The sequence below is a fragment of the Pelophylax lessonae genome (genome assembly GCF_965119305.1).
Source record: "Pelophylax lessonae genome assembly, chromosome: 8".
In the NCBI taxonomy this organism is placed as follows: domain Eukaryota; kingdom Metazoa; phylum Chordata; class Amphibia; order Anura; family Ranidae; genus Pelophylax; species Pelophylax lessonae.
In genome coordinates this window covers 9588664-9660752 of record NC_138775.1, presented here as the reverse complement: position 1 = coordinate 9660752, position 72089 = coordinate 9588664, and the positions used below count along the sequence as shown (strand labels likewise).

Genomic DNA, 72089 nt, shown 5'->3' with positions numbered 1-72089 from the left:
TCATTTTCCAAAAGTACAATCTACAAAAGAAAAAAAGTGTGTACAGTACATCCTACTGACCCCTCCTCGCTGGGAATTTGGCATGTGTGGTCCCTCAGATAATACCGGACATCAGATTGTTTTTGCTCAGAGCAAATTTCAGTCAAACATTTGTGCTTCTACATTGTGAGAAAATGTCATCCTGGATAAAACTTTCCTGACTTATCAGCCATCATCTGAAATATGACAACTGACAATCCTGTGACTCCAACCTAGACTCTCCATCTACCAGTCCTACATCCCACCATCAGTCTGATCGGCAGACATCTTCCCTGCCATGGTACAAACACCCAGGGCAGCCATCAGGGGGGGGACAGCCCATACACATGTAGGGGGCCCAAGTGTTCCGAGGGGCCCGGCCACCCGGGCCCCAAACAACGAGAATGAGTTGGTATGCTGTAGTAACTAGCAATTGCTAAAGCAGGGCGGCTGCAGAGTAAGCCAATGCAGATGAAGGGATGTCTCTTTGCTGGATTGGGATGTTTCTTTGCTGAATATATGAGGCCGTCTCTTTACTGGATTGGGATGTCTCTTTTCTGATTATATGGGGATGCTGCTTTTCTGGATTGGATTCATTTTCATGTATTAAGTTGTAAGAGTGTTAAAACAGAAGTGGGTGCACTGAAGGACTTGGTGGGATGGCCAGTTGGCGGATTTGGTGGGACGGCCAGAGGGCGGGCCCTGCGGAATGTTGATGGTCAGGCCCGGAGGGGACCAGGCCTAAAGCTGTGTAAAATTTCTGATGGCTGCCCTGTCCATGTGGATAGTGCCCCGATCAGGACTTGGGGTGAGAACCCCAGTGTTGTAAGGCAGACATGCTCACCATTGAGTCGCCTCCTTAATGTCAAAGTGTTTGGCTGGAATCCTCACTAGATGACTGTTGGGTAACATCCCAAACATAATCCATATAATATGTATCCTGTGCTCTGTGATCATTCATCAGGCACCAGCAGTCATGAAAGAAGATCCCTTTGTCCATGAATACATTTATATGTATTACTCTCCTAGATAGGTGCTAGGCAGGTAAAGTGTAGTTTGCTCTGTCTGCTAATCAGGGGACCCTGATTGTTAGTTAGGCCTGCTGCATGTGTCCATGTGTGATTCATCTGCTCTGAGGGAGTGTCCCCACTGTGTCCAATAGAAAGGCCTGTTGGACGGTGGAGGAAACCCAGCCAGTGACACACAAGCTTTTGTAGCTGTCCCAGTGGGTTGGCACAAACAGTGGTGCATCCTGGGATAGACTATAAAAGCCAAGGGCACATGTGGCAGGGGGTCTTTGGGCGGGAAGCCAGGTCCCAGAAGGAGAGTACGGCTGTTCCTCCTTCTGCAGCTGGGAAAGGTGGTCACAGACAGTCGGCCTGGTGAACCTGAAGGTGTTGCTGAACGCAGAGGTCTAGTGTATGCTGACAAGTGGAGTTTGGAGGCAATGGTGACTCTGGAAAAACAGTGTCCATGAGTACAGAGGAAGTTGCCCAGGGGGTCTGCCAGGAAGGGGATCACTCCAGAAGCTAGAGTCAGCGGACGGGTGTCAGCACACCGGTATTGAGAGAAAAGGGGGTGCCAGTTTCAGAACCCTAAAAAGAATATTTACAAAGGAGCATTTAAAGTATCTTCACTTAGTGGCAAAGTGAAGCAGTGGCCTTGCCGCATTCTACAGTAAGCTGTCACTCAGACTGTGAATAGTTAATAGTTGGAGTATCTCACTCATCCCTTCTCCTATCCAAGTTCCCAATAAAACCACAAAAAAAAAAAAAAAAACATCCCCTGGATTGATTATTGACTGAGCCAAGAACTTTAAACTCTGTTATCTGCTGTCTGTTGCTAAGGGTAACCGAGGGGAATCCAGAAAGTGTAATTCTCAGCAGTCCTCTAGGGGGCAGTGCTACATATATATTTAGCATTATGGTTTATTTCCACCAGATGCACCATCCAGAATATTTTCTCTTGGTTACTGTGCAAGCAAAATGTATAGGAAAATGGCTTAGACGTGCATTCTCCCTTTCTCTCCTCTTGGAACCCACTAACCTGAGTAGATGCAGGCACTGTGGTAAATGTCATCTTCAATATTTACAGTAGAAACATAGGTGAGCGCAGCCTGCCTATTGCATTAGGGTGAGCGCCCCAAGGATCAAACACACACGCCTTTCTGTGCAGCCTCAGCTGCACTGGTCAGTGAATGAATGGGAATTGCTCTGAGCGGATTCCTGTTCATTCACAAACTGCAGCATAGTAAGCACAGTTTACTATACTTCAGTTATGATTAAACACAGTGAGTGAGTGTGTTCACTGTCTTCATTTAAAAAAGGAAGGGGCCAGTAAATGACATATTGATTAGCCTCTTCCCCTGCTCTCCATCCTGAAACATCCCCCACAGCAACCAGGGGGAGAGGAGGGAAGCCAGCAGCAACATGGGGGTAAGCCTGGGCAGTAGGGGGAATCGGCACTGCACAGTGTGATTAGGGTGTGCCTAGGCACACCTGGCACACCCCCTGCGCAAAGCACTTTATCAATATTACATACCTAGTCGAAACACTCCTGGAATGGCAACAGGCAGTGAAAGGGCACAAAGTAGCAGTAAAACTTTTAGCAACTCCTTCTCCGTCTACCAGCAGTGACCCAGCAGCTCAGCTCATTTTCCCAGCTTTAACTTATTAGTTTAGCTCCCCCTCCTTATCCCACCTCCCCCTTCTCCCTTCCACAGCAGTGACTCGGCAGTCTCAGCAGCAGACCAGCTCACCTTTCTCTTTCTCTGAGAAGTGACTTGGCTCACCCTGCTCTCCATCAGCCAGCAGTGACTCAGCAGCTCAGCTCACCTTGTTCCCTCCCCCAGCAGTGACTCAGCAGCTCAGCTCCCCCTGCTCCTTCTCCCAGCAGTTGCTCAGCAGCTCAGCTCCCCCTGCTCCTTCTCCCAGCAGTTGCTCAGCAGCTCAGCTCCCCCTGCTCTTTCTCCCAGCACAGACAAAAGTGCAAGGACTGCTTCTTGACTCTTAATGACTGGAAATTTGTGTGCCTGGGTGTGCAGGGTGGGAGACAACCACATTCACCAGCGGCCCATACAGGGGTAGCACTAAACATACTTACAGCTTGTTAAGAATATATAAGTAATCGTATGCCCATATCCAGCCTACAGGTTCACTTTAGGTGTTTTTCGGTATGGGGACGTGTATTAAGAGGACCCTATTTGTTTGTAAAAGTTTTTCAAGCAAACTGATTATAGTTTTATAGTTTTAAGTGTCCAAAAATATAAGCTGGTATCATTTATATGTACTTTTTCTTTTATTTTTATTTCTATTTATTGAGAATTTGGAAAATGTAAACATCATTTGCTATATAAGTGGCAGAAGTCCCTCTGAGTATCACTGGTGAATGACTCGAATACTATATGCGACAAGGTCAGCTGAGCAGAATAATTGCTGTTTCTGTCTTTCTAGGTTAACCATACACGTGGGAATAGATAATAGGAATATAGTGATAGTCTTTGAAGCACGATTTGACCATCTTGGAGACAAGGGAAAAATAATCATGAACTCCTATTATAACGGTTACTGGCAGCATCAGCAGAATGAACGCTTCTTCCCCTTCCAGGAGGGATCAGACACCAAGGTACGTCTACGCTGGGAGGGGCAGGACACATTGTTGGATGGGGCAAAGTGACATCACTGTTTATATTGTACACATTGGGGGTTATTTACTAAAACCAGAGAGTTCAAAATCTGGTGCAGCTGTGTATGGGAGCCAATCAGCTTCTAACCTCAGCGTGTTCAATTATAGCTTCAAAAAAAAAAAACCTGGAAGCTGATTGGTTTCTTTGCAGAGCTGCACCAGATTTTACACTCTCCAGCTTTAGTAAACCCCATGATATCCTTCTCTGAAAGGTGCAGCAGGCAGCCAGTGATGGTTTAGGGGAAGGGTAGATAGGCTTTCCTATGATGGTTGTCCATTCAGCTCATTCCATGAAGGATGAGAACCTCCCACATAGGAAGATCCAATGGATTCCATCATGCTGCCATTGTGTGCTGTGATATGCCGCCTAGTGAACGGTTCCTGGTGGTCAGATTGCTGATTGTCAGAAACTTTCATGTAACATTTCATTACTATTTTGTATATTCATGTGCTATTGAAAATGTTCTGTTTGTGAGATGATTATTATAGGAAGAGGAGGGAACGGAGATCAGGAAATCCCTGACATGGAATGTCACTATAAAGTCTCCAGTAAAGGCTCAATCTGGGGAGCAGTGGGGAGCCGGGAAAAGAAGCTTATCACCATCATGTTACAACTCTGTTATAGAGAGACCAATGAGTGTGCTGCGGCGAGATACAAGGGAGGGAGCAATGTGGGTGCTGGGGGTAGGATAATGGAAAGGGTCCAATGTGAATGCCAGGGGCAGGACACAGGAGAGGGTCCAATGTGTGTGCCAAGGGGGAGGAGTACAAAGGAGGTACCAATGTGTGTGATGTAAAAATAAAATGCTGAAATAAAACCAAAATAGTGAACTGTATGAAAGAGAGTAAATTAAAATGTAAATAAAGTCCAAAGAGTAAAGACTGTAGATAGAGTAGGGTAGGGAATGGGTGGGCTGTAGATAGTCAATAAATAATCCGCACTAGGGCTAAGCTTCTCCTCTGGAGTGAAGCCAACTCAAGGATCCATATAAGAAAAAAGAAACAGGAGAGCGCCTCTAAGTGCGATATTTAATAAGTATGGGGCAATTAGCACATTAAAAACTCACATAAAAGTAGAATTAGTCAGGTAAGGCTCATCTGGGGTGAGACTGCTTCAGCGGCGGGGAGAACCAGGCGTCCGAGCTGTGAAATGGAGAGCTTTCCTCCGGCATGCTGTCTCCGGAAGGAGATGAACAAGCTCCGAATTTCAGCTGTGCGGGCCACTGGTTGGAACGCAGCGCCAGCTGGCGTGTGACGTCACCGTGGTGCAGGGGAACACAACGCGTTTCCAAACATGCATGAACCTCCTTTAAGTCCCCGTTCACACTGGGGCGACCTGTGAGGCGACCTGGTCCTAACAAGTTTGTCCCATACTTTGTCCCATACTTATTAAATATTGCACTTAGGGGCTCTCTCCTGTTTCTTTTTTCCAATGTGTGTGATGGGAAGGAATACAGGGGAATACCAATGTGTGTTTGATTGGGGTGATGCAGGGAATGGATATTACTGCTGATGAATGCTCTGTTCATCTCTGGGGGCAGAATTCCCCAGACACTAAAAGTGACAAGGCTTAATTCTATATGGGGTAGAATAAGAAATAAGTGACCCAGAAAAATCGTATTTTCACCAACAATTCTCATTTACCCCAAGTCAGTCATAGTAGATAGGACCTCTATCAAGGACACGTATGAATTGGAGCCATGGCTGGAACCGTGGCAGATGGGGCCCTTATCAGGACATGCGTGTATTTGGGCCCCTGGAAGGGGGAGATTGTTGGGTTTTTTTTTTTTGTTTTTTTTAATCAGTTTAGAAAAAGGAATAAGAATTAGACACATTGCAGACATGGTTTGTTCAGGGCGATCTGTACATAATAGACAAACAGTATTATTGAAAATAACAACCGAGAACGGCATAACATTCCTGCCCCCTAGGATTCACTGTCTAATGCCAGAGCCTCAGTGCACAGTCAAGCTTTTGGTATGTGGGTGCTAGTGGTAAGATAATGAAAACCAGCTACTTTGCCCCAGAGGAACCTTTGAAAAGTGTTCGGGTACCAATTCATTGGTAGTCAGTGGAAAAAAAAAGCCCCTACATTGGTGGCCAGTATTAGGAATGCTCCACTTACAGTGGTGGTCAAAATCCCACTCTTACAGGCAGCTGTGGTGGCTGGTTCTCGGTAACCCGGGGAGGGGGGGGGGCTTCAAACCAATGCGCACCCCCCCCCCCGGTTTGTCAGTCAGTCAGTTGGCAGGCGACACGTTCCTCCCCGCCAATGGTCTGCCTCCTTACCTCCTCCTTCCTCCTGTCCGAGACGGGGAGTGCTGGATGGCTGAGTAGCTGTCCTTCTCCTCCAGCCGTGTCTCTTCTGCCTCTTCCTGGCCACTGACCAGTAAGATCGCTTCTCCTTTTGGCCAATCGGGAAAGGGGTCTCGCAACCCTCTTCCTGATTGGCTGGCTGGAAGGAGAGTCAGTGTGTCAATAGTGAATATTCATTCGCTATTGTCACACAACTGGGTGGGCTCAGGGCACAGTGCTCTGGGGTTTCCTTCTGCTATAGTACAATTATCATCTGCATCATGTGTAATGCATTATATACTGTTTGCCTTCTTTTAATCCATGTATTATGTTTTCAATAAAATATATTTTTGTACATTATACTTTGTAAACTCGTTGAATGCCTGAAAAGTCCCACCTCCAGGGGAACAAACCTCTTTTTTGTATTCAAACACGGGATGTGGCACCACTATCAGGGTTTCTGTTGAGAGCAAATCTTTTTCAATAGTGAATATTCATGCGCTATTGTGACACAACTGGGTGGGCTCAGGGCATAGTGCTCTGCGCCCCGAGCCCACCCTTTTTTTTAAACCTATTAGAGCCTCTGGCTCTAATCACGTGCTTAAAAAAAAAAAAAAAAAAATCCCCTATTGGAATCAATGCGTCTGGCGCCCTGCATGTAGATTAGGGAGGCAGACGCATGGATAGGGGGGGCAGCGCCCCTGCGCCCCCAATGGACAGGCCGCCTCTGACAGACAAAAAATATCATTGGTGTCACGAAGCTGGCCCCACCAAGTGGTGTTGGGCCCCAGAAGAAGCAGGCACCATCAAATGGGAGGCTTATTGGCCACAGCTCAAAGAACCCTGGGGGAGAATGGCTGCCATACCGGGACTGCACACTGGACAACAGCTATTGATCTCCTGAGGGCTCCAGTCATTGTTGTAGGTGACAGATACACCGTCCTCAGAGACCCCTCACTAAAACATTGCAGCACATAAGCCCATCCTTCCATTTTTCCTTTCCATTAACAATTTTCTGCAACACATAAATAAAGAATACATAAGATAAGTTACATGTACACTTCATCCAATGGAAAGATTTTTGTTTGGTGGAAGTCTTTGTCTCTTCGACCAACACTCATTGACTTTTTATAGTCCAGCAAGCTGATACTGTGCCACCTCTTTTCTTACAGATTCGTATCGAGTTTGGGAAAAGCAACTTCATCATACGCTTACCTACCGGATCTCCTCTCTCATTTCCAATCCGCTTTCCTATAAGGGAGATCACATACGTATCTGTGGAAGGACTCGAGTCCAAGTCCATCATGATAAAATGAAGAATCCCGCAATAGAGGAGCTGCCTGTCCCACATGTCCATATCCGGGCTCTGTGAAATGGCCATAGTGGGTGAAGAAGAAAAAATGATTGCATCCTGCTTTGTAACCCCCTCCCTCCAATCTGCACCCTTGCTGCTCATGTAGCCATGCATTGTTCTTTGCTCAGTTCATTTATTAGAAATAAATTTCAGCCACATTTCAAATAAAATTCAGTAAGCTCTATTGTGTCTGATCAAACCAATCATTTTATTATTTACTGCTAATGATTTTGTATTGATTGCTGAAGTCGATAGCAGATCACTGCCTGATGCATAGCGCCCCCCTGCTGGAGGTTTGTTGCATTACTTTTAAAAGGCATGCAGTAACCAACAGAGGGTGTTAATGCTACATTTTCTGTCTGATTTCTTATATTTCCAGTAAAACAATAAAAATCTTTCTGATCTTTTATAGCTTTAAATCTTTTCTTGCTCAAGACTGAACGCTGCATACGAATTCCACGCTTTACCATAAATTTTTACCAATAACAATTACATGCTGAAAAATGCAATTTCACAAGGTCCAACTGTATGTAAATTACATACAGAAAAAGAGCAGCTGCGGTGGATTTGCTCAGCATAGGCAGTGGTAGTGTAGCACTGCCCCCTTGAGGACTGCTGGATTTTTCACACTTTGGGGTTCCCCTGGGTTACCGATAGCAACATTCACAATCTATCACTTTATTTCTTGACTCAATCAATAATTAATCCAGGGGTATGTAGTTGTTTTGTTTTTATTGTATAAATTAAGGATGGGAGAAGGGGTTAGTGGGATACTCCAGATTAACTATGCACAAAGTTTTGAGGACATCTACCCGTTGGTACAGCCAGGCTGTTGATCCACCTTGCCACTAGATGGATTTAAGATTAAGTCTCTTTCCAGGTGACTTGATGAACTAAAGGTATCATCAGGACACTTCCTAGTATCTCCTTTCTTGACTACTGACACCTGTCCACTGACTATCCTACTCCGGGGTGGCCCCCCTCAGGTCAGGCCCTTTGACACAATCCCCTGTACTCCCAATACTGTTTTCTAGGGTCTCCAGTGTCTCCCCCTCAGTCAGCTTTCCTGAACCTCTGGGTTTAGCTCCATTCCTCTGGCCCTCAGGACGACCTCCTTGATGCCACAGGCCACTGCTACAGAGGAGGAGTCAGCCGCAACCCTCCCTCCTGGACTCTGCTCACCAGCCAAAGACCCCGCAGCACATGTGCTCCTGGCTTTTATACAGTATCCCAGAATGCACCAAGGCGACCTGCCCCTGCCAATCACCAGGACTGTATCAAAGCCTATGTATCCATTGGTCAGGTTTCCTCCCACTGTCCAACATGCCTCCCTATTGGACCGGTGTGAAACACTCCTCTAGACTCAATAAATCGCATACTGAGAACACTGAGCAGACCTCACTAACAGATCCTGCTCTCTGGTAGGCAGAAAGCAATATAGATTTACCTGCTGCTCCTCTGATAGGCAAACAGAGACAACAACTATACTCTCTCTCTAGCACCTACCTAGGAGGGTGCTACAGTTGGGTAGGGGTAGTAGTTGTGGCAGTGAATGCAGTAGTACCCCAGAATAAACAGGGGCATTGCTAGGGGTAGGAGCTGATGGAGCAGCTTAAGTCTCAGTGTAAGGGTGGTATATTAGAGGGTAATAGATTAGGGGTGGTAGTAGTAAAATCATAGAAAGAGTAATGGAAAAGAATTGGTAGTAGCACTATATTGTTTATAGGTAGTAGAACAGTCAGAGTAGTATTAGCTGTAACAGTTGGTGTTACAATATAATAGTAAGAGTAGAAGTAGTATTATTATTATTTTTATTATACAGGATTTATATAGCGCCAACAGTTTGCGCATCACTTTACAACATGAGGGTAGGCAGTACAGTTACAATAAAATGTAATACAGTAGGAATCAAAGAGCCCTGCTCCTTAGAGCTTACAATCTAAATTAGCATAGCAAGGGTAGAGGTAAGGTGGGGAAAGTAGCAGTAGTAGAAGCAGTGGATGTAGTAGCAGCATAGATATGGTAGTGGTAAGAGAATAAGCCCCCGTTCACACTGGTACGACTCATCATGCAATTTGACGGGTCGCACCCTAGTTTCTGCAATGGAACAGTTCAAATCAGTTTGACTCCGACTTTGTGGTGTCGCACTGATTTGAAAATGAGGTTTCTGCACTATTTTATGGGATTTCAGGTACGACTTGCATAGACATCTGCGCATGAAGTCACACAGATGTCAGCCAAGTTGCACAATGAGATACGGCACTAAAATTGCGGGTATAGAAAATAATCACCCCCCTTTAAAATAATCACGTTTTGTTACTTTGCGGCCGTAAATGAAGACAAAGTTTTTGCTTTATCCAGCTGTATTTACTTTATAATATTAATAAACTTTATTTTATATAGCGCCTTGAAAGGTGGCTTCTCAAAGGGCTTTACAAGAAAAATCCAAGGAACACACAGGATACAACAAAGGAGAAAGGGACATTTAGGCGAAAGTTTGTCTAAAGAAAAACAATTTTTAGATTTAATTTGAATGAATTTAGAGAAGATGAGTCTCTGATGTTCTTTGGAAGTGAATTCCAGAGTTTTGGTGCATAGCAGGAGAAGGCTCTGTCTCTTACCAAGTGTAGGTGAGTAGGGGGGACACAGAGAAGACCAGAATTTGAGGGGCGAAGGTTACGAGGGAGGGGGGGGGAGTAAGTTGACAAAAGTTCAGACAGATAATGGGGTGCCAAACAATGAAGAGCCGTATAGGTGAGCAAGAGGATTTTAACCACTTCTGGACCGGAAGGATTTTCCCCCTTAATGACCAGGCCATATTTTGCGATTCGGCACTGCTTTATTTTAACAGACAATTGCGCGGTGGTGCGATGCTGTATCCTAATAAAATTGATGTCCTTTTTTTTCCCCCACAAACAGAGCTTTCTTTTGGTGGTATTCGATCACCTGTGCGATTTTTATTTTTTGCGCTATAAACAAACGAAGAGCGACAATTCTGGAAAAAAAAAATATTTTTCACATTCTGCTATAAAACATTCCCCAAAAAAAAAAATTAAAAATCAAAATTTTTGACCATTTTAGGCTAATTTTTTTTACTGCTACATATTTTTGGTAAAACATATTGCAATAAGTGTATTTTGATTGGTTTGCTACTAACTACGGGAAAGATTTATGTCATTTTTATTGTTTTTTTTTTTTTTTTACTAGTAATGGCGGCGATCTGCGATTTTTAGCGGGACTGCGACATTGTGGCGGACAGATCGGACCCCTAACTGAAATTTTTGACACTTTTGGGGGGACCAGTGACATTACTACAGTAATCAGTGCTAAAAATATGCACTGTTACTGTAATAATTAAACTGGCAGGGAGGGGGTTAACACTGTTGGTAATCAAGGGGTTAAATGTGTACCTAGGGGCGTGTTTCTAACTGTATGGGGGACGGGGCTTGTGAAATGATCATAGAGACCTGTGATCCTATATAGAAGGATCATAGGCTCTCCGTGATCATTCCAGGGAGAAGAACGGTCGGATGTGTATACAACAGCCGACCGTCCTTCTCTCTCAGCAGGGAACGATCGTGGGTATCAGGCGGCAATCAGAGCTGCCTGGCCCCTGCATCAAAATCCCAGCTGACGAGTGGGGGCCGGCGCGAGCTCGCCCCCTAGCTGCAGGCACGCGACTGATGTATACCTACGTCGCTTTGCGCAGGAGGGCCGCCCTGCCGCAGATATAACCGCGGTGGACGGCCTGGAAGCGGTTAAAGTCTATGTGAAACCTGCCAATAGTCAGTGCAAGGACTCCAGGATAGGGGTGATAAGATCACTTGTACCAGACCTAGTCGGGATTCTGGAATTTCGAACATATTGAAGTAGATTAATAGTGGATTTAGGTACACCAGCCTGTGACCATCATCATCCACTTCAGAAGAAGAGGCAGCCGCCACCCTCCTTCTGGGACTCTGCTTCCCGCCAAAGACCTCTAACACACATGCCCCTGGCTTTATATACTCCACCCCACAATGCACGAGACAACTGTCTGTGCCAATCCCTGGGGCTGTATCAAAGCCTGTGTGTCATTGGCCAGGTTTCCTCTACTGTCCAATGTACCTCCCCATTGGACACAATGGGGACACTCCCTCAGACCATGGAAATCTCACACTGAGCGCACTGAGCACACCTAACTCACAGATCCTGCTCCCTGATAAGCAGAAAGCAATAAAGATTTGCCTGCTGCTCCTCTGATAGGCAGACAGAGCCAAAACTTTACTCACTCTCTAGCACCTACCTAGGAGGGGGCTACAGATATATAGAAGAGGGGGGGCAGGGGGATTGGTGTAAGAGTCTCTGATTTGCTGCAGGACTGTATCAGTATTTGGGAAGTAGAAGAGATGTGTAGAGGGAGGGGGATTGAAGTGGAGGGGTTAAATGAGTGGTGTAGCAGAACTGATAAGTGAATGTAACTTACCAGGAAGGAATACAGAGTGAATGAAGGACATAGTTGCCAACATTTGAAAAAACATTTCCCAAGCCTGGCAGGCGTCTGAATGGTGCTTGCGCAGTCACGATGTCGGCCTGTAACCATTTTTTTATGGGCACCAGCTGCCCATAACGGCATTTACAGGCAGCCCGATTAACGGGCGCTTGCCGGGACAATGTAAATTACCCAGGACAGGCTCCTATTCGCCGGGACTGTCCCGGCAAAAAAAGGACAGTTGGCAAGTATGATGAAGGAGGAGAGGGGTTATTAACCTGCAGTCAGAAAAGAGATAAGGACGGGTTGGTGTGCCTCGAGGAGTTGGGGAATCCAGACTTTGTGCAGAGGGAGAATGAGCCACTCCTGTCAGTGAGGCAGGAGAAGTGGAGGAGAAAGATTCTCCACCGCTCTGAATGCTGGGGCCTCTCCCTTGCTTTCCTCCTCGGGAACATGACATCACTGGTTGCTAGACACCAGGCGGCAGGCAATCCTAGCAACCAGTGCAGAAGATACAGGCCAGCAGTGGAACAACCAGGTCTCGGCCAGCCGGGTCCCTCTGCAATAAAGCAGAGCTGCTGCTGCTGTAGTGGCCTTTTCTGGGGGCATCAGATTGCCACCCAGCCCCCCGGCCCAGTCTGCCCCTGGTAAAAGAGATAAAATAACTGGGGGAGTAAGTTGATCTTGAATTAGGGTGACCAGACGTCCACGGATTGAGGACACTGTCCCCGAACCAAGTCTGTCCCCGGTTTTGTCCCCAGATTCAGGGCCGGATTAATGTAGACAAGGCATTCCATGCTGGCTGAGAAACAGCCTGGTGGCTCGGATGCCGACGCCCCTGGACGATCTCGCTGCCACTCCTGCTGCTGTTCAGTGGGGAAAGGCAGAGCCAAAATGTCTGTGTGGAGGGCTGAGACCGGGAGGTGAGCAGATTTATGTACACAGGGGAGGGCAGTGGGGGAGGAGGGGTCAGAGCTGATGCAGCTGCATGGAGAGATGGAGAGTTTAGCTGTTGTAGGGGAAGGACTAAGAGGTGGCTGCAGAAATAATCTGTGGAAGAAGGGTGCAGAGGTGAGCAATGAATGTGGGGGCAGAAGTGTCCTCTGTGCATAGCAAACCTCTGAAACATGCACTCTGTGCCTAACACCCTCCTGTGTATTATGCAGTCCTGTGCCCAACGCTCTGTGTATTATGCAGTCCTGTGCCCAGCGCTCTGTGTATTATGCAGTCCTGTTCCCAGCGCTCTGTGTATTATGCAGTCCTGTTCCCAGCGCTCTGTGTATTATGCAGTCCTGTTCCCAGCGCTCTGTGTATTATGCAGTCCTGTTCCCAGCGCTCTGTGTATTATGCAGTCCTGTGCCATTACAAAAAAATGTCCCCAGATTTCATTTTAAAAATCTGGTCACCTTATCTTGAATGCCGCTAGGCACCCCGCCCAGGAGAAGTCAAAGTGAGCTAATTTATCAAGTTCTTGTGCAAATTTTGACCTAAAGATGATTAAATTCTCCTTGTACAGCCCATTGGTGGACTTGGTCAGAGTAATGCCTATGTATCCTTTACCTGTGTCATCCCACACATAAGGATATGTTAGTTGTAGCTAATTGCGCATTGCATTGTATCATCAATATTGAGGTCAAGAATTTGGCATTTGGTTGAGTTCACCTTGTACTATGAGATGTTACTAAACTGTAATAATGAATCTTGTACCGCAGCCAGGGAAGTAGAGGGGTTTGTGAGCATGAGGATAACTTTGTCTGCAAATACTTTACTGCAATGCTCTACTCTCTGGTGTTCCTAAATCCATTATTAATCGACTTCAATATGATCAAACTTCTGCAGCCAGAATCCCGACTAGGTCTGCTACAAGTGACCCTATTCCCCCTATCCTGGAGGCCTTGCTCTGACTACCCGCCAGGTTTTGCATAGACTTTAAAGTCCTCTTGCTCACCTATAAGTCTCTTCATGGCTTGGCACCCCATTATCTGTCTGAACTTTTGTCAACTTACTCCCCCCCACGTAACTTCTGCCCCTCAAATTCTGGTCTTCTCTGTGTCCCCCCCCCCCACTCACCTACACTTGGTTGGAGACGGAGCCTTCTCCTGCTAAGCTCCAAAACTCTGGAATTTCACTTCCAAAGATCATCAGAGACTCATCTTCTCTAAATTCATTCAAATCAAATCTAAAAAACGTTTTTTCTTTAGACAAGCTTTCACCTAATTGTCCCTTTTTCCTTTGTTGTATCCTGTGCATTCCTTGGATTTTTCTTGTAAAGTCCTTTGAGAAGCCACCTTTCAAGGCGCTATATAAAATAAAGTTTATTAATATTATAAAGTAAATACAGCTGAATAAAACAAAAACTTTGTCTGTCTTCATTTCCGGCCGCAAAGTAACAAAATGTGATTATTTGAAAGGGTGGGGATTCTTTTCTATACCCGCTGTATGTCTGCATTAGTGCTTATGATTTGACATAAAATGGAACCCAACACAGACAAGCCGCTCAGGTGAGGCTATAGATCAGGTGTGAGTCGGATCCGCAGTCCAGGCAACACTCCAAGCAAAAAGATGGTGACCGCACTCCAATGTAAATAGAAGCATAGAAGATTTATTCATCATCACAAATTCCATACATGGCTGACACACTGTAACGCTCCTGCGTTTTATGTATGATGTAGATTTTCAGCTGCAGAAATATTCCACTTCAGTAGTCATGTAGAGAAACGCTGAGACACCTATCCCAACTCTCAATGACTCATCATGTGTGGATGATCTCAATTCAGCAAGTAAATACACACACTCAATAAGATGTTTCCTAGAGTGACTTATGTATATAGTAACACAGTGATGATAGGCTGTAGAGACAGGTTGGGTAGAGATGGTAGATGACAGACACTTGAAAGGAAATGTTCTTGAAAGTAAGATAGTAGCAGATGGGATGCAGATAGGTTTAGCAATCATGTATGGTAGCAGATGACAGAGTAGCAGGTGGACATACAAGAGAGATCAACCCAGTGCAAGAACAGGTGGTAGTAGGCTCAAGAGCTAGCAATCTTAGATAATGCAGATGTAGTAATAGTCCTTAGTATGCAGAGCTAGATAGTGTAAGCTTTAGTATGAAAGTTATAGAGGTTTCCCCTGTGGGGTACTTATCACTAATAGCAATGTAGTAGAGGAGAGGTTCGGCAAGAGCGGATGATCCGGTAGCGGGATACAGGGATCAGCGCAGCGTGGTTCCGACAGCGAGGTATGCTTGCAAGCATGAGAGCTTCAAGACAGGTTAGCATCAAGGCACAAAGCAGTTTGAACGAACACATGTGAGTGAGAGCCGGCGATCTAAATAGCCATCCAGTCCGGCGCTCAGTGATGACGGCATCAGTCTTAAAGGTGTATGCGCACCTTACCAAAAGAGAATGGTGGGGCGCATACACTTATGAAAGAGTAATTAGGGTACCCAAAGGTACCAGAACATTAAACACACCCCAGGACAGGTACATATGTATGGTTATGAGTAAGCGATCACAGTGTTGTGAAACGCGTCAACCTATGTACCTGTCCTGGGGTGTGTCAGCCATGTATGGAATTTGTGATGATGAATAAAACTTCTATGCTTCTATTTACATTGGAGTGCGGTCACCATCTTTTTGCTTGGTATAAAATGGAACCCTCTTGGGTTTAACGGACTACTTTCTCCTCTGCTGTGTTTTCATATGTTCTCTCCTGAGATTGTATGATGGATGACATTTTGTGTGCTTCCAGTCTTCCAGTGATTATTCTGCTGATGCATGCACACTTTTTTATTACTCTTTAAGACAACAAATGTCTTATTTTCAGTCCAAATGCCACTTGATGCGTCTGCCTTTAATTTTTGTTAAATTTCATGCTTTTGAGACTTTTACCCCTTTCACCTGCAAAAAAAAAAATTACTGGAGCCACCCCTGTCCTCCTACCACTACCCTTGTTATGTTATGACTACCACGCCCACTTCTTCTTAGCCCCCGCCCACACTGAATCCGACTTTGAAATCAATCGACTTCACTTGAAGTCGCACAATTTTAATGCCGCAGCTCATTCCAACTTCAGGGGCAACTTGGCTGACATCTGTGTGACTTCATGCACAGATGTCTATGCAAGTCGCACCTTAAATCGCATAAAGTAGTGCAGACACCTCTTTTTCAAATCGGTGTGGCAGCACAAAGTTGGAGTCACACTGATTTGAACTGTTCCATTGCAGAAACTAGGGTGCGACTTGTCATGTGATTTGGACCTGTCATGACGAGTCGTACCGGTGTGAACGGGGGCTTATTCTCTTACCACTACCATATCTATGCTGCTACTACACCCACTGCTTCTACTACTGCTACTTTCCCCACCTTACCTCTGCCCTTGCTATGCTAATTTAGATTGTAAGTTCTAAGGAGCAGAGCCCTCGGATTCCTCCTGTATTGAATTGTATTGTATCTGTACTGCCTACCCTCTCATTGTAAAGCGATGTGCAAACTGTTGGTGCTCTATACATCCTGTGTAGCACTACTCCCAAGAGAGCTGAAGCTGCTCCATCAACTCCTACCCCTAGCACTGCCCCTGTCCATTCTGGGGTACTACTACATTCACTGCCACAACTATTACCTGTACCCTACTGTAGCCCCCTCCTAGGTAGGTGCTAGTGAGAGAGTATAGTTTTTGGCTCTGTCTGCCTATCAGAGGAGCAGCAGGCAAATCTATATTGCTTTCTGCCTACCAGAGAGCAGGATCTGTTAGTGAGGTCTGCTCAGTATGTGATTTATTTAATCTAGAGGAGTGTTTCACACTGGTCCATTAGGGAGGCATGTTGGACAGTGGGAGGAAACCTGACCAATGGATACATAGGCTTTGATACAGTCTTGGTGATTGGCAGGGGCAGGTCACCTTGGTGCATTCTGGGATACTGTATAAAAGCCAGGAGCACATGTGCTGCGGGGTCTTTGGCTGGTGAGCAGAGTCCCAGAGGGAGGGTTGCGGCTGCCTCCTCCTCTGTAGTAGTGGCATGTGGCATCAAGGAGGTCGTCCTGAGAGCCAGAGGAACGGAGCTAAACCCAGAGGTCCGGGAAAGCTGACTGAGGGGGAGACACTGGAGACCCTAGAAAAACAGTATCGTGAGTACAGGGGATCGTGTCAAAGGGCCTGACCTGAGGGGGGCCAACCCGGAGTAGGATAGGCATTGGACGGGTGTCAGTAGTCAAGAAAGGGGATCCTAGGAAGTGTCCTGAAGATACCTTTAGTTCATCAAGTCATCGGGAAAGAGACTTAATCTTAAATCCATCTAGTGGCAAGGTGGATCAACAGCCTGGCTGTACCAACAGATAGATGTCGTCCAAACCTTGTGCATAGTTAATCTGGAGTATCCCACTAATCCCTTCTCCCATCCCTAATTTATAAAAACAAAACAACTACATACCCCTGGATTAATTATTGATTGAGCTAAGAAGTAAAGTGATAGATTGTGAATATCAATGTTGCTAACGGTAACCCAAGGGGACCCCAAAGTGTGAAAAATCCAGCAATCCTCAAGGGGGCAGTGCTACACTACCACTGCCTGTACTGGGCAAATCCACCGCCGCTGCTCTTTTTCTGTATGTAATTTACATACAGTTGGACCTTGTGAAATTGCATTTTTCAGCATGTAATTGTTATTGTTAAAAGTTTATGGTAAAGCGTGGAATAACTATCCGTATGCAGCTTTCAGTGTGGAGCCAGAAAAGATTTAAAGCTATAAAAGATCAGAAAGATTTTTATTGTTTTATTGGAAATATAAGAAATCAGACAGAAAATCTAGCATTAACACCCTCTGTTGGTAACTGCATGCCTTTTAATAGTAATGCAACAAACCTCCAGCAGGGGGGGGCGCTATGCAGCAGGCAGTGATCTGCTAGCGACTTCAGCAATCAATACAAAATCATTAGCACTAAATAATAAAATGATTGGTTTGATCAGACACAATAGAGCTTACTGAATTTTATTTGAAATGTGGCTGAAATTCATTTCTAGTAAATGAACTGAGCAAAGAACAATGCATGGCTACATGAGCAGCAAGGGTGCAGATTGGAGGGAGGGGGTTACAAAGCAGGATGAAATAATTTTTTCTTCTTCGCCCACTATGGCCATTTCACAGAGCCTGGATATGGACATGTGGGACAGGCAGCTCCTCTATTGTGGGATTCTTCATTTTATTATGATGGACTTGACCTCGAGTTCTTCCACAGATACGTATGTGATCTCCGCTATAGGAAAGCGGATTGGAAATGAGAGAGGAGATCCGGTAGGTAAGTATATGATGATCCTGTTTTTCTCAAACTGGAAACGAACCTGTAAGAAAAGAGGTGGCACAGTGTCAGCTTGCTGGACTATAAAAAAGTCAATGAGTGTTGGTCAAAGAGACAAAGACTTCCACCAAACAAAAATCCTTCCATAAGTTGAAGTGTACATGTAACTTATCTTACTGTATTCTTTATTTATGTGTTGCAGAAAATGGTTAATGGAAAGGAAAATGGAAGGATGGGCTTATGTGCTGCAATGTTTTAGTGATGGGTCTCTGAGGACGGTGTATCTGTCACCTACAACAATGACTGGAGCCCTCAGAAGATCAATAGCTGTTGGCCAGTTTGCCGTCCCGGTATGGCAGCCATTCTCACCCAGGGTTCTTTAAGCTGTGGCCGATAAGCCTCCCATTTGATGGTGCCTGCTTATTCTGGGGCCCAACACCACTTGGTGGGGCCAGCTTCATGACATCAATGATCTTTTTTGCTGCCTATAAGACTGGGATTTTGACCACCACTGTAAGTAGAGCATTCAACACTTTTCAAAGGTTCCTCTGGGGCAATGTAGCTGGTATGGCATACAGCGGCCTTTCCATTATCTTACCACTAGCATCCACATACCAAAAGCTTGACTGTGCACTGAGGCTCTGGCATTAGACGGTGAATCCTAGGGGGCAGAAATGTTATGCCGCTCTCGGTAGTTATTTTCAATAATACTGTTTATCTATTATCTTCAGATCGCCATGAACAAACCATGTCTGCAATGTATCTAATTCTTATGCCTTTTTCTATACTGATAATAAAAACAAAATAAAAAAAACCCCAACAATCTCCCCCTTCCAGGGGCCCAAATACACGCATGTCCTGATAAGGGCCCCATCTGCCACGGTTCCAGCCATGGCTCCAATTCATATGTGTCCTTGATAGAGGTCCTATCTACTATGACTGACTTGGGGTAAATGGGAATTGTTGGTGAGAATACGATTTTTCTGGGTCACTTATTTCTTATTCTACCCCATATAGAATTAAGCCTCGTCACTTTTAGTGTCTGGGGAATTCGGCCACCCAGAGATGAACAGAGCATTCATCAGCAGTAATGTCCATTCCCTGTACCCCCCCCCCCCCCCAAGTCAAACACACATTGGTATTCCCCTGTTTTCCTACCCATCACACACATTGGAAAAAATAAACAGGAGAGAGCCTCTAAGTGCAATATTTAATAAGTGTGGGGCAAAGTATGGGGCAAACTTGCTAAAGTAGCTTTGTGCATGCTCGGAAACTGCTCCACGGTGACATCACACGCCAGCTGGCTCTGCGTTCCAACCAGTGGCCACCAGAGAGCAGGATCTGTTAGTGAGGTCTGCTCATTGTGCTCAGGGCTCATTGCTACTCGTTCTGTCTGCAGAATGTTTTACACTGGTCCAATGGGGAGGCATACTGGACAGTGGGAGGAAACCTGACAAATGAGTGCACAGGTGTTTGATACAGCCCTGGTGATTTGGCAGAGGAAAGTGCCTCTGTGCATGCTGGGATACTGTATAAATGCCAGGAGCACATGTGCTCGGGGTCTTTCGGCTGGATAGCGGAGTCCCAGAGGGAGGGGGCAGCTGCCTCCTCCTCTGCAAAGGTGCCATGCAACCTCAGGTAGTTGTCCTAAGGGCCTGGAGCGTGCTAGTAAGGAACTGAACCTGGAGGTCCCGTGAAGCTGACTGAAAGGGGAGGCACTGGAGGATCAGTACAGATCTGTGTCAAGGGGCCTGACCTGAGGGGGGCCGCTCCTGCAGCTGGAAGAGTCAGTGGACGGGTGTCAGTAAGGGGTATGCTAGTGAGTGTCCCGAAGGTAATGTAGGATCACCAAGTCTATTGCTGGAGAGAAAAGAGCAAGGAGACTTAACCCTTTCCATACATGGCAGTATGGATTAAGAAGTGCAGCTGCTTCCACAAGCAACTTGGTGAGACAAAGTAAGAGTTGTCCTCATCCATTGTGAATAGTTACAGTTGGAGTATCCCACTATTCCCTTCTCCCATCCAAGTTCCAAAATAAACACTAAAAACCAACACACTTGGAATGTTTATTGTGTGACGAGTCATTGGGTGTAAGGAGGGATGTGTGAACTGTTCCCTAAGTGACTGTGTGCTGGTAATCAGAGGAGGCCCGAGAAGTCATTATACAGCTGGCCCTATGGGGGCAGTGCTACATTTGGGGGCGTCATCCTGGATTTCCTCTGAGTTACAGCAGCGAATGCTCCTGGCAACGGCCGAGTATTTGCACAAGTAACGCTATGTCTTCTCAAGCAAAGTACTGGAGTGCTAGCAGAGAAAATAATGTCTGTTCTACAGTGACCAGTAAAAGTGTGCTGCTATGTCATGGTCATGGCAATGGTTGCTATCAGCAATGACCGAACATTTACCTAGGAAACCATATGTCTTCTCAAGTAAAGTGCTGGAGTGTCAGTGGAGAAAGTAATGTCTGCTCTACAGTGATCAGTGAAAGTGTGCTTTTAAGTCATGGTCAAAGCAGTCGTTGTTATCGGATACGACTGGACATTTACCAAAGAAACAATATGTCTTCTCAAGTAAAGTGCTGGAGTGTCGCTGGAGAAAGGATGTGCTGTATTGTGAGAGAAAATCATGTCTGTTTTACAGTAACCTCTGCAAGTGTGCTTTCAAGTGATGGTCAAGAAAGCAGTGACCCGGGATGCGGGGATCGGCGTGTCAGGGGCTGTGTCTGTAGATGTACTGTGAAAGAAAATGTCTGCGGTGCAGCCGGTTAGTGGGACAATTTCTAACAGCAGCGAGGGAGTTTGGTTGGCTTGTGAATGGAGAAGTGCAACTGAAGCTCAAGTACAGACAGAGGAGGCAGATGTATGTGAATCTGTGGCAGGGAACACAATCTGCTTCGCAGTACCATTTGTGCAGGCTGGGCAGAGTTATGGTAGTGGCGAAGGGGTTACTGCACTGCGCAGGAAGGCGCGCGCTCATGAGATCTGCTTTGCAGGAGAAGCCACCGCCGGAGAGTCATCTAGTCTGGTGCCATGGGCGGAGCCTCTGTCTGCGGGCCACCAATCGGAGTGGAAGAAGGGAGCTGAGATGTCACTTCCGCCATTAGGTGTAGCCGAGGAGCAGACACATGTGTGGAGGAGCAAGATGGCGGAGTGAGCCGGAGTGCAGGGGCTATCCCACGTGTTGGAGGAGTACCTGCTGAGCAGACTGAGTTGCTGAATTCGACCCTGTGGGACACTGGGGTGAAACTAGTGCCCAAGGGAATCCTGGCCCTGTGCAGCGGAGGGGACGCAGAGCATCTTGGACTGGTATGTAGCAGATGCTTGAATGTGTCCATGCGGCTGTGGGTATGTCAGTGTGGGCACTGCGGTTATAGATGGAAGGGAGTGATTGCCAGCCCAGAAGACTGTAAGCAAGGCCCGAAGCGAAAAAAAAAAAAAAAAAAAAAAAATAGCGCAGGGCAGACATGACCATGTGAAGAGGGGAGACAGGGCAGGTGTGAGTTAAATTAAATTGTTTTGAGTTGGGGGGTATTCAGGGATTGGTGTATCAGGTTTGGGAGGGGTTGAGGTACAGTTAGGAGGGGTGGCCCCTCAGATTGGAGGTCAGTGGAAGTTCAACGGACGAAGGAAGAAGAAGCTTCCCACCCACCCTCCCTAATTTCTGGGACTGTTATGGTTGATTTTGATTCATGTCTTTTGTGCTTTCTGTCCTTTCTGGGGGAATTGTATATTGTCATGGCAGCTGGGCGTTTTGTTGGTCTTTGCTGGCGGGGGAGGTGAACAGTTTAGGATAAGGGTATGGTTGGGACTCATCGTTGGTATGGGTCCCTATGGTGCATTCCATTTAATGTCAGTTTAAATGGAATTCAAAATGGTGGCACTGCGGGGAGTGGTTTGTCTCCGAGCCGGTGACGCGGCTGGAGGCCTATCAGGGCACAGGTCCCGCAGTGCAGGATTTGGAATTATTTGGAGGAGCCTCAAAGACCAACAGGCCTAATGACTGATTGTTTTATGTTTGTAAGGAATGTTTTTTCTCCTTATGTTAATTTTAAGGTAAAAGGGTTAATAAAATGGCTGCTGTGGCCAATTAACCCCAAGCACGGTGTGGTCTCAATTATTTAGGTAAAGGGAAAGGTTTATGGCATGGGGGTGGAGCCTTTGGCTTTAAGCAGCCTAAGAGTTTGGGGGTGACATCTATTCTACATTGGTCATGTAATCTGAGAGACAGTGAGACTACTCATGAGCCGCTGACACCCAGAGTGGCGACCCCTGTTGGGAGAGCATGGAGAGTGCCGAAAGTACCGCTGGGGCCAGGACCTGTGATGCAAACCCACACTACTATCTGCCAAACCAGAGAAACCCACATCTCAGAGGTGCAGTGCATGCAAGTTGTGAGGGGCGAGCAGCGGCTGTAAGATGCATCAGCAACCATCGCAACAATTGATAGTCTAGCTCTTATAGAGGCAGAGGGGAATCAATGGGCCCAGAAGTTGAAGGCTTCCAGTGCATCCAGTGAGGAGGAGGCCGGGGCCATTGATGTAGGGTCACCCAGTTTCCAGCATCGTTGTGGGTCCCTGGAAGAGGGAATCAATGACTGGAAGTCAGAAGTAGACACTGAGTGGGACTGGGGATGGGGAACTGAGGAGAGAAGCAGCCCAAGTGAAGAGACTGAGGCAGCCGTCATTCACATGCTGTACATGAGGAATTTGGGGCTCTGTGAGGCCTATGCTACTAGCGTCCCAGATCTGTTTCCACCTCACAACTACGCCCAGGCCCGGGTTCAAAACGATGCCTATGCCAGTCTGGAGACCCTATACACCCCACCTGGGAGAGGACAGGCAAAAACGTCCCATGTTGTTTCGCTTTCAACACGTTGTTTAGAGGAAGGTGGCCTTGGAATATAGGTACGATTATCCGTACGCTCCCTGGGAGATATTGGAGGAGATCGAGGATAAGAGAGGGGCTTGGTGTAAAGAAGCTCTGCAAAAAAAAAAATCAGCTTCCAGGTTTTTTTTATTTTTATTTTTTATCAAATTAAACAAGCTGAAGCTGATTGGCTCCCATGCACAGCTGCACCAGATTTTGCACTCTCTACTTTTAGTAATTAACCCTCAATGTGTCCAATATAAACAGTGATGTCACTTTTCCCCATCCAACATTTGTTCTGCCCCTCCCAGTGTAGACGTACCTTGGTGTCCGACCCCACCTGGAAGGGGAAGAAGTCCTCCCTCTGCTGTTTTTCCCAGGCATTGTCCTTCATTGAGTCCAAGATTATTTTTTCCTTGTCTCCAAGATGGTCAAATCGAGCATCAAAGTGTATCACTATATTGCCAGTATTTTTTCCCAAGTTTATGTTAAACCTAGAAAGACAGAAATAGCAATTATTCTGCTCAGCTGACCTTGTCGGATATAGTACTTGAGTCATTCATCAGTGGGACTCCTATGGGTTTCAGAGGTACTTCTGCCACTTATAATGATAATTCATGATACAAATTATGTTTACATTTTCCAAAATCTCAATAAATAGAAATTAAAAAAAAAAAGGTATATATAAATGATACTAGCTTATATTACTACTATTTACTATATTACTATTATTTACTATATTACTTATATACCAGCTTATATTTTTGGACACTTAAAACTATAATCAGTTTACTTGAAAAACTTTTAGAAACAAGTAGAGTATTACACTTCCCCATACCAAAAAATATCTAAAGTGAACCTCTGATCTTGGGCTTGGATCTGGGCATACGGTTACTTACATATTCTTAACAAGCTCGAAGTAAGTGTAGCGCTATACCCGTATGGGCTGCTGGTGAATGTGGTTGTCTCCCACCCTGTACAGCCAGGCACATGAATTTCCAGTCATTAAAAGACAAGAAGCGGTCCTTGCACTTTTATTTGTTTTTTTATTTTGCGGAATTAAACTTGGATGGGGAAGGATGCATATGGGATGCCCATTTGATCGATGAAACTCTATAGGGACTCGAACTATATACATTCCAGTATATACATTTGCTCCTCTTCTACCTGCAGCACACACTCACTTGCAGACTATCACTCCCAGGACCAGCTAGCACAGGTTTCAAATTCAGCACAGTTTTAGCTATATCTGGACAAATGACCTTTGGAGGCAAGGACCGCGGGCCCCTGTGGTGTAGATAAAATGGAAGTCGATGGTGCTAGCTGTCCTATCTGTGGCTACTGCTCTCAGCACCACTTCTTCAGGCCCTTGCAGTCCTCCTGGCTGCAGCTGCCCCTTTCCACTGCCCATGCCACCACAGTCCTCCTGACTGGCTCTGCACCCCTCCCAGACTGCTCCATCCCAGTTCTCTCAGGCATGCCTCCCAGTCCTCCTGACTCCAAGTCCTGATCTGGGCACTATCAACATAGCTTTGCATGGTTTCCTATCACACTCTAAAGATGTGCTGGTAGAATATTCTACTGGGATCACCCAAGATATCTGCCCCAGCTGTAGATAACATGATTGGAGGTCCCCGGGAAAAAAATAAATTGCTGAGCCATAGTATTTTTAAAAATAGGTTAAAGTGGATGTAAGCCCCCACATATACCTAATGAAGTGAACAGCCTCAGATGATACCCCGAGATGAAACAAATCTCCCTACATACGTTTTACATGCATATCTGTTGTCTTCGGCTTGCTATATTCTTTAGAATTCTAACATCGGGTTCAAATTTTTACTTCCTCATTCAGAAGTGGGAGGGGATTCATAGACTGGAAGACAGCTGTTTGAAGGAACAGCACACCTCCACCCTTCCCCCTTCACATAGGCAGAGGAAGGAAGGAATGTGCAAAGCTGTGCTGTGACAAGACAAGCTCTCTGCTAATCTATTTATAGCATCCTGCCTTAGTGCTTTGGAAAGAGATATACGTAAACACTGCAGATATATGTGCCCAGGTCAATCTTCATGAATTTGATATATACAACTACTTTAAGTGTACTCCTGCGCTACCAGTAATATCTGTTTAGTGTGTATTGCAAACAATCGATTGGTTATCATGTAATAGCTGCTGCAAGCACCAAACGGTGTTCCCACAACTATGTACAGTATCATGTAAAATGAAATCATGTGATGCTGAGCTGCTATAAACATAAAATGAGTGAAGTTATGTGAATAATCTTAATACAAAATCAATAACGTGCTATAATATTAAAGGATAGTGAGCTCTATTCATAAAGTGATATGGTTCCCCCTAAAAAACCCGCTCAGTGTTTTTCAAAAAGTTTTTTTGGAATTCACATAAAAATGCTACTAAACTAGCCGGCTTATTTATTTACATTAATCAATAGGCATTAAGGAGCAAGTAGCTGCCGCATCCTTGACAACCAATGAGTTATCAGCCGTTATCGGGGTTTCCCGCTGACAGCTGAATGTAAAAAAAAGGATTTCCAGCATTAACAGTGTCCCCATATATAATTTGTCCCCGTCAAAGTGCCCCAATACTTCAGGTTCCCCCCTCACCCTGTCCCCATACATCAGAGTTGTGTATCGTCCTCCCCCCTGTACCCCTTGTACTCACAGATTACTGCAAATCTTCGTAGATTTGCAGTGGTCTGATACTCCTTCCATTTCAATATTATCGCTTGCACAGTGCTCCTTGGGATGTTTAAAGCTTGAGAAATCTTTTTGTATGCAAATCCGGCGTTAAACTTCTCCACAACAGTATCTCGGAACTGCCTGGTGTGTTCCTTGTTCTTCATGATGCTCTCTGCGCTTTAAACGGACCTCTGAGACTATCACAGTGCAGGTGCATTTATACGGAGACTTGATTACACACAGGTGGATTCTATTTATCATCATTAGTCATTTAGGTCAACATTGGATCATTCAGAGATCCTCACTGAACTTCTGGAGAGAGTTTGCTGCACTGAAAGTAAAGGGGCTGAATAATTTTGCACGCCCAATTCTTCAGTTTTTTATTTGTTAAAAAAGTTTGAAATATCCAATAAATTTCGTTCCACTTCATGATTGTGTCCCACTTGTTGTTGATTCTTCACACAAAATTACAGTTTTATATCTTTATGTTTGAAGCCTGAAATGTGGCAAAAGGTCGCAAAGTTCAAGGGGGCCGAATACTTTCACAAGGCACTGTATATTGTATAATAAATAGCCGAGGTTAGAATCTTCACTTACCTTTTACAGCCTAACGGAATGAAGCCCTCCACCTCAACGCAGTAACCAGAGCTAATGCTGCGTACAGTCTATATGAGAGAAAGGAGAGAATTATTACACCCCCCGGATAATAGAGAGGTGGGATGAATATTGCACCCCGTATAATAGAGAGGTGGGATGATTACTACACCCTGTATAATAGAGGAGGGGGAAGATTACTAAACCCCATAATATAGAAGGAGGATGATTATTACTCCCTGTATAATAAAGGAGAGGGGGATGAATTTTACACCCCGTATAATAAAGAGGAGGGGGTGATTATTACACCCTGTATAATAGAGAGGAGAGATGATTACACAGCCAGCAATGCTATACCAACCAGTGCCCACACCCAGCAACCCTATACTCTCAAATGCCCATACCCAACACCACTACCGGCACCACTGCCCTCACCCATCAACTCTATACTAACAATTGCCTTGAACCAGCAAAACTATAGCAAACCACTATATCCTCCACTGCCCACTAGACATGTGTAATTCATTTCGGACGGAATCAAAATTTGGACAAATTTTTGGTTATTCAGAGATTCGGATGTATCAGAATCTTTGAATGACAACAGTAACAAATTTAGTTGCAATTTATTTATTTTAGTTTTTTTTTTTTTGTTTTCCAAAGAATTAAAAATTTTCAGAACAATTTGAATTTAAATCAGTTATAAAATTGATTGACCGGTCTGAATTCTGTGTGAAGAAGAGCTGGTTGTTAAGGAGCTGGCTGACAAGCCGGCTACCGCACCTTACCAACCGATGACTCATCAGCTGTCAACGGGTTTCCCTTACACAGAAAAAAAAAAACAGACTGGGTGTACTCCAATCCATACCAGGCCTTTAGGGGGAATCGAAGGGTCTGGTATGGATTGGGGGGGACCCCACACTCGTACATTGATATGTAGACATAGGGGGTCATCAAGTGATGTTTAGGGCATGTGACCTGGTGTGGTTCAGGAGGCGGGAGCTTATTCATCCCCCTTTTCCTGGCCTGCCAGACTGCATGCTCGGATAAAGGTCTGCTTGGATTTAGGGGGTATAGTGTTGCTACCCACACCCAGCAACACTATGCTTGCCACTACCCACACCCAGCACCACTATAATCACCACTACCCACACCCAGCAACACTATACCAACCAGTACCCACACCCAGCACCACTATAATCACCACTACCCACACCCAGCAACACTATACCAACCAGTACCCACACCCAGCAACACTATACTCACCACTACCCACACCCACAACACTATACCCACCACTTCCCACACCCAGCAACACTATACTCACCACTACCCACACCCAGCAACACCATACTCACCACTACCCACACCCAGCAACACTGTACCCACCACTACCCACACCCAGCACCACTATAATCACCACTACCCACACCCAGCAACACTATACCAACCAGTACCCACACCCAGCAACACTATACTCACCACTGCCCACACCCAGCAACGCTATACCAATCACTACCCACACCCAGCAACACTGTACTCACCACTACCCACACCCAGCAACGCTATACTCACCACTACCCACACCCAGCAACACTATACCCACCACTACCCACACCCAGCAACGCTATACCAATCACTACCCACACCCAGCAACACTGTACTCACCACTACCCACACCCACAACACTATACCCACCACTTCCCACACCCAGCAACACTATACTCACCACTACCCACACCCAGCAACACCATACTCACCACTACCCACACCCAGCAACACTATACCCACCACTACCCACACCCAGCAACACTATGCTTGCCACTACCCACACCCAGCACCACTATAATCACCACTACCCACACCCAGCAACACTATACCAACCAGTACCCACACCCAGCAACACTATACTCACCACTGCCCACACCCAGCAACGCTATACCAATCACTACCCACACCCAGCAACACCATACTCACCACTACCCACACCCAGCAACACTATACTCACCACTACCCACACCCAGCAACACTATACCCACCACTACCCACACCCAGCAACGCTATACCAATCACTACCCACACCCAGCAACACTGTACTCACCACTACCCACACCCAGCAACACTATACTCACCACTAACCACACCCAGCAACACTATACTCACCACTACCCACACCCAGCAACACCATACTCACCCCTACCCACACCCAGCAACACTATACCCACCACTACCCACACCCAGCAACACTATGCTTGCCACTACCCACACCCAGCACCACTATAATCACCACTACCCACACCCAGCAACACTATACCAATCACTACCCACACCCAGCAACACTATACTCACCACTACCCACACCCAGCAACGCTATACCAATCACTACCCACACCCAGCAACACTATACTCACCACTGCCCACACCCAGCAAAACTATACCAACCACTACCCACACCCAGCAACATTATACTCACCACTACCCACACTTTTTTACACCCAGCAACACTATACCAACCTATGCCCACACTCAGCAAAACTATACCCACCACTGCCCACATCCAACAGCGCTATATGCACCAATGCTAATCAATCCAACACCAAGCATTTTCCTTACCCAGCCACACTATACCAACCACTGCCCACACCCAGCAACCCTATACTCTTTAATGCCCACACCCAGCAGCACTATACCCAGGACTGTACCAACTACTGCCCACATCAGGAAACCCTATACCCACCCTAATGCCCACATCCAGCAACACTATGTCAACCACTGCCTACATCAAGCAACCCTATACCCTCTAATTTCCACACCCAGTAGCACTATACCAATCACTGCCCACAATGTAGAAACACTAAACCAAACACATTCCATGTCCAGCAACACTATACCCACCACTGCTCACACCCAGCAATACTATAACTACCACTGCCCTCACCAAGCAGCCTATACCCGCAGCTATGGAACAAAGTAAGAGTGGTGGCGCAAGCACGGGATACCTTCAGGATAATGCAGTGTCCATTCAACAGTCTTAAAGACTATCAGATCTGTCCCTAAATGGGGATGGAGCATAGTCTCAGGGCCAGCCTGGAGGGGAGTGGAAGCGATCTCCAAAAAAGTGTGGAAATAAGAGAGAAAACAGGCGCCTCTGAGTATAGACTGTTGATAATTTATGTAGCACTGCCCCCATGGGAGCTGCTTAGATTGGATTCCCCTATTTAGGAACTTGGATAGGAGAAGTGATGAGTGGGATACTCCAACTTGGCAACTATGCACAAATCTTGAGGACTTCTAACTGTATTGAGTGTGGCAAGGCCACTGCTTCACTTTGCCACTGAAGTGAAGATATGAAGAGTGAACTATTCTGTGAATTAATCTTCAGGGTCTAACTCGGCACCCCCTTTCTCACTGAATGTGTGTGCTAGCTCTTGTCCTCTGACCCTACAGGAGTGGTCCCCTTCCTGGCAGTGTTAATTTTGTCGACTAAAACCGACTAAAACGTTTTCGTCGACTAACACAATTCAGATGACTAAAATACGACTAAAACTAAAATGGCATTTTAGTCTTAAGACTAAAATATGACTAAAACTAAAATGGCATTTTAGTCAAAAGACTATAACTAAAACTAAATCGAAATTTGCTGCCAAAAATTAACACTGGTGCATGCTCAAAGCATAAATAATAACATATTAGATTTTTCACTCCAGGACCAGCAGTAGTATATAATGAGTTTGGAAATTGTAGAGAAATGCTTAAATAATGCATTACAAATTACAATTGAACTACACCCATTTGATTATAGATGACTAAAATGAGTTTTAGTCGACTAAAATGTAGGGCGTTTTAGTCGACTAAAATATACTGGAGTTTTAGTCGACTAAATACGACTAAAACTAAAACACTTGCAGAAGACTAAAATAGGACTAAAACTAAAATGCCATTTTAGTCCTAAGACTAAGACTAAAACTAAATTGAAATTTGCTGCCAAAATTAACACTGCTTCCTGGTCAGACCCCTGGCAGACTCCCTGGTTCTCACGGACACTGTTTTTCCTCAGGTAGCTCTGCCTTCAACTCCACCGTCAGTATCCTGGACCTCTTGGCTTAACACCACACTCTGGCTCACCAGGCCGACTGCCTGTGGCCACTTTCCTTGCTGACAGGAGGAGAGACAGCCGTCACCCTCCTCCTGGGACCTGGCCTCCCACCCAAAGACACCCTGTCACATGTGCCCTTGGCTTTTATGATCAATCCCAGGATGCACTGTGGTTGTGCCCTCCCACTGGGACTGTCACAAAAGCCTGTGTGTCACTGGCTGGGTTTCCTCCACTGTCCAACAGGCTCCCCTATTGGATACAGTAGGGACACTCCCTCAGACTAAGTGAATCACACATGGACACATGCAACAGGCAGAACTAACAATCAGACTCTCCTGATGAGCAGGCAGAGCCTAAAACTAAGCTTTTACCTAGCACCTTTCTAGGAGGGTGCTACATTTAATAATAAAAAGAAGCAATAAACTCACATAGGAGATGTAAAACAGGCACATAGGAGTCTTCAGTGGTCAGAGTCTGCATCGGGGCCAGCCCGGTCTGACCACAGAAGACCCCTATGAGCCTGTTTCACATCTCCTATGTGAGTTTATTGCTTCTTTTTAATATTAAATTATCAACAGTCTATACTCTGAGGCGCCTGTTTTCTCTCCTATGCCCACAGCCAGCAACCCTATATCCACCACTGCCCAAACCTATCAATCTTATACCAGCCTATGCCCTCACACAGAAACACTATACCAACCACTACCCACACCCAACACCACTATATGCACCATTGCCAACACCCATCAACCCTTTGCAACAACTGACAACTCCCAGCAAATCTATTTCAACCACTGCCCACACCCAACGGCCCAATACCCACCAATGCCCCCAACCAGTAGCACTATACCAACCAATTCCCACACCCAGCAATGCTATGCCCACCACTGCCCCCACAGACAATACCCATCATTACCAACAGCCAGCAACCCTATTCTAACCTATGCCCACACCCACCAACCTATGTCCACACCAAGCAAACCTATACCCACCACTGTCCTCATCCATCAACCCTATACCATCCACTGCCCGCTACACTATACCCACCACTGCCCACACCCAGCAGCACTATACCCACCACTACTTACATCCCACAAAACCCATTTGTTCAGCTTTTGCAGCTTCTATCGGTGCTCATACTCACTTTATCTGCCATCCTGCTTCCTTATCAGAGAAAGTTATGAACAAGTGCACCTCTACCCCTTCATATATAGAGGGTCTACTATAGGTGGAACCAGTCATGATAAAGGGATCACCCCGCCCAGTGGACTGGGAATTGTTCCAAAACTGCTTTTTGCAGAGAACTATTAAAATGTGGATATGGTGTGACTGAGCATGAGTCATCCATCGTCACTCTGCTTGTATAAAAGAGGGAAGAAAAGTTGGTAAAGGTGCTACCTGTTTAAGAGGAGATTAAAATGGGATGATGATCTTTTAGTGTAAGAATTTTTAACCCAATATCTCCATCATAGTGAAAATCCTGAATCCAATTTCTCAAAACATACAATAAATAAATAAATATAAATAGTTTACTAATAGTAACTAAAGTGCATGTGCCAAATGAATGTTGTTCGGGCATATACCAAGGCCCACACAAAGTGCTCGGTGCCGGAAAAAATATATATTCTTAATAAACTATAAATAAACAAAAGTGCACAGTGTGTGATAAAATGTATTATCTTTTACAGTGCTTAGAAGCGATGTGTATTGGTGAGAAAAGTACCAGTGTGATTAGTACTCAATTGTTTCTGATCTTATAAGGTGACAGTGCTTTTAAGAAAAAAATGACATTTAAAATAATAAATGAAACTGTCCCTTTAAGGGTAAAAAATAATGAATAGTGCCAGTGAATGAGTCCAAAAGTGCTATATAGCAGGTGATGGTAGGTGAACCTCGTGCCTATACCCGTGATGCCCACTAGGTATTGCACTCACCCTTTCCAACCCCTAGTTGTAGGGTTATTTGGTTGGTTGGTGTTATTAGTAACCTCCAAAAACTAAATGAACGATCCGGGGCGTCCTTTGTATCTGGTGTGAGCGGCTCAGATATGCCTCCAAGAGATATTCTCACGATCTAGATGGTTCGCTTCAAACCACTTCTGGACCGGAAGGTTTTGCCCCCTTAATGACCAGGCCATTTTTTGCAATTCGGCACTGCGTTACTTTAACTGACAACTGCGCGGTAGTGCGACGCTGTACCCAAATAAAATTGATTTCTTTATTTTCCCACAAATAGAGCTTTCTTTTGGTGGTATTTGATCACCTCTGTGGCTTTTATATTTTGCACTATATCTCCAGGCCCGGCCAGGCCCCTGCTGGTGATCCCTCTAGTGATATGAAGATCTATATAGAGGAATCAGGACCTCCTTCCTCCGGCTGGTGATCCCTCTAGTGATATAAAGATCTATATAGAGGAATCAGGTCCTCCAATACATCATGGATTTGCTGGGACCGTCTTGGGATTTGATGTATGTCCCGGCGTCCCAGCGAATCAAGAGTCCTGGAGTGGAGCCTAGTGCCAGATCCCTGGCAGACCCCTCTATTGATTTAAAGATCTATAGAGAAGAATCAGGACCTCCTTTTATCCTATCGGTGATCCCTCTAGTGATATAAAGATCTATATAGAGCAATTAGGACCTCCTTCTTCTTGCCTGTGATATAAAGATCTCCTTCCTCTTCCAGTGATAAAAAGATCTACCTAGAGGAATCAGGACCTCCTTCCTCCTGCCAGTGATCCCTCCAGTGATTTAAAGATCTATATAGAGGAATCAGGACCTCCTTCCTCCTGCCAGTGACCCCTCTAGTGATATAAAGATCTATATAGAGGAATCAGGACCTCCTTCCTCCTGCTGGTGACCCCTCTAGTGATATAAAAATCTATATGGAGTAATCAGGATCTCCTTCCTCCTGTCGGTGATCCCTCCAGTGATATAAAGATCTATATAGAGGAACAGGACCTCCTTCCTCCTGCCGGTGATCCCTCCAGTGATTTAACGATCTATATAGAGGAACAGGACCTCCTTCCTCCTGCCGGTGATCCCTCCAGTGATTTAAAGATCTATATAGAGGAATCAAGACCTCCTTCCTCCTGCCGGTGATCCCTCCAGTGATATAAAGATCTATATAGAGGAATCAGGATCTCCTTCCTCCTGCCGGTGATCCCTCCAGTGATTTAACGATCTATATAGAGGAACAGGACCTCCTTCCTCCTGCCGGTGATCCCTCCAGTGATTTAAAGATCTATATAGAGGAATCAAGACCTCCTTCCTCCTGCCGCTGACCTCTCTAGTGATATAAAAATCTATATAGAGGACTCAGGACCTCCAATACATCATGGATTCGCTGGAACCGTCTCGGGATTTAATGTAAGTCCCGGCGTCCCAGTGAATCAAGAGACCCTGAGTGGAGCCCAGTGCCAGATCACATTCCTACACCTGGTTCCTGCGACTAGCCTGGCAGGGGCACCCTGGTTCCCTCTGCCCCATAGCTTGTGTGGAGTTTATGTGATACCACATAACATGATCCAGTCTCAGCATTGCTGCCGACAACACCCCACGGGCTGCCAGTCATTACTGTGACAGGCAGCCTGCGGGAAGATGTCGGTTGCAATACAGAGACTGGATCGTGTTATGTGCTATCACATATATGGTGTCTCCCTCACTTCTCCAGCTCCCTTCTCTCCCCAGTGCCCCATGTACCTTCTCTCTGATGCCTCCCTTTGTCAGCTGCAGTGATGCCCCCGAGCCACAGCGTTGTACCCTAGTCGTTGTCACTGCTCCCTTGTGACACCAGGGAGCTGCCAGCAAGCCAGGTTCCTGGGAGTGGATTGGCTGAGCACAGGATTGGCTGAGCACAGGAAGCCACGCCCACAAGCCCCACTTCCTGCACACACAGAGCAGAGGATGGGAAGGGAGCTGTTGGTGCGTGCCGCCTGCGCGGAGATCTATAGAGAGCTGTAGTGTTGCCACCTCATCCCTTTAATCCAGGACACATATTAATTACACAGGTTCTGAGGCTGATACAATGCACATAAGGCACTAAGTGAGTTTAATTACCACCTTAATCAGCCACAGAACCGGTGCAATTAATGTGTGTCCTGGTTTAAAGGGATGAGGTGACAACCATAGCTGGGACCCTGGTGCAACATAATGCATGCATGCTGACTGCCCTGCTCCCCCTAAATGGGGTCTGCACATGGTAAGCAACCTGCTGATCCATTCTCTGGGTCTGACAGGTCATATGATAAGTGAAAGCACCCAGCTGTGACCAGAGACAGGAGCACATTCAGCAGGGACAGGGTGGGAGAAGGAGTGGGGGGGGGAGGATGCATGCCACTTGCACCCAGGGGAGTCCCTTCTTCTGTCGGGGGTGTCCCTGCCTCTGACTCATCTTACAGGGTCACTCAAGTCCAGTGGCTCACTAAAGGCAGATTTGACAACCCTCCTCTCCAGGGCCTTCCTAGGATGGGACTTAATTTCCTCTGCTGTCACTCGCCACTGCTAAAGCCTTTCCAGGCATGGGGCAACGTAAGCCACAAGCTTATCATGTCGGTCCCTCAGGCCTTTCACTGGTCCACCATTCTTCCAGCTTCCCAGAAAAGGCCTAAACCAGGGCTGAAAAATACCAACCCACCCAGGTGGTTCCTCTACCAGCATGTTACCAATAATATGTTTCAAAAACATCAGATAAAAGAATACCACCAGATTGACCATTCCTAGGCCACTCCTCCACCTGGAAAGGAAGGTTACAGACCTCCTAATGAAGTTCAGTTTGTTCCCCCATAACAGCTAGAAGAAACAGCTGTAGACCTTCGCAAAGAGAGACATTGGCAAAACACAGACAAAGCTGATATACAGAAATACTGGGATCAGGCAAGTTTTAATCAGGTCAATCCTTTCCCTGTAAGAGAGTTTCAAATCCTTCCAGATGGCAACCTTGGCATTGGCATCTTGTAGCCTGCTTACCCAAATTGCAAGGTCGTAATCGCTGGGACCAAATTTGATGCCTAAAACTTAAATTTCCTGCCGGGGGTCTAGGAAGGTGTCCAGAAGCTCAAAGCCATCGCCTTTCTCTCCCATCCAGAAAATCTCACTCTTATCCTGATTGATCTTTGATCTGCTCCATCACCGAGACCACCTCCTCTGTTCCAGAGATGAAAACAGACATGTCATCAGCATAGGCCACGACCCTCAAAGGGGGATCACCAGGAATGCCCAAAGGCACACCACACAATGGTCCGCTCTCTAAAGAAGGGATCCATTGTGAACGCATATAGCAGAGGACTCAAAGAATACCCCTGATGCACACCCGAGTCAACCTCAAAAGGCCATTCACAAGCATGAAGCTTTCAGCCCCTCTGTACAAGGTCTTCAGCAATCAATAAAGATCCCCTCTGGGCCATACTTACCAAGAAGCAGCCATAGGTATGTAACGCTCTGGGGTTTGATTTAGTGAACTGGATTTGCAGCTGCAGAATTTCCACTCAGTAGTCTTGTAGAGATGTGTTGAATCACCTTATCCAACTCTCCTGACTCATCATAGTGGCTCAGCCTGCTTCAGTATGCACATACACAAACACTCAGATAAGATGTTGCTGGAGTGATAGATATCTATGCAATAGTATTGAGGTGATATACTGAAGGAATAGGCTTGAGTAGTGATAGCAATTAATGATAGGCACTCAGGTAGTAATGTTGCAGGAGCGATAGCAGATGGTGACAGATAGTATGCAGGAGGGTTAGCAATCATGTACAAGTAACAGGTGGTAGGTGATAGCAGATGAAGTGTACAGGAGATGCTAAGTTAATGCAAGGATATAAGTCACAGGTGGTAGTAGGCTCAAGAGCTAGCAATCTAGGTAACGATGCAGGTGATAGATATTGTAGTGCATATATCCTAAAGTTAGCAACAGTTCTTAATATGCAGGAAGAATAGATAGCATGTGACTAGATAGGAAGGGATCCCCTGCGGGGTACTTATCACTAGCTGGTAAGCGAGGTAAAGGATCAAGTAGCGAGGTAAAGGATCAGGTAGCGAGGCTCCGGTCAATCCAGGTATGGGGAAGATAGCTGGAGGATTCGGCAGCGTCAGACAGGCATGTATAACGAGCGGTTGCACGAACACCTTGTGAGTGCACAGCGTCGGTTGAAATAGCCGCTCAGAGCGGCGCCTAGTGATGACATCATCAGATGTTAAAGAGACATGCAGCTATATGCGTTCCACCTACCTGAATGGTGGAACGCAATGCGGAAGTAAGAGGCTAGAAAGGTACTGAAAGTACCAGGATCTTACAGTACCCCCCCCCCCATAAGGCCGGCTCCAGAAGGCCTATAGCACTGGTCTCTCAGGGTATTTGGAGTGGAACCTTCGTATAAGCCTGGATGCGTGAACGTCAGAAGCATCCAATCAGGTGTCGTCTTGGGGTCCATAGTTTTTCCATCTGATGAGATATTGGAGTTTTCCTCTGTGGATACGAGAATCCAAAATCTCCCTAATCTCAAATTCTTCTCCCCCTTCAACTTGTACTGGAGGTGGAGGCGAGATGGTAGGTCTAATTCCTTGGTTGGGTATATGTGGCTTTAGTAGAGATACGTGGAAAATGGGGTGTATCTTAAGATCTGCCGGTAAAGTGAGTCGAACTGCAGCTGTTCCAATGAGTTTCTCGATTGGGAAAGGTCCCAAAAACAGAGGTCCAAGCTTTTTACTGGGGATTTTAAACCTCAAGTTTTTTGTAGATAGCCAAACAAGATCCCCAATAGTATATTGAGGAGAAGGTCTTCTACGAAGGTCGTAGTACCTTTTTTGTTGGCTATGAGCATGTGAGATGGTGGTGTTAAGTAAATCCAGAGAGTCTTTTAATTGGGTGAGATAGTCAGAGGCTACTGGATTACTTGATGGTAGGATGCGTGGTGGAAGAAGTGTGGGATGAAACCCATAGTTTAGGTAGAACGGACTTTGCTTAGTAGTAATGTGGGTTGCATTATTATAAGCAAATTCCGCCAAAGGGAGGAGGTCCACCCTATCATCCTGTAGGTATAAGGTGTAGCAACGCAAATATTGTTCAATACACTGGTTGACTCTTTCAGTTTGTCCATTGGTCTGTGGGTGATAAGGGGAAGTAAGTTTCCGCTCAATACGTAGTATATGACATAGAGCTTGCCAAAACTTAGAGATGAACTGTGAACCCCGGTCAGATAGAAGAGTCTTTGGAATTCCATGTAGTTTGAACACATGTTTCATTAGTAATTCCGCTGTTTCCTTAGATGAAGGTAGTCTGCGAATAGGAATGAAATGTGCCATCTTTGTCAGATGGTCCACTGACACTAGGATGGTAGTAAATCCTTTGGAAGGTGGTAATTCTACTATGAAGTCTAGAGACACAACTTCCCATGGAACTTTGGGTATTGGTAGACTGCAAAGTAGACCAGATGGTTTTGTAGTGTCAATTTTGGACCTTGCACAGATGTCACATGAGGAAACAAATTTCTGTACAGACGTCTTCATTCCAGGCCACCAAAATTGCCTGGTGAGCAAATTAAATGTCTTAGTCATACCCATATGTCCTGCCATAGGTACGTCATGTGATAGTTCCAAGATTTTAGTACGCATACCAGGAGGTATGTAGAGTTTGTTGTCAAAGTAGAGGAAGCCTTCTGCATCAGCACTTAGTTGTGGTGGTGGTGAATCCAGTCCTAGACTGTGCAGAATCTCTTCCTTTAAGGAACGAACAACACCTATAATACGATCATGGGGTATTATAGGAAGTGAAGGGATTTCAGCACAGTTATCTTCCGTTAACCGTGATAACGCATCCGCCTTCTTGTTTTTATCTGCAGGTGTGTAGGTCACTAAGAAATTGAATCTTAGGAAGAATAATGACCAACGTACCTGCCGATGGGAAAGGGTCTTGTTGGTCTGAAGGTATTGGAGATTCTTATGATCTGTATATATGAGTATTGGCAACCGGGTACCTTCAAGTAAATGTCGCCAATTTTCAAGTGCCAGTTTTATGGCAAGCAGCTCTTTTTCACCCACTGGGTAGTTCACCTCTGGGCTACTTAGTGCTTTAGAGAAGAAGGCAACTGGGTGGAGTGGTGAAGTATTCGTTGGTCGTTGGGAAAGAACTGCTCCTACAGCCATATTTGACGCATCCACCTCTAGGATGTATTGGAGGGATTGGTCTGGATGGCGTAGTATGGGAGCAGAAGTGAAGCTTGATTTTAACAAGCGGAAAGCTTTATTTGCTTCTTCAGACCATTTGTATGTTTTTTTCACACTTGTGAGTTGTGTGAGCGGTCTTACAATAGAAGAGAAGTTCTTGATGAACTTCCTATAAAAGTTTGAGAACCCAAGGAATCGTTGTAATGCCTTACGAGTTGTTGGTACAGGCCAATCCAGAATATACGATATCTTGCTCATATCCATCTTAAAACCATTCTTTGATATGATGTATCCTAGGAATAATACTTCTTCCTTATGAAATAGGCATTTCTTCAGCTTTACATATAAATTGTGTGCGAGTAATCTGGACAACACAAGTCTTACATGTCTTACATGTTCAGACAAGGATTGAGAGTCAGTGTTAATTTTGGCAGCAAATTTCAATTTAGTTTTAGTCTTAGTCTTAGGACTAAAATGGCATTTTAGTTTTAGTCCTATTTTAGTCTTCTGCAAGTGTTTTAGTTTTAGTCGTATTTAGTCGACTAAAACTCCAGTATATTTTAGTCGACTAAAACGCCCTACATTTTAGTCGACTAAAACTCATTTTAGTCATCTATAATCAAATGGGTGTAGTTCAATTGTAATTTGTAATGCATCATTTAAGCATTACTCTACAATTTCCAAACTCATTATATACTACTGCTGGTCCTGGAGTGAAAAATCTAATATGTTATTATTTATGCTTTGAGCATGCACCAGTGTTAATTTTTGGCAGCAAATTTCGATTTAGTTTTAGTTATAGTCTTTTGACTAAAATGCCATTTTAGTTTTAGTCGTATTTTAGTCTTAAGACTAAAATGCCATTTTAGTTTTAGTCGTATTTTAGTCATTTGAATTGTGTTAGTCGACGAAAACGTTTTAGTCGGTTTTAGTCGACTAAATTAACACTGTTGAGAGTAAATGAGTATATCATCCAGATATACCACAACACAAACATCGAGTAGGTCTCTGAAGAAGTCATTTATAAACCGCTGGAATGCTGCGGGAGCATTACACAATCCAAAGGGCATCACCAGATATTCAAATAGTCCGTATCTAGTTCTGAAAGCCGTCTTCCACTCATCCCCATTACGAATGCGGATGAGATTGTATGCCCCTTTTAAGTCCAACTTTGAAAAGTAGGTGGCTCCGCGCACTTGTTCAATGAGTTCCGGAATGAGAGGTAAAGGATAGCGATCCTTTATCGTGATAGTATTTAACTGCCTATAGTCAATGATAGGCCTGAGACTTAGATCCTTATTGCGGACAAAGAAAAGTCCTGCAGCTGTGGAAGAAGTAGAGGGTCTAATAAACCCTTTCGCTAAATTCTCATCCAAGTATTCCTTAAGATGAGAAAGTTCATCCTGAGATAGAGGATAAACATGTCCGAAAGGTAGTTTACTGTTAGGGAGTAGATCAATAGAACAATCATAGTCCCTATGGGGAGGCAATACTTGAGCATTTTTCTCAAGGAAGACTTCAGATAGATGCTGACAGCATGGTGGTGGTGTGATTTCATCTGACACCATGGACAGGATTTTTTTATAAGATTGGAGGTTACACGTGGTCTCGCAATAGTGAGAGGGGAAGGTTAGTGTCAGCGTTTTCCAATCAATGTTTGGTTGATGTATGTGTAACCAGGGAAGCCCCAAAATAATGGGAAAATGTGGTGAAGGTAATACATCAAAGGTGGTGGTTTCAACATGAGACTCGTTAGTAGTAACAAGAAGTGCTTGTGTTTGATTGGTAATTGGACCAGAAGATAACGGAATACCGTTAATTAAACTAACAGAGACAGGAATAGGTTTTGAAATAATAGGTATTTTATTCAAAGCAACAAAACTAGTGTCAATGTAGTTCCCACAAGATCCTGTGTCGATCATAGCCTTGGTAGTGATTCTATTTTGGTCCCACTGTAAGATCAAATGAATGAAAAGATAGGGATTAGAAAAAGAAGTCGTTAATCCCCCCAGTAATACATGTGAACACTCACCCTCTTTTTTGCGGACAAGGGGACAGATGCTTATCAGATGATCAGCGGAAGCGCAATACATGCAGAGATTTTGAGATTTTCTCCTGGCTCGTTCAACAGACGATAATGGTGGGCGTATGATTCCTACCTCCATAGGAGTAGGGTCAGAGGACGAAAACTGAGAAGGATTGGGTAATGGTACTTCCATTTTCTCAGCCATCCTTTCTCTTAAACGTCTGTCAATATTGATGCTGAGTTGTATTAAGGCATCCAAAGTGCCAGGTAAATCCGCTCGGGCGAGCTCGTCTTTAACGGCTTCGGATAACCCGAGCCTGAACTGGGTTCATAGAGATGCATCATTCCACCCTGAATCAAGGGTCCATCTCTTGAACTCTGCTACGAAGTCTTCAACAGGTCTCCTTCCCTGTTTTAAAGCCCTCAATTGGCTGTCAGCAGTACTCTGCCTATTTGGGTCTTCATACAGGCTAGAGAGTTCTGCTAGGAACGCAGGATAGGAGTTGAGAAGAGGGTCATTTTTCTCAAAGAGAGAGTCTGCCCAAGCCCGTGGATCTCCTGACATATATGAGATAGTGGTGCAGACTTTAATTTGGTCTGTATTGTAAGTACGAGGTTTTAAATTAAAAAGCAATTGACATGCGTTTTTAAATTCACGAAATTTTTTCCGATCACCTATAAACACTTGTGGGGGGTTTATTTTGGGCTCACGGGGTTGAGCAGCAGTGAGCTGTGATACACGGGCTATCTGCTGTCTCAAAGTCTGATTTTCTTTTTGCACTTCGGTAAGAGAAACAATTAATGCATCTACCTTTTGTGTTAGGTGCATCACATGAGTGGCTAATTCTGCTGAATCCATTTTTTCTGGTTCGTGCAATCTGTAACGCTCTGGGGTTTGATTTAGTGAACTGGATTTGCAGCTGCAGAATTTCCACTCAGTAGTCTTGTAGAGATGTGTTGAATCACCTTATCCAACTCTCCTGACTCATCATAGTGGCTCAGCCTGCTTCAGTATGCACATACACAAACACTCAGATAAGATGTTGCTGGAGTGATAGATATCTATGCAATAGTATTGAGGTGATATACTGAAGGAATAGGCTTGAGTAGTGATAGCAATTAATGATAGGCACTCAGGTAGTAATGTTGCAGAAGCGATAGCAGATGGTGACAGATAGTATGCAGGAGGGTTAGCAATCATGTACAAGTAACAGGTGGTAGGTGATAGCAGATGAAGTGTACAGGAGATGCTAAGTTAATGCAAGGATATAAGTCACAGGTGGTAGTAGGCTCAAGAGCTAGCAATCTAGGTAACGATGCAGGTGATAGATATTGTAGTGCATATATCCTAAAGTTAGCAACAGTTCTTAATATGCAGGAATAGATAGCATGTGACTAGATAGGAAGGGATCCCCTGCGGGGTACTTATCACTAGCTGGTAAGCGAGGTAAAGGATCAGGTAGCGAGGTAAAGGATCAGGTAGCGAGGCTCCGGTCAATCCAGGTATGGGGAAGATAGCTGGAGGATTCAGCAGCGTCAGACAGGCATGTATAACGAGCGGTTGCACGAACACCTTGTGAGTGCACAGCGTCGGTTGAAATAGCCGCTCAGAGCGGCGCCTAGTGATGACATCATCAGATGTTAAAGAGACATGCAGCTATATGCGTTCCACCTACCTGAATGGTGGAACGCAATGCGGAAGTAAGAGGCTAGAAAGGTACTGAAAGTACCAGGATCTTACAAGGTACTCATAATTGACTCAAACAAAAGCTTTAGCCTGATCCAATGCCAGCAGGTACTTTCTCTAGCCTGCAGCCCTGCACTGTTCCAGGGCCTCTTGGACCGCTAACACCGCTGAAGAAGTGCTTCTACCCTAAACCAAACAGTGCTAGTGGTGAGAAAGTAAATTGCCTGCTACAGACGATAAACGCCAGAAAATTATTTTTGCCAGGATCTTCCTATCAACATTAAGAAGGCTAATGGGCCGCCAATTCTCGATTCTCGAATAATCTTTACCCTTTGACAGAAGAATAACTGCAGATTGTCGCATGGAGGGAGAGAGTGAACCCTCTCTCAGACAGCCATTAAAAACCTCCACCAAAAACGGGGCCAGAGTAACCTTAAAATGCTTGTAAAACTCAGCTGTCAATCCATCTGGCCCAGGCGACTTCTTAATGGCAAGCTTAACAATAGCCTTAACCACCACATCTGCAGTGATTTCCACTGCCAAACTCACCAGAGAACTGCCATTTCCCAGTCCTGGAATAGAATCCAAAAAACCTCACATGGCTGCCCGATCAAGGTCCCTCCTGCCCAGGAGGTCAGTATAATATGACCTGGCGATTTCCAGGATCCCCGACTTGGACTTGGTCAAGGAACCCATATTGTCAATCAGGCCTATAACTGACTTAACTGCTCTACCTTGTTTGGAATTCTGGTAAGGGTCGGGCGAGTGATATTTCCCATAATCCCTTTCCAGAACCAAAGAGGCATGCCTGTCATATTGACACTCCCTGAGCAAGAGTTTAACCTCAGAGATCATCGCTGGATCTCCATTGTTCGAGACAAGCCTATCAAGCTTCCTCCGCAAACGCTGGTAGGTGACATATTTATCAAGCTGTCTATTTCTTCCTATAGCCTTGAAAAACCCAACAATCCTTTGTTTTGTAAGCTCCCACCACTCTGACTTACTGCTGCAAAAGTCCATGATCGATACCTGTGCCTGAAAAAAATCCTCAAAGGATTGACTCACCTTCTCATCGTCCAGGAGTGCCGAATTCAGCTTCCAGGTACCCCTCCCTCTAGGTGGTGTATCAGGGCTATTTAGAGTCACAGACCGAATACAGTGATTGGAAAACTCCACCGCCTGACACACTGGTGCCGAGAAGGCAGAGTTCCCCTTTAAAAAAAGCCTATCTGTTCTACTACCTCGCTGAAAAGTGAATCCCATGTCGTCTGGGCAGCAGTGAATGTGCACATCAACCAGACCTGCCTCCCTCGCTATTTTGTTTTTAAAAAAAAGCCATTACAGTCCAGCCTGGCTCCGGTACATTTCCTGTCCTTAGTCCTAGTGATGGTGTTGAAATCACCACCGAAGACAACTTGCTGGGCTGTAAAAAGAAAAGGCTTGACCTTCATGAAGAGGCATTTCCTGTCCCACTTTGTCTGGGGCCCATAGATGTTAATCAAGCGCAGGTCCTGCCCCCCCCCCCCCCATGGAGACGTCTAAGACCATGCATCTCCCTATTTCTACCTCAATAATCTGCCGACAGGTTACCATGCCGGAAAAAAGTACTGCAACTCCAGTGTAAGGCTCGGCCGCAAGAGACCAGAAGGAGGGCCCATGCCTCCACTCCCTCTTTGCTAGATGAATATCGGCCAAACTAGACAACCGGGTCTACTGCAAAAAGAAAATATCAGCATCAAACCTGCTGAGCAAAAATAAGGCCATGTTACGAGCACTTACTGATTTTATACTGGCGACATTAATGGTCACCACTTTTAAAGGAGTGGGAACCGCCATCAGGATGATTGGTGTACACGTTTCTTAGCCTTCTTACCCCCCTCCCTACCTGGAGACCCTGCACGCTTCAGTGTCCTCTGTGATTCCTCCTCCATTGAAATCACAGACTCATTACCCGAAGAACCGTCATCCTCCACCTCAGAACACACCTCAAACTTATTGGACACCTCCACCCTCCCAGGTACAGGCACATCCTTTTTCTTCTTCTTCGCAGACTTTCTTTTTGCCTCCAACCACACCATATCTTCATGAGACAACTCTGACTGTAAAGCCCCCTCCCCCTCCATTCCACCATCACTCACAACATCATCCACCCCACTCACTCCACTCACCACAACAGTCCCCCCACCCTTCACCCCAGCACCCCCATCATCATTCACTCCATTCCCCTTCGCCTCGCGCCCTCCAGTCCAGGAGGTGGGGTCGGTGCAACCTTGCACACTGGTTCAGCTCCCTCCATACCTACTACTACTGGGGAGACTGACACAGGAGGATCAGACAAAACATCCACTGACACCGAATCAGGGGGCACGACACAAGGGGATGAGACAACAGGGACAGAGACATTGGTGACCCCTGACACAGCCCCCCTCTCCTCTGCCTCCTCCATGTCCAGGTGAAAAAACTCTTCCACTATAGCAGACTGATAATGCAAGGCCTCAGGGCACTGGCTGTACGCATGCCCATTTTCCTCTACCTCCTGTAATGTTCCTCCAGCTTGCTGGGGAGGGAAGGAGGCAGAGGCTACTTCGGTGAAGCAGATCCTGAGGTGGATTGGGGTATCAGGGGCAGCATCTGGGACCCCCTGCTCACTCTACACCCATACTGCCACTGCCGATGCTGAAACTTTTCCACGACGTGCGTCATCCCTCATTTTCCGAAAACGCTCATCATTCTGAAACTTTTCTTTAAAAGCTCCACTCTTTTTCTTTAAAGACTTTACCAGATTCTGCTGCTTCTTGATGGCGTCCTCAAAAACTTTCAATTCTGGCTTCAAACTTTGTCGCTTGCTGCTGCATGCTTTATCATGCATGGTCTTCTTCTTTCTATAGTCAGCTTTCAGGGGGTCATCAGCTTTTTCTCGGCAGACGATCAGCAACCTGCTCTCTGAAAGCGGGGGTCGATTCCCCTTTTTTAGGGCCATAGCCAAGGTCTTCAGGTGAAGATGACACATGAGAATGCAAGTTGGATCCCTCAGGGGGACCATCGCCTGGGTCATCCCCCAGAATCTCCCATCCTCACTGGGGCCAGGTAACTCACCTGGCCCCCTGGTGTCTGGAGAGGGAGAGCTGCAGCACACACAACCACTCTGGTACAGAGACTGATGTGATTGGTTCAGTGATCTCTGTACAGCGCTGCGGTATATGTCAGAGCCAGGGCCGGCGCTACCGCTAGGCGAACTAGGCAGTCGCCTAGAGCGCACTGCCGCCTAGGGCGCAGCCATGGCCTGTCGCCTCCTCATCCCCGATGGATGTCACCTCTGATCTAGAGCCGCCGTCTGTGTGGCCGGTCTGCAGGAGTGTACCAGAAGTCCAGAGCATGAGAAGGAATGTCCCCTACAGGGGTATCGTGCAGGGGCGCGGGGTGGGAACTATCTAATGCAGTAACATATTCCCTTCTCTGGCTCTCCCAGCTGAAGAGCTGTTTAGGGCTCTGATTGATGCCGAGGAGCTGGCCCGCCCCCTTCAGTGTCACTGGTCATGACTAGTGATGGGGCGTTGTCAGCAAAGGGGGATAATGCCGGTGACTGGGAGGCGGGGGCGGTGCAGCCGTCCTTAGGGATGATCGCGTGGTTATTCTGGGGCAGAGAGCAACATGGAGGTAAAAACTAAAATATGTCTCTAAAAATGTGTTTTTTTATGCAGCCACTGGACATGAATAACCAAATACAATCCTGATCTTTATCAGCTTTTTTACTTCTATCTTTAAACTTTTAGATAAAAGTAAAAAAGCTGGCACAGATTAAGATGGTATCTTGTTATTCATGTAGCACTGTCCTGACTGTAAGAAATTAGGCAGAGCAGTTTTGAACCCCATTTCTCACAGCCCTCTGCCCTGCTGTCACAGAGTCCTCTGCCCTGCTGACTCATCCCATCCCATCCCTACTGCCACTCATCCCATCCCTGCTGACTCATCCCATCCCATCCAATCCCTACTGCCACTCATCCCATCCCTGTTGCCACTCATCCCATCCCTGCTGACTCATCCCATCCAATCCCATCCCTGCTGACTCATCCAATCCAATCCCATCCCTGCTGCCACCCATCCCATCCCTACTGCCACTCATCCCATCCCTGCTGCCACTCATCCCATCCCTGCTGACTCATCCCACCCCATCCCTGCTGCCACTCATCCCATCCTTGCAGCCACTCATCCCATCCCTGCTGACTCATCCCCTCCCATCCCTGCTGCCACCCATCCCATCCCTGCTGCCACTCATCCCATCCCTGCTGCCACTCATCCCATCCCTGCTGACTCATCCCATCCCTGCTGCCACTCATCCAATCCCTGCTGACTCATCCTATCCCATCCCTGCTGCCACCCATCCCATCCCTGCTGCTACTCATCCCATCCCTGCTGACTCATCCCATCCCATCCCATCCCTGCTGACTCATCCCATCCCATCCCTGCTGTCATTCATCCCATCCCATCCCTGCTGCTACTCATCCCATACCTGCTGACTCATACCATCCCATCCCACCCCCGCTGCCACTCATCCAATCCCATTACATCCCTGCTGCCACCCATCCCATCCCTGTTGCCATTCATCCCATCCCATCCCTGCTGCCACTCATCCCATCCCTGCTGCCCCTCATCCCATCCCAGCTGCCACCTACCCCATCCCATCCCTGCTGCCACCCATCCCATCCCATCCCTGCTGCCTCTCATGCCATTTCATCACCACTGCCACTCATCCCATCCCATCCCACCCCTGCTGCCACTCATCCTATTTCCCCCCACCGCTGCCACCCATCCCACCCCACCACCGCTACTCATCCCACCACCGCTGCCACTCATTCCATCCCATCCCACCACTGCTGCCACTCATCCCATCCCATCACCATTGCCACTCATCCCATCCCACCACCGCTGCTACTCATCCCATCTTATCACCACTGCCGCTCATCCCACCATCGCTGCCACTCATCCCATCTCATCACCACTGCCACTCATCCCATCCCACCACCGCTGCTACTCATCCCATCCCATCACCAGTGCCGCTCATCGAATCCCACCACTGCTGCCACTCATCCCATTTCCCCCCAACGCTGCCACCCATTCCACCCTACCACCGCCACTCATCCCACCACCGCCACTCATCCCACCACCGCTGCCACTCATTCCATCCCATCCCACCACTGCTGCCACTCATCCCATCCCATCACCACTGCCACTCATCCCATCCCACCATCGCTGCCACTCATCCCATCCCATCACCACTGCCGCTCATCCCATCCCACCATTGCTGCCACTCATCCCATCTCATCACCACTGCCACTCATCCCATCCCATCCCATCCAACCACAGCTGTCACTGATCTCTTGACCACTGCCACTCATCCCATCCCACCACCGCTGCCACTCATCCCACCACCGCTGCCACTCATCCCATTTCCCCGCACCGATGCCACCCATCCCACCCCACCACCGCCACTTATCCCACCCCACCACCGCCACTCATCCCACCACCGCTGCCACTCATTCCATCCCATCCCACCACTGCTGCCACTCATCCCATCCCATCACCACTGCCACTCATCCTATCCCACCACCACTGCTACTCATCCCATCCCATCACCACTGCCACTCATCCCATCCCACCACCGCTGCTACTCATCCCATCCCATCACCAGTGCCGCTCATCCCATCCCACCACCGCTGCCGCTCATCCCATCACCAGTGCCGCTCATCCCATCCCCTTCCCCACCACTGATCCCATTCCCCCCTCCCCCACTACTGCTGCCATTATTACCATCCCACCACCACCGCTGCCACTGATCCCATCCCCTCATCACCACAGCTGCCAGTAATCCCATCACCACCACCGCTGCCACTCATCCCATCCCCCCACCACTGCTGCCACTAACCAAGGGGGGGGCGGCAAAATGAGGTTTCGCCTAGGGTGTCAAAAATCCTTGCACCGGCCCTGGTCAGAGTTATATAGATGTATAATAATAATAGTGTGTAACTGTGATGGACATTAGAGTGTAAGCTCCTCTTAAACAGAGATTGAGTTGACTGGCTCAGTGTTCTCTGTACAGCCCTGTGCTATATGTCAGAGATATACATTTCTCTATGTTGTTTTTCATGTACAGGTTCATCTCCAAAATTTTTAATATAATCAGGAAGTTGATTTTTTTCAGTAATTCAATTCAAATAGTGAAACTCCTATATTTTATATAGAGGTGTTACACACAGAGTGATATATTTCAAGCATTTCTTTCTTTTAATTTTTATGATCATGGCTTACAGCTAGTGATACCCCAAAATTCAGTATTTAGTAGTTTTCAGTAGTTATAATACAGAGATGTTGTCTTAGTGAAAAATCTGTCCATGTACAGTATAGGATGCACTCAATACTTGGTTTGGGCTCCTGTTGCATGAATTACTGCATCAATATGGCGTGGCATGGAGGCGATCAGCCTGTGGCACTGCTGAGGTGTTATGAAAGCCCAGGTTGCTTTGATAGCAGCCTTCAGCTTGTCTGTATTGTTGGGACTGGTGTCTCTCATCTTCCCATGACAATCCCCCACAGATTCTCTATGGCGTTTAGGTCAGGCGGGTTTGCTGGCTAATCAAGCACAGTGATCCCATGATCATGTGACCAGGTATTGGTAGTTTTGGCAGTGTGGGGAGGTGCCAAGTCCTGCTGAAAAATGAAATCAGCATCTCCATAAAGCTTGTCAGCAGAGGGAAGCATGAAGTGCTCTAGAATTTCCTGCTAGAGGGCTGCGCTGACTTTGGACTTGATAAAACACAGTGGACCAACAGCAGCAGATGACACGACTCCCCAAATCATCACTGACTGTGGAAACTTCACACTGGACCTCATGCAATTTGGATTCTGTGCCTCTCCACTCCTCCTTCAGTCTCTGGGACCTTCATTTCCAAACGAATTGCAAAATGTACTTTTATCCAAAAAGAGGACTTTGGACCACTGAGGAACAGTCCAGTCCTTTTTCTCCTTAGCCCAGGTGAGATGCTTCTGACGTTGTCTCTGGTTCAGGAGTGGCAGGACACAAGGAATGCGACAGTGGTAGCCCATGTCCTGGATACATCTGTGTGAGGTGGATCTTGAAGCACTGACACCAGCCGTAGTCCACTCCTTGTGAATCTCCTCCAAATTTTTGAATGGCCTTTGCTTCACAATCCTTTCAAGGCTGCAGTTAATCCTGTTGCTGGGCACCTTTTTCCACCACACTCAACTTTCCATTAATATGCTTGGATACGGCACTCTGTGAACAGGCAGCTTCTTTAGCAATGACCTTTTGTGACTTACCCTCCTTGTGGAGGGTGTCCATGACTGGACTTCTGGACAACTGTCAAGTCAGCAGTCTTCCCAATGATTGTGTAACCTACTGAACCAGACTGAGAGACATTTAAAGGCTCAGGAAACCTTTACAGGTGTTTTGAGTTAATTAGATGATTAGAGTGTGACATTATGAGTCTACAATATTCAACTTTTTCACAATATTCAAATTTTCTGAGATACTGAATTTTTAGAGTGTCACTAGCTGTAAGCCATAATCATCAAAATTAAAAGAAAGAAATGCTTGAAATATATCACTCTGTGTGTAATGAATCTATATACTAGATGAGTTTCACTTTTTGAATAATTACTGAAATACATTTACTTTTTGATGATTTTCTTTTGTTTTTTTTAGATAAACCTGTATGGGTAAATCCCAATGTCTGTGTAATTCTCCTGCTCCCACTCCCCACTCCCTACTGCTGTTATAGGACAGCTTTGTGCTGCCATTGTGTCAGTTCTCTGGAAAACGTGGGATTTTTCCATGTCTGCAGACCACCTAGGAAAAGGTAGCTGCTTGAGCTGCCATTGGCTGCCAGGCCCTGCCAGGCTCTGCCCACAGCTCTATCTGGCCTTGTAAGGAAGTCTTAATTTCCAGAGAAGTGAGGAGGGCAGAGGGTAACTGTCACTTCCTCTGAGATCACTATCTTCAATCACTTCTCTAGAACATCTCCACCATGACCTACATGAGCTATGTGCATCTGTAGAAGTTTGTGTTTTTTATGATGTATTTTATGACGGTTTTCAGGTCAATAATTGTTTATTGAGTTTTTAAAGGGTAGATATGCCATTTGGTAGCCTGACATGGCAAATACAGAGCAATCAAATAAAGTGAGAACAATGCGATCAGCAAATAACATAAAACAATTAGTCCCAGGATATAACATGCAATTCACATCAAGCATACTATGATAGGATGGGGGTAACTACTGTACCACAGATACAGGCAAATAGACTCTATAGAGAGGTTAAGCAAGGCTGGGTTGGGTGTAGAAAGAATTGGGAATTGGGCAACGACTGAGCTAAGACTGAAGATTTCTTTCCAGAAACTGTTTAGAAGTGTACAGCTCCATAAGATATGAAATAGGGACCCTTCTTCTCCACAGCCTCTCCAATATAGAGAGGGGAGGAGGGGCGTAAATGTGGAGATCCTCAATGGGGTCAGGCAGAGGCGTAACTAGAAGCTTCAGGGCCCCGGTGCAGGAAACCATGAAGGGCCCCCTGGACCCCTGGCCGGGGCCCTTCCCTTCAAGCCTGGGACTCTTCCCACTGATCCTGGGGCCCTTTACTCTCGTTGCGGAACCCTTTCACAAGTTCTGCAGTGGGCCACCTTCCTGCGATGTTGGGGCCTCCCCACAGTGGCGGAATGCCAGGGCCCGGTTGCAAGTGTGACCTTTACGATCCTGGAAGTTCACCCACTGGTGTCAGTTGTTTTTATTTTTTTGGTATTTTAATTGTATTATTTTTTATCATTTTATTTTATTTTTTTACAATGTCACTGACTATGACTCTGTCCATTGAGAAAAGGAAGGAGCTGGCTGGTAAATTACCTAGTTACCGACCCCTTTCTGGTTCTCTATTGTGACACATCCCCTGCAGCAGCCGGCAGGAGAGGGTAGGGAGCACAGTAGGGGGGGGCAGCACAGTGGGGGGGGGAAGCTCAGTAGGGGGGGGAAGCACAGTAGGGGGGGACCAGGGGAGCACACAGGGGCCCAGAGACAGCAGAACACAAGTGAACTGGATAGGAGGAGTGGCGGGGGCAGCATACAGAGGAACCAATCTCCTCCATTTTCCCCCTGCAGCTACAGGAGGAAAAAGGAGGGCAGTGATTTCTCTACATGCTGCCCCCCCCCTCCTATCCAGGTGTACAGGGGAGCCGCACAGGGCCCCCTGGAGCATGGGGCCCGGTTGCGACCGCCTGTAGTTACGCCCCTGGGGTCAGGTACCATCTTTGGGTGATCTGTGTCAGTTCCCGGAGAAAGGTGCTGTGGGAGATGCGGGTAGATTTTCTTCAGTACTTGTTGCCACTGAAATGGGGTGAATTGTGTTCCTGTGTCCCTTTCCCATTTAGTGGGGGGGGGGGGGGGACTTCACAAAGGCCTGGAGGAGATTAGAAAAAAGAGAAATCCCTTCTTTGTTGGGGGAAAAGGACTTAGGTTAAAGCCATGCCTTGCCGGGGATCTCCCGTGTAAGATGGGACATCTTAGCTAGGCAATGGCTGATTTGTAAGTACTGGAACAACTCTGTTGGTGCCAATACTTAGAACTGTTATAAGTTTGGAGAAGGGTTTTAATTTCCCCTTTATGTAGAGGTCTCTAAGGGATCTATGAGAGGTTATTAGATTGGGTGAAAGATATACATCGGGTATCAATTAGCATAGAGCTGGTAAGAGTATGTTTAGTGGAACTGTTGGGGTTTGCTTCCAGTGGTAGTCTAAGAACCTCCACCAGGCTGGTGTGGTGGCCCTAATTGTTGGGGGGTAATGGGGGGGAATTTTCCCTTTTGGGCCCGTACGGTGCAGCCACAACTCCAGATTGTGTTCCGGTATTTTTTTTGTTCTAGGGTGTTCCAGTGGATGTTAGATGAAGACCTGAACCAGTCTCTCCTCTGCACTAGCATTGTAGAAAGGTAGCGGTCTTTAATGTCTACCAATCCAGAACCACTGAACAACCTGTGTTTTATAAATCTACTATGCATGCTACAGGTTTTTTTTCCTTGCCAAAAATAAGAGTTAGGTGTCCATAGTTGGCAACATTTGAAAAAATTTCCAGGGACACTTTGCAGCACAGCCATCAATTACCACACCCACTTCCCAGAAGCTCCACCCACTCCACATAATTAATCACCGCCTACTTATCATCAGATTATAGGGTCTACTCAATAAAGAGAGAATTACAGGAAATTAAAAAGGGAATTTCAAACTTAAAGCGTAAAGAGTTCCACCCTGGGAAAGTTTTTTTTAAATAAAAATACCCCCGGGACAGTCAGGGTTAGTGCATTCCACAATGGATAGCCTCTGATCTGTCCCGGGTTGCACTTACCTTTTAGAAGAAATACTTACCTTGAAAATGTATTGTCCAGCGCTGCCATATCAGGTGTGGGCAGCTTGAAGCCAGCGCGATCCTCTTCTGCGTTCTCTTCTGTCTTCTTCGGTCCCACGATGCATTGCACCGGCCCCGCCGTCACTTCTGGTGTCGCAGCGTCATCCCTGTACAGCTTCTGGGCATGCCCAGAAGCTGTTTAGCAAGGTATGACGGTGCCTGCACCGGAACTGACGTCGGGGCCGGTGCAGGCGCATTGATTCCTGGGAGCGATAGCGTTCAGCTCCCAGGAATCATTGCGAGCCAGGAAGTGACGAATCACTGTGGCCGCCGAGGGGAGGAAGAGGAAGTAAGGTAAGTATATTTTCTTCTAAACAAGGTAAGTAAAAAAAAAAATTGTGATTATCCATTTGTTTTTCAGGTGACCCGGAGCAAGAAGATGGCGGTAAGTAAAATTTTAGGGTGGAACTCCGCTTTAAGGCCAAAGTAGCAGAGTTAGAATAATTCTCCCATTCAGCTGCACTACTTTTGCATAACATTTACGGGCAGCCCGATTAACGGGCACTTCCAGGGACAGTGTAAATTACCCGGGATAGGTTCCTATTTGCCGGGACTGTCCCGGCAAAAACGGGACAGTTGACAAGTATGGGTGTCTTTGCAAAACATAAGAGTTGGTGTCTTTGTAGAGAGGAGAGATAGGAAACAGGGATGTGGATTGGAAGAGTGTGAAAGAGATACAATAACTGGGGGAGTAAGTTGATCTTGAATTAGGGTGACCAGACGTCCCCGGACTGAGGATACTGTCCCCGAACCAAGTCTGTCCCCGGTTTTGTCCCTGGTTTCAGGGCCGGATTAATGTAGACAAGGCAGAGCTGATGCAGCTGCATGGGGAGTTTAGCTGTTGTGGGGGAAGGGCTAAGAGGTGGCTGCAGAGATAATCTGTGGAAGAAGGGTGCAGAGGTGAGCTATGGATGTGGAGGCAGAAGTGTCCTCTGTGCATAGCAAACTTCTGAAACCTGCACTCTATGCCTAACACCCTCCTGTATATTATGTAGTCCTGTGCCCAGCGCTCTGTGTAATATGTAGTCCTCTGCCCTGCGCTCTGTGTATTACGCAGTCCTGAACCCAGCGCTCTGCATATTACGTAGTCCTGTGCTCAGCGCTCTGTGTATTATGTAGTCCTGTCTGTGCTCTGTGCATTATGTAGTCCTGTGCTCAGCGCTCTGTGTATTATTTATTCCTGTGCCCAGTGCTCTGTGTATTATGTAGTCCTGTGCCCAGCGCTCTGTGTATTTTGCAGTCCTGTGCCCAGTGCTCTGTGTATTATGCAGTCCTGTGCCCAGTGCTCTGTGTATTATGTAGTCCTGTGCCCAGCGTTCTGTGTATTATGCAGTCCTGTGCCCAGTGCTCTGTGTATTATGTAGTCCTGTGCCCAGCGCTCTGTGTATTATGTAGTCCTGTGCCCAGCGTTCTGTGTAATATGCAGTCCTGTGCCCAGCGCTCTGTGTATTATGTAGTCCTGTGCTCAGCGCTCTGTGTATTATGTATTCCTGTGCCCAGTGCTCTGTGTATTATGTAGTCCTGTGCCCAGCGCTCTGTGTATTTTGCAGTCCTGTGCCCAGTGCTCTGTGTATTATGCAGTCCTGTGCCCAGCTCTCTGTGTATTACGCAGTCTTGTGCCCAGTGCTCTGTGTATTATGTAGTCCTGTGCCCAGCGTTCTGTGTATTATGCAGTCCTGTGCCCAGTGCTCTGTGTATTATGTAGTCCTGTGCCCAGCGCTCTGTGTATTATGTAGTCCTGTGCCCAGCGTTCTGTGTAATATGCAGTCCTGTGCCCAGCGCTCTGTGTATTATGTAGTCCTGTGCCCAGCACTCTGTGTATTATACAGTCCTGTGCCCAGCGCTCTGTGTATTATGTAGTCCTGTGCCCAGCGCTCTGTGTATTATGCAGTCCTGTGCCCAGCGCTCTGTGTATTATGTAGTCCTGTGCTCAGCGCTCTGTGTATTATGCAGTCCTGTGCCCAGCGCTCTGTGTATTATGCAGTCCTGTGCCATTATAAATATTTCATTTTAAAAATCTGGTCACCTTATCTTGAATGCCGCTAGGCACCCCGCCCAGGAGAAGTCAAAGTGAGATAATTTATCAAGTTCTTTTGCGAATTTTGACCTAAAGATGATTAAATTCTCCTTGTACAGCCCCTTGGTGGACTTGGTCAGAGTAATGCCTATGTATCCTTTACCTGTGTCATCCCACACATAAGGATATGTTAGTTGTAGCTAATTGCGCATTGCATTGTACCATCAATATTGAGGGCAGGAATTTGGCATTTGGTTGAGTTCACCTTGTACTATGAGATGTTACTAAACTGTAATAACGTATCTTGTACCGCAGCCAGGGAAGTAGAGGGGTTTGTGAGCATGAGTATAACTTTGTCTGCAAATAGACTTTACTGCAATGCTCTACTCTCTGGTGTTCCTAAATATATTATTAATCGACTTCAATATGTTCAATATTCTGCAGCCAGAATCCCGACTAGGTCTGCTACAAGTGACCCTATTCCCCCTATCCTGGAGGCCTTGCACTGACTACCCGCCAGGTTTTCGCATAGACTTTAAAATCCTCTTGCTCACCTGTAGGGCTCTTCGTGGCTTGGCACCCCAATATCTGTCTGAACTTTTTTCAACTTATCCCCCCCCCCCCCCTTGTAACCTTCGCCCCTCAAATTCTGGTCTTCTCTGTGTCCCCCCTACTCACCTACACTTGGTAAGAGATGGAGCCTTCTCCTGCTAAGCTCCAAAACTCTGGAATTCACTTCCAAAGAACATCAGAGACTCATCTTCTCTAAATTCATTCAAATCAAATCTAAAAACGTTTTTCTTTATACAAGCTTTCATCTAATTGTCCCTTTTTCCTTTGGTGTATCCTGTGCAGTGGTGTAGCGTGGGTTGTCAGCACCCGGGGCAAGGCAAGTAATTTGCGCCCCCTAACCCACGGGATTTTAGCACTCGAGTCTCTTCCACTAGATTAGTTAATCTTAGTTGCCTCGGACCCGCTTCCTGATTGGCCAGGAGGAGGATCCTTGTGACAATAGCGAATTTTCATTCGCTATTGTCACACAATGGGTGGGCTCGGGGCGCACTGCTCTGCGCCCCGGGTCCACCCTTTTTTGAAGCCTATTAGAGCCTCTGGCTCTAATCAGGTGATAAAAAAACCCACTCTGTGACAGCGCCAGGCTGCTGACACACTCGCTGCTAAACTGACTGAGCAGTGAGGAGAGGCGGCATAGGCGGGGCTTGGCTTGCAACGCCACCCCACCCTACACCAATGGACAGGTGAGGCATAGTCCAGCCCCGCCCTGACCCACCATTTTCAGCCATAGGGTGGCCGCGCTGGACATTTCCTAAAGATGGAGGCAGCCGCAGACAGTGTGTGAACTGTGTATGTCAGAGCCAGACAGACAAAGTGACACTGCAGATGCGCCCCCCCAGATGTTGCGCCCGGTGCGGCCGGCCCCCCCTGCACCCCCCACGCTACGCCACTGATCCTGTGCATTCCTTGGATTTTTCTGGTGAAGCCCTTCGAGAATCCACCTTTCAAGGCGCTATATAAAATAAAGTTTATTAATATTATAAAGTAAATACAGCTGAATAAAACAAAAGCTGTGTCTGTCTTCAGTTCCGGCCGCAAAGAAACAAAATGTGATTATTTGAAAGGGTGGTGATTCTTTTCTATACCCGCTGTATGTCTGCATTAGTGCTTATGATTTGACATAAAATGGAATCCTCTTGGGTTCAACGGACTACTTTCTCCTCTGCTGTGTTTTCATATGTTCTCTCCTGAGATTGTATGATGGATGACATTTTGTGCTTCCAGTCTTCCAGTGATTATTCTGCTGATGCATGCATGCTTTTTATTACTCTTTAAGACAACAAATATATTATTTTCAGTCCAAATGCCGCTTGATGCATCTGCCTTTAATTTTTGTTAAATTTCAGGCTTTTAAGACTTTTACCCCTTTCACCTGCAAAATAAAAATTGACTGGAGCCACCCCTGTCCTCCAACCACTACCCCTACCACGCCCACTTCTACTTAGCCCCCGCCCACACTGAATCCGACTTTGAAATCGTTCAACTTCACTTGAAGTCGCTCAATTTTAATGCCGCAGCTCATTCCAACTTCAGGGGCAACTTGGCTGACATCTGTGTGACTTCATGCACAGATGTCTATGCAAGTGGTGCCTGAAATTGCATAAAATAGCGTAGAAACCTCTTTCCGACCGCAAAGTCGGATTTACACTGATTTGAACTGTTTTATTGCAGAAACTAGAGTGTGATTTGTCATGTGATTTGGACCTGTCAAATTGCATGACAAGTCGCACCGGTGTGAACGGGGGCTTATTCTCTTACTACTACCATATCTATGCTGCTACTACACCCACTGCTTCTTCTACTGCTACTTTCCCTACCTTACCGCTGCCCTTGCTATGCTTATTTAGATTGCAAGCTCTAAGGAGCGGAGCCTTCGGATTCCTCCTGTATTATATTTCATTGTAACTGTATTGTCTGCCCTCATGTTGTAAAGCGATGTGCAAACTGTTGGCGCTATATAAATCCTATATGATAAAAATAATAATACTACTTCTACTCTTACTATTGTATTGTAACACCAACTGTTACAGCTAATACTACTCTGACTGTTCTACTACCTATAAACAATATAGTGCTGCTACCAATTCTTTTCCATTACTCTTTCAATGATTTTACTACTACCACCCCTAATCTATTACCTCTAATATACTACCTGTGGCGGTACTAACCGTCACTATGAGTAAGAGACAGATACTTAATGGTTTGAATTGTTTCAGATGGGACAGTGATATTTGTTAGCAATATCTTCATATGGAAATATGAAGATTTATTCCCACTTTACACTGGGAGACTTAGACTGTTATAGACCATTGCCATGAAGTCTGACTCATAAATAATGTGTGTATTCCATGTCCCTACATGCCAGACAGGCTTCCCTATTGTTTGTGTATTGGAAGGGAATGAAAAGAAAAGGGAACGAATGGCCCCCTTTTATTCATGGGGTAGTGGCAGGTGAGGATAGTTTAGGAAAAGAATAGGCAGAGTGTTAGTCGTTAGGCAGTTTAAAGCCTGTCAGTTTTAAGTTAAGCTGATTGGCCATAAGTTAGTTAGCTTACTCTAGTTTCTAGGTAGAATAAGCCCCTGACCTGTATGAGCCGGTTTCTCCCGCCTATGAAGAGTTCAATTTGATTGGCTGAAAGGTCGTCAAGAGGACCCATTTAAGGATCCCCTCACAGAGGAGACGTCACTCCGTCGGTCAAGCAGCGAAGAAAGAAGACAGCCCAGCGGTTCCCCTCCCACCCCCCCCCCTTTTTGTTTGTCGCGGTCAGTTTGTTATTTTAGGGTCACCTTCGGTCACGTCGAAGGGGGACGTTTGTTGTATTTTAAGTTGGATGTGTCAATTTATTTAGTTGAGTTATGACAACCTGGGTCGTTGGGACCGGGTTTGTTCTATACTGCTGTTATTTAAAGTTTAAAAGATTTATCGATCTTTAATGTGTAAAATAATAAACGGCCGCGGCCTCTTTCATTCCAAATTTAAGTCTGAAGGTGTCTTTTTTAATAGTTATAAGTAAACTTAAGAAAATCCTGCCTACTACCCCATGTGGATTGTGCCAGTCTCCTTGTTGAATGTTAATGACCTCACATTGTTCTGTCCAGATGGCTAGATAATTAGTTTAGGTTAGGGGGGAGGGATTGTGTACACTGTATGGGAATGACTGAGTGTAAAACCCTGTTTCTATTGGATTGTGAATGTCATGTCCAGACCCCAACAAGGTCCACCTGGGCAGTAACCTTGTGGGGGAAAACTGTACAAAAGAGCAGCTGTACCATTAAAGTTTGTGTTATACTTCACCCTCAATCTAGAGTCCTGTCTCGAATTGGGGGAATATGCTACAAGGGATTGCTATGTCCTTCATGCTCCCTTGGATAATCACTAAGCTCTTGTAAGAGCTTGTTCCCGTTCCTGCTGCACTCTCTGGGGAAAGAGAGTTTCACCCACGGGAACCTGGAGCCTTGTCGTAGGTCCAGTGTGGGTAGGAGATGGCGAGACTCTAAGCAAGCTGCGTCGGTTCATGTGGTCTGAAGTGGTTACAGTGTCTGGCGGAGTGCTTTGAGCCCTCGGGAAGCACTAGGAGCATCCGTTAACGGAGGTCCCCTGTCGGGGGTGCCGGTTGATCCCTTACACTGAGACTGAAGCTGCTCCATTAACTCCTACCCCTAGCACTGCCCCTGTCTATTCTGGGGTACTACTACATTCACTGCCACAACTACTACCCGCACCCTACTGTAGCCCCCTCCTAGGTAGGTGCTAGTGAGAGAGTATAGTTTTTGGCTCTGTCTGCCTATCGGAGCAGCAGGTAAATCTATATTGCTTTCTGTGTAGCAGAGAGCAGGATCTGTGAGTGAGGTCTGCTCAGTATGTGATTCATTGTGTCTAGAGAATGTTTCACACTGGTCCAATAGGGAGGTATGTTGGATAGTGGGAGGAAACCTGACCAATGGATACATAGGCTTTGATACAGTCCTGGTAATTGGCAGGGGCAGGTCGCCTTGGTGTATTCTGGGATACTGTATAAAAGCCAGGAGCACATGTGCTGCGGGGTCTTTGGCTGGTGAGCAGAGTCCCGGAGGGAGGGTTGCGGCTGACTCCTCCTCTGTAGCAGTGGCCTGGGGCATCAAGGAGATCGTCCTGAGGGCCAGAGGAATGGAGCTAAACCCAGAGGTTCGGGAAAGCTGACTGAGGTAGAGACACTGGAGACCCTAGAAAAACAGTATCATGAGTACAGGGGATCGCGTCAAAGGGCCTGACCTGAGGGGGGCCACCGCAGAGTAGGATAGTCAGTGGACGGGTGTCAGTAGTCAAGAAAGGGGATACTAGGAAGTGTCCTGAAGATACCTTTAATTCTTCAAGTCATCGGGAAAGAGACTTAATCTTAAATCTATCTAGTGGCCAGGTGGATCAACAGCCTGGCTGTACCAACAGGTAGATGTCCTCAAAACCTTTTGCATAGTTAATCTGGAGTATCCCACTAATGCCTTCTCCCATCCCTAATTCATACAATAAATACAAAACAACTGTATACCTCTGGATCAATTATTGACTGAGCCAAGAAGTAAAGTGATAGATTGTGAATATCAATGTTGCTAACAGTAACCCAGGGGGACCCCAAAGTGTGAAAAATCCAGCAGTCCTCAAGGGGGCAGTGCTACACTACCACTGCCTGTAATGGGCAAATCCACCGCCGCTGCTCTTATTCTGTATGTAATTTACATTCAGTTGGACCTTGTGAAATTGCATTTTTCAGCATGTAATTGTTATTGTTGAAAGTTTATGGTAAAGCGTGGAATAACTATCCGTATGCAGCTTTCAGTGTGGAGCCAGAAAAGATTTAAAGCTATAAAAGATCAGAAAGATTTTTATTGTTTTATTGGAAATATAAGAAATCAGACAGAAAATGTAGCATTAACACCCTCTGTTGGTTACTGCATGACTTTTAATAGTAATGCAACAAACCTCCAGCAGGGGGGCGCTATGCAGCAGGCAGTGATCTGCTATCGACTCCAGCAATCAATACAAAATCATTAGCACTAAATAATAAAATGATTGGTTTGATCAGACACAATAGAGCTTACTGAATTTTATTTGAAATGTGGCTGAAATTCATTTCTAGTAAATGAACTGAGCAAAGAACAATGCATGGCTACATGAGCAGCAAGGGTGCAGATTGGAGGGAGGGGGTTACAAAGCAGGATGCAATCATTTTTTCTTCTTCATCCACTATGGCCATTTCACAGAGCCTGGATATGGACATGTGGGACAGGCAGCTCTTCTATTGCGGGATTCTTCATTTTATTATCATGGACTTGAGTTCGAGTTCTTCCACCGATATGTATGTGATCTCCGCTATAGGAAAGCGGATTGGAAATGAGAGAGGAGATCCGGTAGGTAAGTGTATGATGATCTTGTTTTTCCCAAACTCGATACGAACCTGTAAGAAAAGAGGTGGCACAGTATCAGCTTGCTGGACTATAAAAAGTCAATGAGTGTTGGTCAAAGAGACAAAGACTTCCACCAAACAAAAATCTTTCCATAAGATGAAGTGTACATGTAACTTATCTTATGTATTCTTTATTTATGTGTTGCAGAAAATGGTTAATGGAAAGGAAAATGGAAGGATGGGCTTCTGTGCTGCAATGTTTTAGTGAGGGGTCTCTGAGGACGGTGTATCTGTCACCTACAACAATGACTGGAGCCCTCAGAAGATCAATAGCTGTTGGCCAGTTTGCCGTACCGGTATGGCAGCCATTCTCACCCAGGATTCTTTGAGCTGTGGCCAATAAGCCTCCCATTTGATGGTGCCTGCTTATTCTGGGGCCCAACACCACTTGGTGGGGCCAGCTTCATGACATCAATGATCTTTTTTGCTGCCTGTAAGACTGGGATTTTGACCACCACTGTAAGTGGAGCATTCTTAATACTGGCCACCAATGTAGGGGTATTTTATTCCACTGACTACCAATGAATTGGTACCCGAACACTTTTCAAAGGTTCCTCTGGGGCAATGTAGCTGGTATGGAATACAGCGGCCTTTCCATTATCTTACCACTAGCATCCACATAGCACTGAGCCTCTGGCATTAGACAGTGAATCCTAGGGGGCAGGAATGTTATGCCGCTCTCGGTTGTTATTTTCAATAATACTGTTTGTCTATTATCTTCAGATCGCCCTGAACAAACCATGTCTGCAATGTATCTAATTCTTATTCCTTTTTCTTTAGCCCCCGTTCACACTAAGGCGACCTGTGAGGCGACCTGTTTGCCTCACAGGTCGCCGCAGGTCGCCTTCCATAGGGAAGCTGCGGACCCGTTCTAATAGGAGCGACACAAGTCGCTCCGACTTAGAAAAAGGGTCCGGAGCTTCTTTGGGGCGACCAGGAGGCGACCGCCATAGACTTCAATGCTATGAAGTCCATGGCGGCCGCTCCGAGGTCGCGGCGCGCTGCTCGCACCGCGACCTCGGAGGTCGCGGTGCGAGGTAGCGTCGCCTGCATGTGAACGGGGGCTTACTGATAAAAAAACAGAACAAAACTAAAACCCCAACAATCTCCCCTTTCTAGGGGCCCCAATACACGCATGTCCTGATAAGGGCCCCATCTGCCACGGTTCCAGCCATGGCTCCAATTCATATGTGTCCTTGACAGAGATGTATAGTAACTAAGTAGAACTACTTCACTACTGTACTTAAGTACTGAAAGGCGGTATCTGTACTTTCCTAGAGTAGAATTTTTTTCTCCTACTTCCACTTTTACTTCACTACATTTTTTCGATGATTTCAATACTTCTACTCCAATATTTTTTTTTTGTGCTGCATAGTTACTCGTTACTATTATAAAAATTACCACTGCCAGAACAGTAGATGGCAGGTTTCATGAAGCTCAAAACATGTGTATTATCAGCGCATACGAAAATAAATGCTACTGTATGTATAAATAAAAGCTACATTTGAAATAATAAAAAAACAATATGATGTTCAAACTTTTGACTTCTTTAATAACTACATAACACAGTACTTGTACTTTTACTTTCAGTACTTGAGTAGCAATTTTTTTAAAAAACTACTTGCAATACTTAAGTACAAAAAATGTTGAATACTTTAGTACTTCTACTCAAGTCACTTTTTGATCGAGCACTTCCACTTCTACTCAAGTCACTTTTTGATCGAACACTTGTACTTTTACTCAAGTATGGGTTTCGAGTACTTTATACAACTCTGGTCCTTGATAGGGGTCCTATCTACTATGACTGACTTGGGGTAAATGAGAATTGTTGGTGAGAATACAATTTTTCTGGGTCAGTTATTTCTTATTCTACCCCATATAGAATTAAGCCTTGTCACTTTAACCACTTAAGCCCCGGAAGATTTTACCCCCTTCCTGACCAGGGCCTTTTTTGCGATTTTGTACTGCGCGAATTTAACGGACAATTGCGCGGTCGTGCGACGCTGTACCTAAACGAATTTGACGTCCTTTTTTTCCCACAAACAGAGCTTTCTTTTGGTGGTATTTGATCACCTGTGCGATTTTTACTTTTTGCGCTATAAACAAAAAAGAGCGTAAATTTTGCAAAAATAACAATATTTTTCAAATTTTTTTATATGAAATTCCCCCCAAAAAAAATGTAAAAATCAAAATTTTTGAAAATTTTTGGCCACTTTGTTTTCTGCTACATATGTTTGGTAAAAAAAAATTGCAAAAAGCGTATTTTGATTGGTTTGCGCAAAAGTTATTGCGTTTACTAAGGGAAAGATTTCTGTCATTTTTGGTGTTTTTTTTTTTTAACGAGTAATAGCGGCGATCTGCGATTTATTTTCCGACATTGCGGCGGACAGATCGGACCCTTGACTGACATTTTTGACACTTTTGGGGGGACCAGTGACATTACTACAGTAATCAGTGCTATACATATGCACTGTTACTGCAAAATGACACTGGCAGGGAAGGGGTTAACTTTATTGGGGAAGGAGGGGTTAAGTGTGTCCCTAGGGGGCGTGCTTCTTACTGTGATTGGACATGGCTACTAGTGTAGGAACAGTGATCAACAGTCCTACATAGTAGAACCGTATGATCACCATTCCTACACAGGGGAGAATGACAGGCGGCTTTGTTTACATCAGCTGCCTGCCTTTCTCCCTTTACGGAGGACGATCGCGAGTGACCGGCGGACATCGGGTCCACCGGTCACACGCACGGACTTCCCAGGGAACGAGGCGGAGCGGGCGCGGGCCTCCGCGGGCGCACGTGCGCCCGCTATTAGCTCACAAGCAACTGACAGGCTAGTGACGTATATATATATATATATGTCACTTTGCCTGGCCAGGGCTGACCGTCGCAGTATATGTACTTGCAGCGGTCGGCAAACGGTTAAGTGTCTGAGGAATTTGGCCACCCAGAGATGAACAGAGCATTCATTAGCAGTAATATCCATTCCCTATACCCCCCCCCCCCTCCCAATCATACACACATTGGTATTCCCCTGTATTCCTTCCCATCACACACATTGGAAAAAAGAAACAGGAGAGAGCCTCTAAGTGTTATATTTAATAAGTATGGGACAAAGTATGGGGCAAACTTGCTAAAGTAGCTTTGTGCATGCTCAGAAACTGCTCCACGGTGACGTCACCACGCCAGCTGGCTCTGCGTTCCAACCAGTGGCCCACACAGCTGAAATTCGGAGCTTGTTCATCTCCTTCCGGAGACAGCACACCGGAGGAAGGCTCTCCATTTCACAGCTCAGACGCCTGGTTCTCCCCGGCCGCTGAAGCAGTCTCACCCCAGATGAGCCTTACCTGTCTTATTCTACTTTTATGTGAGTTTTTAATGTGCTATTTGCCCAAAAACGTATTAAATATTGCACTTACAGGCGCTCTCCTGTTTCTTTTTTCTTATATGGATCCTTGAGTTGGCTTCACTCCAGAGGAGAAGCTTAGCCCTAGTGTGGATTATTTATTGACTATCTACAGCCCACCCATTTAAATCTTTGGACTATTTACATTTTAATTTACTTTCTTTCATACAGTTCACTATTTTGGTTTTATTTCAGCATTTTAGGTTTACTTCACACACATTGGTACCTCCTTTGTACTCCTCCCCCCTGGCACACACATTGGACCCTCCCCTCGGTCCTCCACCTGACACTCAGATTGGACCCTTTCCATTATCCTATCCCCAGCACCCACATTGTTCCCTCCCTTGTATCTCACCCCAGCACACTCATTGGTCTCTCTATAACAGAGTTGTAACATGATGGTGATAAGCTTCTTTTCCCGGATCCCCACTACTCCCCAGATGGAGCCTTTACTGGAGACTTTATAGTGACATTCCATGCCAGGGATTTCCTGATCTCCGTTCCCTCCTCTTTCTATAATAATCATCTCAACAAACATAACATTTTCAGTAAGACACGAATACACAAAAATAGTAATGAAATGTTACATGAAAATTTGACAAGCCGATAATTGGATCTTCCTATGTGGGAGGTTCTCATCCTTCATGGAATGAGCTGAAGGGGGCGACCATCATAGCAAAGCCTATCTACCCTTCACCTAAGCCATCACTGGCTGCCTGCTGCACCTTTTGGAGAAGAATATTATGAGGTTTACTAATGTAGCACCCTCCTAGGTAGGTGCTAGAGAGAAAGAATAGTTTTGGGTACTGTCTTCTTACCAGAAAGACTGCAGGTAAAACTATATTGTTCTCTGCTGACCAGAGAGCAGGATCTGTTAGTGAGGTCTGCTCATTGTGCTCAGGGCTCATTGCTATTCGTTCTGTCTGCAGAGTGTTTTACACTGGTCCAATGGGGAGGCATATTGGACAGTGGGAGGAAACCTGACAATTGAGTGCACATGTGTTTGATACAGCCCTGGTGATTTGGCAGAGGAAAGTGCCTCAGTGCATGCTGGGATATTGTATAAATGCAAGGAGCACATGTGCTCTGGACCTTTCGGCTGGATAGCGGAGTCCCAGAGGAAGGGGGCGGACGCCTCCTCCTCTGTAGAGGTGCCATGCAGCCTCAGATAGTTGACCTAAGAGCCTGGAGAGTGCTAGTAAGGAACTGAACCCGGAGGTCCCGTGAAGCTGACTGAAAGGGGAGACACTGGAGGATCAGTACAGATCTGTGTCAAGGGGCCTGACCTGAGGGGGGCCACTCCAGCAGCTAGAAGAGTCAGTGGACGGGTGTCAGTAAAAGGGATGCTAGTGAGTGTCCCGAAGATAATGTAGGATCACCAAGTCTATTGCTGGAGAGAAAAGAGCAAGGAGACTTAACCCTTCCCATACATGTGGCAGTATGGATTAAGCAGTGCAGCTGCTTCCACAAGCAACTTGGTGAGACAAAGTGAGAGTTGTCCTCATCCATTGTGAATAGTTACAGTTGGAGTATCCCACTATTCCTTTCTCCCATCCAAGTTCCAAAATAAACACTAAAAACCAATACCCCTGGAATATTTATTGTGTGATGAGCCATTGGGTGTAAGGAGGGATGTGTGAACTGTTCCCTAAGTAACTGTGTGCTGGTAATCAGAGGAGGCCCGAGAAGTCATTATACAGCTGGCCCTATGGGGGCAGTGCTACATTTGGGGGCGTCATCCTGGATTTCCTCTGAGTTACAGCAGCGAATGCTCCTGGCAACGGCTGAGTATTTGCACAAGTAACGCTATGTCTTCTCAAGCAAAGTACTGGAGTGTTAGCAGAGAAAATAATGTCTGTTTTACAGTGACTAGTGAAAGTGTGCTGCTAAGTCATGGTCATGGCAATGGTTGCTATCGGCAATGACCGAACATTTACCTAGGAAACCATATGTCTTCTCAAGTAAAGTGCTGGAGTGTCAGTGGAGAAAGTAATGTCTGCTCTACAGTGATCAGTGAAAGTGTGCTTTTAAGTCATGGTCAAAGCAGTCGTTGTTATCGGATACGACTGGACATTTACCAAAGAAACAATATGTCTTCTCAAGTAAAGTGCTGGAGTGTCGCTGGAGAAAGGATGTGCTGTATTGTGAGAGAAAATCATGTCTGTTTTACAGTAACCTCTGCAAGTGTGCTTTCAAGTGATGGTCAAGAAAGCAGTGACCCGGGATGTGGGGATCGGCGTGTCAGGGGCTGTGTCTGTAGATGTACCGTGAAAGAAAATGTCTGCGGTGCAGCCGGTTAGTGGGACAATTTCTAACAGCAGCGAGGGAGTTTGGTTGGTTTGTGAATGGAGAAGTGCAACTGAAGCTCAAGTACAGACAGAGGAGGCAGATGTATGTGTATCTGTGGCAGGGAACACAATCTGCTTCGCAGTACCATTTGTGCAGGCTGGGCAGAGTTATGGTAGTGGCGAAGGGGTTACTGCACTGCGCAGGAAGGCGCGCGCTCATGAGATCTGCTTTGCAGGAGAAGCCACCGCCGGAGAGTCATCTAGCCTGGGGCCATGGGCGGAGTCTCTGTCTGCGGGCCGCCAATCCGAGTAGAGCAAGGGAGCTGAGATGTCACTTCCGCCATCGTGTGTAGCTGAGGAGCAGACACGTGTGGAGGAGCAAGATGCAGGAGTGCAGGGGCTATCCCACGTGTTGGAGGAGTACCTGCTGAGCAAACTAAGTTCCCGAATTTGACCCTGTGGGACACTGGGGTGCAACTAGTTCCCAAGGGAAGCCTGGCCCTGTGCAGCGGAGGGGACGCAGAGCATCTTGGACTGGTATGTAGCAGATGCTTGAATGTGTCCATTCGGCTGCGGGTGTGTCAGTGTGGGCATTTCGGTTACAGATGGCAGGGCCGTCTTTAACACAGGGCAAAAGGGGCAGCTGCCCCAGGCCCAGTCATTGTTATGGGGCCCAAGGCATCTTCCCCTTGAGCCTGCACTGCTCGCAAATAGTGGATAGGAGGATTCGGGAGTGCCCAAGAAAATGTTTGCCCAGGGTCCAATCAATATTAAAGACGGCCCTGACAGATGGAAGGGAGTGATTGCCAGCCCAGAAGACTGTATGTAAGCTGGGAGACAGTGAGACTACTCATGAGCCGCTGACACCCAGAGTGGAGACCCCTGTTGGGAGAGCATGGAGAGTGCCGAAAGTACCGCTGGGGCTGGGACCAGTGATGCAAACCCACACTACTATCTGCCAAACCAGAGAAACCCACATCTCAGAGGTAAAATATAATAAATAAATTGGCGTTAGTCATTTACAAAATGTGAATCTGCTGTGATAACAGTAATATCACCAATAATAATAAAGCACTAAAAATAGCAAATGTATAATATGCATCAAATAAATATTAGGCATAAAACTAATCACCCATACATAGCATCATAAAAAGATGATGAAAAAGTGGGGATAGCAATAAAAAGGTGAATGTGGAATTAAAAGTGCACTGTGCCGAGATGATTAAATAAATAAATTCATCAAACCAATAAAATAACATCACAAAACACCTCAAAGGATGCTACAACGTGGATGTCGCAATTAGAGGGTGACAGTGAATCTAAAGGTGCACTGTGCTGAGATGATCAAATAAATCATCAGAGAAAGAAATATAACATCACAAGAAAAAAAACAACATCTCAGGCGATGCTGCAACGTAAATGTAGCAGTTAGAGTGTGACGGTGAATCTGTAAAGTGCACTGTGCTAGAATATATTGAATATAACGGAAATTAAGACCGTCACCCTTTAACTGCTACATTTACTTCGCAGCATCGCCTGAGATGTTGTTTTTTTCTTGTGATGTTATATTTCTTTAGCCCCGTACACACGTACCGATCGTTGGCTGAACGATCGGCCGTCTTTTGTCCAGGGCTGTCGTGTCTGTTGAAAACTGCAAAAGACTGCACACGAATTTTGTCGGCCAACAACAGCCGACTGCAGAAGTGATGTCATGTGATGGTTAACTTTCCTTGTCTTTTTTCTTTTCTGAGCATGCCCAGTCTTGCTAATCTGCTGTCTGTCGGCCGAAATCTGTACTGACTGGCGAACAATCGGCCGTTCTGGTGTTGGCCAACAAAAATTGTAATGCCTGCACGACAGATTCTGTTCGGCCGAAAATGCGCTGTCGGCTGTCGGAAGCATCATACTAACAAGCCTACAATCGGCCGATCGGTCGTCGGCCGAATCTTTACGGCCGACAATCGGTACGTGTGTGCGGGCCTTGAAGCCCCGTACACACGTACCGATGGTCGGCTTACAAATGTTCCTCTTTGCTCCCCGGGATGTCGGTGTCTGCTGAAAAGTGCAAAGACAGCACAAGGACAGCACAAGAATTTTGTCCGCCGACTGCAGAAGTGATGTCATGTAATGGTTAACTTTCCCTGTGTTTTCTATTTTCTGAGCATGCCCAGTCTTGCAAATCTGCGGTCTGTCGGCCGAATTGTGTACTGACAGGCGAACAATCGTCCGTTCTGGTGTCGGCATACAAATATTTTCATGTTTGCACGAAAGACTTTTGTCCGCGGATTGTGCGCAGACATCTGTCGGAGGCACCATACTAACACGCGTACAATCGGCAGATCCTTCGTCCACCGACGTTTGTATGCCGACGATCGGTACGTGTGTACGGGCCTTTACTCTGATGATTTATTTGATCATCTCAGCACAGTGCACCTTTAGATTCACTGTCACCCTCTAATTGTGACATCCACGTTGCAGCATCCGCCCAGGCCCGGGTTCAGAACGATGCCTATGCCAGTCTGGAGACCCTATACACCCCACCTGGGAGAGGAGACGGGCAAAAACTTCCCATGTTCTTTCACTTTCAGCGCCTTGTTTAGAGGAAGGTGGCCTTGAAATATGGGTACGATTATCCGTACGCTCCCTGGGAGATATTGGAGGAGATCGAGGATAAGAGAGGGGCTTGGTGTAAAGAAGCTCTGCAAAAAGAAACAATCAGCTTCCAGGTTTTATTTTTTTTATCAAAGCCTAATTAAACAAGCTGAAGCTGATTGGCTCCCATGCACAGCTGCACCAGATTTTGCACTCTCCAGTTTTAGTAAATAACCCCCAATGTGTCCAATATAAACAGTGATGTCACTTTTCCCCATCCAACATTTGTTCTGCCCCTCCCAGTGTAGACGTACCTTGGTGTCCGACCCCACCTGGAAGGGGAAGAAGTCTTCCTTCAGCTGTTTTTGCCAGGCATTGTCCTTCATTGAGTCCAAGATTATTTTTTCCTTGTCTCCAAGATAATCAAATCGAGCATCAAAGTGTATCACTATATTGCCCCAATTTTTCCCTAAGTTTATGTTAAACCTAGAAAGACAGAAATAGCAATTATTCTGCTCAGCTGACCTTGTCGGATATAGTACTTGAGTCATTCATCAGTGGGACTCCTATGGGTTTCAGAGGTACTTCTGCCACTTATAATGATAATTCATGATAGCAAATTATGTTTACATTTTCCAAAATCTCAATAAATAGAAATGAAAAAAAAAAAAAAAGAAAAGGTATATATAAATTATACTAGCTTATATTACTACTTTTTACTATATTACTTATATACCAGCTTATATTTTTGGACACTTAACCACTTGCCGACTGTGCACAGTATATTTACTGCGGCAGTCAGCCCCTCACAGGCAGAGCGACGTAGGTCTACGTGAGGCTCTGGGGAGCGAGCGCACGCCACCGGAGGCGCGCTCCCGCTCGGTCCCGGCCCCCCCCCCCCCGCGTGTGTGACTGGCGGACCCGATGTCCGCCAGTCACTCGGCGATCGTCGGAGGAGAGGGAGAAAGGCAGGTGGCTAGTGTAAACAAGCCGCCTGTCATTCTCCCCTGTGTAGGAATGGAGATCATACGGTTCTACTATGTAGGACCGTTGATCACTGTTCCTACACCTCAAGCCACAGCCAATCACAGTTAGAAACACGCCCCTAGGGACACACACAGCCCCGCCCTCTCAAATAAAGTTAACCCCTTCACTGCCAGTGTAATTTTACAGTAACAGTGCATATGTATAGCACTGATTACTGCAGTAATGTCACTGGTAACCCCAAAAGTGTCAAAAATGTCAGTCAAGGGTCCGATCTGTCCGCCGCAATGTCACAGTACCGCAAAAAAAAATCGCAGATCGCCGCCATTACGCGTTAAAAAAAAAAAAACAACAAAAATGACAAAAATCTTTCCCTTTGTTAGTAAACGCGATAACTTTTGCGTAAACCAATCAAAATACGCTTTTTGCGTATTTTTTTTACCAAGCATATGTAGCATAAAACAAATTGGCCGAAAATGTTAAAAAAAATTTTTTGGGGAATTTCATATAAAAAAAATGTGAAAAATATTGTTATTTTTGCAAAATTGACGCTGTTTTTTTGTTTATAGCGCATGATCAAAAAATCGCACAGGTGATCAAATACCACCAAAAGAAAGCTCTGTTTGTGGGAAAAAAAAGGACGTAAAATTCGTTTAGGTACAGCATCGCACGACCGCGCAATTGTCCGTTAAAGTCACGCAGTGCTGAATCGCAAAATACCCCCTGGTCAGGAAGGGGGTAAAATCTTCCGGGGCTTAAGTGGTTAAAGCGGTGTTCCACCCTCGGAAAGTTTTTTTCACTAAAAATACCCCCGGGACAGTCAGGGCTTGTGCATTCCTTTTTGTTTAACATCTTTTTATTGATTTTCAAATAATACACACTTGTCACAACCAATACAAACTAAATATAGACTACATTTATCACATCAAACACACCCTAATAATAATAATAATAAAAAAAAGGGGGGGGAAACAGGGGGGGGGCGACCCTCCTGGCGGGGTGGTATTAGAAAGTTGTACTGAACGTCTTTCAATTTAATTAGAGATATACGTAAGGTCCTCCATAAGTGCTATGGAATCAACTTTAATACACCACTCTCTCAAAGTAGGTGCTTCCATTTTACCCCATTTTACTGGGATAACTGCTTTTGCTGCATTCAAGAGATGTGGTATTATGGAGCTTTTATATATCTTCAGGGGTTCCATAGTGCAGTGAAAGAGAACTCTCCAGGGGCCCTGTGTTAAATCAAAATTCGTTATCTTATATATAGTTAGTAATATTTTATCCCAGTACGGTTGAATAGCCGGGCACGTCCACCAAATATGCGCATGTGTTGCTACCTGACCACAATTCCTCCAGCACAAAGCTGATCGTGTAGGAAACATTGCATTCCACAATGGATAGCCTCTGAACTGTCCCGGGTCGCACTTACCTTTTAGAAGAAATACTTACCTTGAAAATGTCTTGTCCAGCGCTGCCATCTCCGGTGTGGGCAGCTGAAGCCGGATCATCCTCTTCTGCGTCCTCTTCTGTGTCCTCTTCGTCCCAGAATGCCCTGCACCGGCCCCTCTCGTCATGTCCGGTGCAGGCGCGTCATTCCTGCACAGCTCCTGGGCATGCCCAGAAGCTGTTTAGCAGGGAATGACGCGCCTGCACCGGACATGACGAGTGGGGCCGGTGCAGGCGCATTTATTCCTGGGAGCGATGACGTTCACCTCCCAGGAATCAATGCAAGCAGGAAGTGACGGCGCGGGCCACGGCCGCAGAGAGAGGAAGTAAGGTGAGTATATTTTCTTCTAAAACAAGATAAGTAAAGAAATAAATCCATTTATTTTTCAGGCGACACAGAGCAAGCAGATGGGGCAAAGTGTCTTTTAAGGGTGGAACTCCACTTTAAGAGACAAGAAGCGGTCCTTGAACTTTTGTTTGTTTTTTTTATTTTGGGGAATTGAACTTGGATGGGGAAGGGTGCATATGGGATGCCCATTTGATCGAGGAAACTCTGTAGGGACTTGAACTATATACATTCCAGTATATACATTTTCTCCTCTTCTACCTCCAGCACACACTCACTTGCAGACTA

The 72089-nt window shown here is 46.0% G+C and overlaps 2 protein-coding genes across 2 annotated transcripts in view; one reads left to right on the top strand and one right to left on the bottom strand.

Moving 5' to 3' along the window:
• LOC309562112 (galectin-1-like) overlaps positions 1-7313 on the top strand; it is a gene marked incomplete at both ends in the record, with an annotated part of 7610 nt that extends 297 nt beyond the window's left edge. Inside the window, 2 exons of the mRNA XM_082266243.1 lie at positions 3471-3642; positions 7170-7313. Coding sequence (XP_082122369.1) covers positions 3471-3642; positions 7170-7313 — 316 coding nt within the window. The remainder of the gene's footprint in view (positions 1-3470; positions 3643-7169) is intronic.
• Positions 7314-17803: 10490 nt separating this feature from the next.
• LOC309562111 (galectin-1-like) lies at positions 17804-44317 on the bottom strand (the record flags this gene model as incomplete). Its single annotated transcript, XM_082266242.1, has 5 exons — positions 17804-18161; positions 23306-23477; positions 26278-26345; positions 42789-42811; positions 44125-44317. 5 exons carry the CDS (start codon positions 44315-44317, stop codon positions 18018-18020), a joined length of 600 nt encoding a protein of 199 aa, XP_082122368.1. The 3' UTR covers positions 17804-18017.
• Between the last annotated feature and the right edge of the window lie 27772 nt (positions 44318-72089).